Source organism: Rutidosis leptorrhynchoides, chromosome 1 (assembly GCF_046630445.1).
Source record: "Rutidosis leptorrhynchoides isolate AG116_Rl617_1_P2 chromosome 1, CSIRO_AGI_Rlap_v1, whole genome shotgun sequence".
In the NCBI taxonomy this organism is placed as follows: Eukaryota; Viridiplantae; Streptophyta; class Magnoliopsida; order Asterales; family Asteraceae; genus Rutidosis; species Rutidosis leptorrhynchoides.
Window position 1 is genome coordinate 40,038,690 of NC_092333.1, and position 72,089 is coordinate 40,110,778.

The following is a 72,089-nucleotide window of genomic DNA, read 5'->3' on the forward strand; positions in this document are numbered from 1 at the left end:
ATTTGATGTCAATAATTAGTATTTTATAACTCTATAGTTTTCAAGGACATAATTGATCATTTTCATGATGTTTCAAATGTGCTTGTATTAGTATATGTTGATTAAGTTTTCAGATTTAAATTGCATATATAACTTTAATACGGTTATATGCTTATTTGTGTCATTAATAAATACTCGTAGTAAAACTTCTTAAAAAGAAGATACAAACTTGAAACGTCTCATAATGCTTTGCATTATTAAACAGAATATATAAATATAGTGGTAGACTGGTAGGATTAACAGGGAACTAACCAATTGAAAGGAAGCGGGGTAAGTAATTTTTTTTTTCTTCGTTTTTTGAAAAAACTTTGTTCACGAACATTATAGATTGGATGAAAATATGAACATTTAAAAAAAATACACTTTGTGATAAATGTTTTTATTTTGGCGGAAAAACGCTCGAAGAAATAATATATAACAATTATCGTGTTTTCGAACGTATTTTGAGGGTTTAGATATTAAGGTTTAGAAATTTATGGTTTAGGGTTTAGGGTTTATATTTAGGATTTAGATTGAGCTTTAAACAAGAACGATTTAGATTTAGGGTTTTGGGTTTTGGGTTTAGGGACTAAACCAAAACCCTAAACTCTAAATCGGGCTAAATTTTGACAAAAAGTACTTCACAAAACATGAAGAAAAAAACGTTCGAAGATTAACATTCTTCACGATCAATATTATGTTGAATGTTATTTTTGTCGATCTTGATGCCTGATTTTTTTTTTTTTTAATTAAAAAAAATTGCTTTCCCCGCTATCCCCCAATTGGTTAGTTCCCCATTGATCCTACCCAGTGTTGCAAAAAATCCGATTACTCACCGATTAATCTCTGATTAATCATTTTAAGAGCTTTCCTTTCCGATTTTCCAAAATCCGTTTATTTAATCGGTGAACGTCAATTGATGGGTCAAAATCGAATTTGGTAATCAAAGTCGGTCAAAGTTAAAATTGGTCAGCATTTTAGCATGTATTTATATCACACCCCAGTTAGGGCCTGGGCGAAATGTGACTTAATATCAAAATATACCAACATATTATAATAACGAGAACAATACTAAATGAGAAAATTAACTTCAATGAGTACGCAGCGGAAAATGAAATGTCGTTACAAAGGAATAAAGTAATTGTTTAAATGCAATAGTAATAAATGCGATAATCTCTTGATCCTATGTCCAGGTAGCATCACATAAGCATTAGATAAGTAAGCTTGAATCAAACAGCACCTGAGACAAAACATGCTAAAGTGTCAACCAAAAAGGTTGAGTGAAGTTCATAGGTTTAACAAAAGTTTGACCGTTGTTTTAGACCACAAGATTTAGTTTGTAAAGTTGATCTCCCGCATGATCAAAAGTTATGCCAAAGCGTGATATTTAGACTAAAGCGTGATACTTAGTCAAATGTATCGGGGACGTTACTCCCGATAGGCCTACCCCCAATAATTAAGCATGCCGCAGCAATTAAAAATATCACTGTAGGGACTTAGTCGGACATAGCCGGGTATAGCATAGTTTAACAGTTTGGTACTTGTGTCTAAAGTGTAAAAAGTAAAAACAGCATGTGTCTCATGAAATGTCCCGGTCTTATTGATTAAAAACGTTCCATATTAATTGATTTCGTTGCGAGGTTTTGACCTCTATATGAGACGTTTTTCAAGGATTGCATTCATTTTAAAACAAACCATAACCTTTATTTCATCAATAAAGGTTTAAAAAGCTTTATGTAGATTATCAAATAATGATAATCTAAAATATCCTGTTTACACACGACCATTACATAATGGTTTACAATACAAATATGTTACAACAAATAAGTTTCTTGAATGCAGTTTTTACACAATATCATACAAGCATGGACTCCAAATCTCGTCCTTATTTAAGTATGCGACAGCGGAAGCTCTTAATAATCACCTGAGAATAAACATGCTTAAAACGTCAACAAAAATGTTGGTGAGTTATAGGTTTAACCTATATATATTAAATCATAATAATAGACCACAAGATTTCATATTTCAATACACATCCCATACATAGAGATAAAAATCATTCATATGGTGAACACCTGATAACCGACATTAACAAGATGCATATATAAGAATATCCCCATCATTCCGGGACACCCTTCGGATATGATATAAATTTCGAAGTACTAAAGCATCCGGTACTTTGGATGGGGTTTGTTAGGCCCAATAGATCTATCTTTAGGATTCGCGTCAATTAGGGTGTCTGTTCCCTAATTCTTAGATTACCAGACTTAATAAAAAGGGGCATATTCGATTTCGATAATTCAACCATAGAATGTAGTTTCACGTACTTGTGTCTATTTTGTAAATCATTTATAAAACCTGCATGTATTCTCATCCCAAAAATATTAGATTTTAAAAGTGGGACTATAACTCACTTTCACAGATTTTTACTTCGTCGGGAAGTAAGACTTGGCCACTGGTTGATTCACGAACCTATAACAATATATACATATATATCAAAGTATGTTCAAAATATATTTACAACACTTTTAATATATTTTGATGTTTTAAGTTTATTAAGTCAGCTGTCCTCGTTAGTAACCTACAACTAGTTGTCCACAGTTAGATGTACAGAAATAAATCGATAAATATTATCTTGAATCAATCCACGACCCTGTGTATACGTATCTCAGTATTGATCACAACTCAAACTATATATATTTTGGAATCAACCTCAACCCTGTATAGCTAACTCCAACATTCACATATAGAGTGTCTATGGTTGTTCCGAAATATATATAGATGTGTCGACATGATAGGTCGAAACATTGTATACGTGTCTATGGTATCTCAAGATTACATAATATACAATACAAGTTGATTAAGTTATGGTTGGAATAGATTTGTTACCAATTTTCACGTAGCTAAAATGAGAAAAATTATCCAATCTTGTTTTACCCATAACTTCTTCATTTTAAATCCGTTTTGAGTGAATCAAATTGCTATGGTTTCATATTGAACTCTATTTTATGAATCTAAACAGAAAAAGTATAGGTTTATAGTCGGAAAAATAAGTTACAAGTCGTTTTTGTAAAGGTAGTCATTTAAGTCGAAAGAACGACGTCTAGATGACCATTTTAGAAAACATACTTCCACTTTGAGTTTAACCATAATTTTTGGATATAGTTTCATGTTCATAATAAAAATCATTTTCTCAGAATAAAAACTTTTAAATCAAAGTTTATCATAGTTTTTAATTAACTAACCCAAAACAGCCCGCGGTGTTACTACGACGGCGTAAATCCGGTTTTACGGTGTTTTTCGTGTTTCCAGGTTTTAAATCATTAAGTTAGCATATCATATAGATATAGAACATGTGTTTAGTTGATTTTAAAAGTCAAGTTAGAAGGATTTACTTTTGTTTGCGAACAAGTTTAGAATTAACTAAACTATGTTCTAGTGATTACAAGTTTAAACCTTCGAATAAGATAGCTTTATATGTATAAATCGAATGATGTTATGAACATCATTACTACCTTAAGTTCCTTGGATAAACCTACTAGAAAAGAGAAAAAATGGATCTAGCTTCAACGGATCCTTGGATGGCTCGAAGTTCTTGAAGCAGAATCATGACACGAAAACAAGTTCAAGTAAGATCATCACTTGAAATAAGATTGTTATAGTTATAGAAATTGAATCAAAGTTTGAATATGATTATTACCTTGTATTAGAATGATAACCTACTGTAAGAAACAAAGATTTCTTGAGGTTGGATGATCACCTTACAAGATTGGAAGTGAGCTAGCAAACTTGAAAGTATTCTTGATTTTATTGTACTAGAACTTGTAGAATTTATGAAGAACACTTAGAACTTGAAGATAGAACTTGAGAGAGATCAATTAGATGAAGAAAATTGAAGAATGAAAGTGTTTGTAGGTGTTTTTGGTCGTTGGTGTATGGATTAGATATAAAGGATATGTAATTTTGTTTTCATGTAAATAAGTCATGAATGATTACTCATATTTTTGTAATTTTATGAGATATTTCATGCTAGTTGCCAAATGATGGTTCCCACATGTGTTAGGTGACTCACATGGGCTGCTAAGAGCTGGTCATTGGAGTGTATATACCAATAGTACATACATCTAAAAGCTGTGTATTGTACGAGTACGAATACGGGTGCATACGAGTAGAATTGTTGATGAAACTGAACGAGGATGTAATTGTAAGCATTTTTGTTTAGTAGAAGTATTTTGATAAGTGTATTGAAGTCTTTCAAAAGTGTATAAATACATATTAAAACACTACATGTATATACATTTTAACTGAGTCGTTAAGTCATCGTTAGTCGTTACATGTAAGTGTTGTTTTGAAACCTTTAGGTTAACGATCTTGTTAAATGTTGTTAACCCAATGTTTATAATATCAAATGAGATTTTAAATTATTATATTATCATGATATTATCATGTATTAATATCTCTTAATATGATATATATATACATTAAATGTCTTTACAACGATAATCGTTACATATATGTCTCGTTTAAAAATCATTAAGTTAGTAGTCTTGTTTTTACATATGTAGTTCATTGTTAATATACTTAATGATATTTTTACTTATCATAGTATCATGTTAACTATATATATATCCATATATCTGTCATCATATAGTTTTTACAAGTTTTAACGTTCGTGAATTACCGGTCAACTTGGGTGGTCAATTGTCTATATAAAACATATTTCAATTAATCAAGTCTTAACAAGTTTGATTGCTTAACATGTTGGAAACATTTAATCATGTAAATATCAATCTCAATTAATATATATAAACTTGGAAAAGTTCGGGTCACTACATCTCACCCCAAGTAAAGTATGTAAGTTGTGCACAATAGAAAGTGGGGTTATGAAGTTCACCTTAGTAGAGAGAGCTAGTTATTCCTCGGAATAGAAAGTTGGACGAGTGAGCAGGAAAGTCAACCTATTGACATTTAAGAGTAGTTAAGTGTTTTGCCCATGTTTAAGTTTAAGTATGATAGCGTTTTAAGTATAGCTTGTTTTACTAAGTTTCTATAACTAGAAAGTTTCTACTTTAAGAGTGTTTTCTATTTTAGGATACTTGCCGTATTAGATAAGCTTTCAATCACCCCTTTCTCTTCGAATGGCCATTTCAGGTCTAGGGGCTTGAGCTATAGGACCCTTTAAATCGGAAATCCAAACCCTTCCGCCTAAAGTTTCGTAGAAACCATTCGTCCAGAAAGTTCGAAGATCTATACATCTCTAATACATATCCCAAAATGTCTTTACGTGTTATAATATAATGTGATGACCCGGAAATTTATGACCAAATTTAAACTTTATCTTTAAATGATTTAATGTTTTCGACACGATAAGTAAAGTCTGTAAAACTGAATCTCAAAATTTTTGAACTACTTTCATATATTCAAATACCTTTCGGTTATTCTTGACGATTCGCGAACAATTATATGTATATAGATACATATATATATACTATAACTTGAAAATGTAACAATGTATTAATTATTTGATACTGTACATTAAACTTATTGGTTTAAATATTTATTTGAATATATATGATAAGTTGGAATATTAATTATATGAATAACTTGCGACGTATATTTAAAACGTGTTTATGAATGTTGAAAATATATATTAACTTGGTCATAAAACGATTTGTTATTATATATATATTAACAAATAGCGAGAAAACAATTTATAGAAGTAAATGACCAAAACACTCGAAAGTTTAAGATACACTTTGAATGATATAGTTTATTGATAATTTAAGACTATATTTTGACAAAGGTACGAGTCACAAAACGTAAATTGCGAGTTTTCTAAGCGTACAAAAATGCGTTCGAGAAACCGGAACCGGGACATAAGTCGAGTGACAACGTACGAGTCATCGGAACGAAAATTACAAGTCAACTATGCACATGAATTTAATATAATATATAATTAATTATTTAAATTATATATATTATATATATTCTAAAATATTATGTCGACAAACAAGAAGTTAAAAATTTGTGAGCTGTCCCAGGGTGCCATGCGATCGCATGGCCTTGAAGCACAAATCTCATGCCATCGCATGGGGTACTTTTTCAAAAAAGGTTCTATAAATTCAAACGATTTCATTTCAATCACACACATGTTTATTTATGTTACTTCCTCCGTATTTAAATTATTATTATTATTATTATTATTATTATTATTATTATTATTATTATTATTATTAAGATTAATATTATTATTAATCTTATTAATTATTAGTATTATTAATTATTAATTAGTAATATACATAAAATACTACGATGAGGTTATGAGCGTGTCACTTTCAAAAATGGGTTTTTGAGCGGGATAAAGTTAAGGAAATTATGGGTTATAGCTATGGAGGTTATGGGTAATGTTCATGGGTATTATTTACAAGTCAAACCTACTGTTATCATCTATGTTATGTCTACGTACTTTTCTGCAATATTGAATCACAATATTGATACGTAAGCATTTATATTTTATCTTTTATACATTAATTGTGTATCCATGTCTAGTGCTCGAGTATATATATTTATACATGTTTGTATACTAAATTTCGTCGTTAAACAGTTTATAATGAATCACTAATTAAATACATATATTACTAGTAAAAGGTAAATGATATACATGTTTTCGGAAAGCTGACGAAAAATCAATAACTTTTCATTTAGACACCAAATAGTTTCGATGAACGGATTAAAAGATATGATCAACTGAATTATGATTGACGTTAATTGAAAATGCTTTTGAATCTGCAATTAAGATTTAAACAACTTGTTTACGAGATTGATAAAGTGAACTTTTAAATATTACTAACCGAGTAAATGACTCCTTATATAAGGTATGTCTCGTTTTGTTGAACTATTGTCAAAATTGACTTTTTGAAACGACTTTGGATAACTTTTGTATGTCGATCTCGAGCATTAGGATTATGATACACTATGACCTGACCTAGCTTGATAGACATTTATTGACCAACATATGTTCTCTAGGTTGAGATCTACGGTTATTTGGTAATCCGAGTTTCAGTCACATTTTGGTGAACGACTTTATATGCTGCTAAGGTGAGTTTCATTTGCTCCCTTTTTAATTGCTTTTGCAATCTATATTTTTGGGCTGAGAATACATGCACTTTATTTTAAACGCAATGGATACAAGTATATATTAAATTCTACACCGAGTTTGAACCGAAAATCCCTTAGCTTTGGTAACTAGTAACTGCCGGTTATAAGAACTGGTGGGCGCGAGTAGTTGTATATGGATCCATAGGGCTTGATATCCCCGTCCGAGCTAGAGCACTAGCCTTTTAACGGACGTATGCTATTTGAGAAGTGTACACGTTGGTTTGCGTGTATTTATTAAGATGATTATACAAAGGGTACAAATTATATATACGTTAAGTTTAGTTACCAGGGTGCTCAATTTCGTAGAATATTTTGATAAACATTTCTGGATGAAACAACTGAAATCTTGTGATCCACCTTTATGTACAGATTATGCAAAATATTAAAACTATGAACTCACCAACCTTTGTGTTGACACTTGTTAGCATGTTTATTCTCAGGTTCCCTAGAAGTCTTCCGCTGTTTGCTTACATGTTATACAAGCTATGTGAATGGAGTCTTGCATGCTTTATTCAAGAAAACGTTGCATTCACAAAACCATCATCATGTATCTATTTTGACTGCATTGTCAATGGAAGTATTATTGTATACTATTATTTACGGTGATTGTCTATATGTAGAAGTCATCAGATGTCGAAAACCTTGGAATTAAATATTCATTTATGGTATGTGATAATGCTAAAAACGAACATATATTTCATAGCATTATTCCTCAAGAAAGACAAGCTTTTAGTTGCAATTGTTCTATTTAAAAGTGATATTCGTTTAAATAATAAAAGGTGAAGACAAAAGACAGATTCGACGAATTGAAGGCGCAAACGACCAAAAAGCTCAAAAGTACAAAAGACAATCAAAGAGGTTCCAATTATTGATAAGAAACGTCTCGAAATTACAAGAGTACAAGATTCAAAACGCAAAGTACAAAATATAAAATTGTACGCAGGGACGTTCGAAAATCCGGAACCGGGACCAGAATCAACTCTCAACGCTCGACGCAACGGACTAAAAATTACAAGTCAACTATGCACATAAATATAATATAATATTTAAATAATTCTTATAATTATTTATATATTATAATAAATAATAAAAACCGTCGGCAAGAAAGACTCCAAACCAGAGTGAGCTGTAATTGCAAACTCCGCGACTCGCGGAGTTTGAAGGCCAAAAGGGCCGCGAGTCGCGGAGCCCCAAATTCAGAAACCCCCTATAAAGCTCGCGCATTCTGATCGTAAAATATCATCTTTCTCTTCTCTCATATATACGTAAAATATATATATATAATTTATATTTTAATTTTAATTTTAATTTTAATCCTAATAATAAGGATATGTTAGCGAATATTGTAAGGGTGTAAGTCGAAATTCTGTCCGTATAACGCTACGCTATTTTTAATCATTGTAAGTTATGTTCAACCTTTTTACATTAATGTCTCGTAGCTAAGTTATTATTATGCTTATTTAAAACGAGGTAATCATGATGTTGGGCTAATTACTAAAATTAGGTAATTGGGCTTTGTACCATAATTGGGGTTTGGACAAAAGAACGACACTTGTGGAAATTAGACTATGAGCTATTAATGGGCTTTATATTTGTTTAACTAAATGATAGTTTGTTAATGTTAATATAAATATTTACAATTGGGCGTCCCTATAAATTACCATATACACTCAATCGGACACGATGGGCGGGGTATTTATATGTACGAATAATCGTTCATTTAACCGGACACGGGAATGGATTAATAGCCACTAGAATAATTAAAACAGGGGTGAAATTATGTACAAAGGACACTTGGTATAATTGATAACAAAATATTAAAACCTTGGGTTACACTCAGTCGACAACCTGGTGTAATTATTAAACAAAGTATTAAAATCTTGTTACAGTTTAAATCCCCAATTAGTTGGAATATTTACCTTCGGGTATAAGGATAATTTGACGAGGACACTCGCACTTTATATTTATGACTGATGGACTGTTATGGACAAAAACCAGACGGACATATTAAATAATCCAGGACAAAGGACAATTAACCCATGGGCATAAAACTAAAATCAACACGTCAAACATCATGATTACGGAAGTTTAAATAAGCATAATTCTTTTATTTCATATTTAATTTCCTTTATTTTATATTTAATTGCACTTCTAATTATCGCACTTTTATTTATTGTTATTTAATTGCACTTTTAATTATCGTCCTTTTTAATTATCGCAAGTTTATTTTATCGCACTTTTATTATTCGCAATTTCATTATCGTTATTTACTTTACGCTTAAAATTAAGTCTTGTATTTATTTATTATTTTATATTTGGTTTTAACTGCGACTAAAGTTTTAAAATCGACAAACCGGTCATTAAACGGTAAAAACCCCCCTTTATAATAATAATATTACTTATATATATGTTTGTATTTTTATAAAAGTAAACTAATATAGCGTTGAGCTTTGTTTAAAAAAGATTCCCTGTGGAACGAACCGGACTTACTAAAAACTACACTACTGTACGATTAGGTACACTGCCTATAAGTGTTGTAGCAAGGTTTAAGTATATCTCATCCGTAAATTAATAAAACTTGTGTCATATTTTGTAGTATTTAATAGTATTTCCTGCAAAAATTTAATAGTATTTTATACCACTCCGCTACCACATCAAGTATTTTTGGCGCCGCTGCCGGGGAAAACTCTTAAACGCCGGAAACGCAACGCTAATATAAAATTAGAAAACATAAAAAATAAAAATAAAAGATTTTTTGTTTACTTTTATTAAAATTCGCTTTTGTAAAAATACATTTTGAATATTTGAAAATATAAAAAGAAAAACAAAAATTTATATATTTTTAAGAGTTTGTTAAAAGTTTTATAAGTTTCTTTATTTTTATTTTAGTTTATAAAAATATAAGTTTTATTTAAATATCTTTTATTTATATTAAAACAGAAAATTAGAAAACATATAAAAAAAAACGCGTAAATTTTCTGTTCCAGGGTTGAATTTTGGAACCCCGCGACTCGCGGGGTTTGATGTTTGAAATACCGCGACTCGCGGAGCTTTTTCTGACACGCCTGCCAGAAACCCTAACTGCATTTATTACGGAGTAATAATTATTATTATTAATTAATTAAGATTTAGGTTTTAATTAAATTAATATTTAATTTTAATTATTTAGTTATATTAAGTTTTAATTAGTTTTATTTATATATTTAAATTAATACTTTTATAAAATAATATAAAAATAATATTTTTATAAAAATTGTAATTTTTACAACTTTTTGTATATTTTTATATTTTGTCCCTTTTTAATCGTTTTAGCGTAACTTTTGTATTTCTAGCTCATATTTAGTTTTAAACTTAGTTTTTGCCATAGTTATTTTTACTTCTAGATTTTTAGGCTTTGCCGTAGAATTCCTTAAGTGCTTTTTCTTTAGACTAAGATTTAGGTACTTTAGAATTTTGCGACGCCTTTTTAAGTTTTAGTTTCTTTTTAAGTTAATTCCATTTGGGATTTTGTTTTTCTTGTAAGCTTTAATATTTTTAGACGACTTTTACCTATGTATCAATTATCATTCCAATTAGTAATCTCAATTTGCGATTATAATTTTAAGTTAGTTGTAGTAATAAGGTTAGGTTAGTCAAGTATTTTTAAGTTTTTATAAGTTTCTTTTATTTTTCCGTCACCTTTTATTTTTCAACCATTTTTCTTTTTCAACCTTTTTCCGACGAACTCTTTTTCTTTCTTATTTCTCGTTATTCTAGTTTTAGGACATAGATTTTTGTTCTACTCCTTATCTAAATTTCTTAAAATTAAGAAAATTTATTTTAAGTGGTTAAATTGATAGACATCAAAATTTTCTGGTTCGTAGTAATAGTTGGATTTGTACGTGGACCGGGTTATTGGAGCCAAACAGTCCTCAATTATATTGAGACCAAACGAATCCTGCCCCTCTGCTGCATCTTTTGGCTATTCGAAACGTGGGCAAAATCAGAAAAGTCTATTGATTGGATAACTTATTATAATTTTTCTTTCCTTTTTAAAACTAATAGGATATTCAGTGAATGCACCGAGCAAGACGTTCACCACCTTTTGTACGTTCACCACCTGTAACTAGATCGAGACATTTAGCAAATATTACTGCCGTTGATTTTTCTTTAGAATCGTCATCCAGTCAACCAAGTACTTCAGTTCAAATTTCCGATAATCCATTTTTTGAACCCGACCTCACAATTGAGAATCCGGAGAATATTCAGGAACGATTCGTAGATCCTGAACCATTAAACTTTCCTCCGGAGCCACCAATCATTCAAACAGAGATTGTTGAGGAACGAACCATTAAATCAGAATCATCTAGTGATACCGATTCAACAAATTCAATTATGGAGAATCTGGAACCTTTAAGTATGGAAGACCGAATGAGAGCTAAACGCACTGGCCAAGGTCACGCAATTACTCATCCAGACATTAATGCGCCAGATTATGAAATCAAAGGACAAATTCTACACATGGTGACTAATCAATGCCAATTTAGTGGTGCGCCGAAGGAAGATCCAAATGAACATCTACGTACCTTTAATAGGATCTGCACACTATTTAAAATCCGAGAAGTGGAGGATGAACAGATATATCTCATGTTATTTCCCTGGACTTTAAAGGGAGAAGCCAAAGATTGGTTAGAATCGTTACCTGAAGGGGCGATTGATACATGGGATGTTTTAGTTGACAAATTTCTTAAACAATTCTTTCCTGCATCTAAAGCCGTAAGACTTCAAGCAGAAATTGTTACGTTCACACAGAAACCAAATGAAACTCTATATGAGGCATGCACAAGATATGGAAAGTTATTAAGAGGATGTCTGCAACATGGTTTAGACACCTGTCAAATAGTACAAATATTCTACCAAGGATGCGACATCACTACAAGGAAAGACATAGATATAGCAGCTGGTGGTTCTATTATGAAGAAAACCGAAACTGATGCTTACAAAATTATTGATAACACTGCTTCCCACTCACACGAGTGGCACCAAGAAAAAGATATCGTTAGATCATCTAAAGCAGCTAGAGCCGATTCTAGCCATGACTTAGATTCCATTTCCGCAAAAATAGATGCTGTCGAGAGACGAATGGAAAAGATGACTAAAGATATTCACTCAATACGAATTAGTTGTGAGCAGTGTGGAGGACCACATTTGACAAAAGATTGTCTCAGTATTGAATTAACAATGGAACAAAGAGAGAATATTTCATACATAAACCAAAGGCCTGGAAATAATTATCAGAATAATTATCAACCGCCAAGACCGATTTACAATCAAAACCAAAATTATAACAGAAATATTCCATACAACAACCAACAAGGTCCTAGCAATCAACAAGTATCCAATAATACTTACATTCAGCAACGACCTAATTTTCAAAACAAACCACCACAACAAACCGATGATAAAAAGCCGAATTTAGAAGATATGATGACGAAGCTAGTTGAAACTCAAACACAGTTTTTCACATCTCAGAAACAAACCAATGAACAAAATGCTCAAGCATTTAGAAATCAACAAGCTTCTATTCAAAATTTGGAACAAGAAGTAAGTAACCTAGTAAGGTTAATAGGTGAAAGAAAACCGGGAAGTCTACCTAGTGATACAAATGCTAACCCCCGGAATGAAACAGCTAAAGCTATTACCACAAGAAGTGGTACAACACTTAAACCACCAGAAATACCTGTAACTTCTGATGAAACTATTCCTACTCCACAAGAACCACAACCTGATCAAGATAAGGAAAAAGAACCGGTAGTTGAAAAGGTTAATGAAGATAACACAGCTAAGGCTAAACCTTATGTTAAACCATACCAACCACCACTTCCTTACCCGAGTAAAATGAAGAAAGAGAAACTTGAAGCCGAGCAATCCAAATTCTTGGATATGTTTAAACAGATAAATGTAAATCTTCCTTTCATTGATGTGATTTTAGGAATGCCTAGATATGCTAAATTCTTGAAAGATCTAATCTCAAATAGAAAGAAAATGGAAGAACTCTCGGCTGTTACTATGAATGCTAATTGTTCAGCAGTGCTGTTGAATAAGATACCAGAAAAACTATCTGATCCAGGAAATTTCACAATTCCATGTTTTCTGGGTAGTCTTAGTTCAATAGAAGCATTGGCAGACTTAGGTGCTAGTATAAATCTAATGCCGTATTCACTATACACTAAACTAGACCTTGGAGAATTGAAACCAACCAGAATAAGCATACAACTAGCCGATAGATCAATAAAATATCCTAGAGGGATAATGGAGAACATGCTAGTTAAAGTTGGTACTTTAGTATTTCCAGTAGATTTTGTTGTTCTGGACATGGAAGAAGATTCTCAAGTTCCTCTCATATTAGGAAGACCATTCTTAAACACGGCTAAAGCAATGATAGACGTGTTCGGTAAGAAACTGACCCTAAGTATAGAGGATGAGAGTGTTACCTTTTCAGTTGATAGAGCAATGCAACAACCACAATTTGCAGATGATACATGTTATTATATTCAAACTATAGATGCACATGCAGAATTATTAGAAGAATTTCCAGAATTACAAGGAACAGGAGAATGTTCTTTAGGAGAAGGTAATGAACCAATTGATGAAGCTGAAATGTTAGCTACACTTATAGCTAATGGATATGAACCAACAACAGAAGAAATTCAAATGCTAAAAGAAGAAGACAGATATCGATACAAATCATCGATAGAAGAACCTCCGAAATTAGAGTTAAAGCCACTTCCAAACCATTTGGAATACGCTTATTTACATGGTGAATCTGAATTACCTGTAATAATATCGTCTTCTCTTACTGAAAATGAGAAATCACAACTCATTTCTGTGTTGAAAGCTCATAAACCAGCCATTGCATGGAAGATTCATGATATTAAAGGAATAAGTCCTTCGTATTGCACACATAAAATCCTTATGGAAGAAGGTCATAAAACGTATGTGCAATGCCAACGAAGACTAAATCCTAATATGCAAGATGTAGTTAAGAAAGAGATTATTAAACTGCTAGATGCAGGTTTGATATATCCAATCTCTGATAGTCCATGGGTAAGCCCAGTTCAATGCGTGCCTAAGAAGGGTGGCATGACTGTCATTACAAATGAGAAAAATGAGCGTATTCCTACTAGAACTGTAACAGGATGGCGTGTATGTATTTATTATAGAAAATTAAATGACGCCACCAGAAAAGATCACTTTCCCTTACCTTTCATTGATCAAATGTTGGAAAGATTAGCCGGAAATAGTTACTATTGTTTTCTAGATGGATTTTCTGGATATTTTCAAATTCCAATAGCACCCGAGGACCAAGAGAAAACCACATTCACGTGCCCTTATGGTACTTTTGCTTACAAACGCATGCCATTTGGACTTTGTAACGCCCCTGCAACCTTTCAAAGGTGTATGATGGCGATTTTTCACGACATGATAGAAGAATGCATGGAAGTTTTCATGGATGACTTTTCAGTCTTCGGTGATACATTTGAATCATGTCTAGTTAATCTGGAACGAATGCTCCTTAGATGCGAACAATCAAACCTAGTTCTTAATTGGGAAAAATGCCATTTCATGGTTAAAGAAGGCATCGTTCTTGGACATAAAATTTCAAAAGAAGGAATTGAAGTGGATAGAGCTAAAGTAGATGTAATTGCTAAACTTCCACATCCCACCAATGTTAGAGGAGTTAGGAGTTTTCTAGGGCATGCCGGTTTTTACCGACGTTTCATAAAAGATTTTTCTAAAATTGCCACTCCTATGAATAAACTCCTAGAAAAGGATGCTCCATTCATCTTTTCAGATGAGTGTATCAAATCTTTTAATATTCTTAAAGAGAAACTCACTAATGCACCGATCATGATAACACCAAATTGGAATCTACCATTTGAACTAATGTGCGATGCATGTGATTTTGCAATGGGAGCCGTTTTAGGACAAAGGATTGAAAAACGATTTCAACCTATATATTATGCTAGTAAGACGTTACAAGGAGCACAAACGAACTATACAACTACTGAAAAAGAACTCCTTGCTATTGTCTTTGCTTTTGACAAATTTCGATCATATCTCGTTCTAGCAAAAACGGTGGTCTATACCGACCATTCTGCTCTTAGATACTTATTTTCAAAACAAGATGCTAAACCAAGATTAATCCGTTGGATCTTACTCTTACAAGAGTTTGATATTGAAATCCGAGATAAAAGAGGAGCAGAAAATCTCGCCGCTGATCATCTTTCTCGTCTTGAAAATCCCGAATTAGAAGTTCTAAACGAATCAGCCATACAAGACAACTTTCCTGATGAATATCTATTGAAGATAGATTATAAAGAAATTCCATGGTTTGCAGATTATGCAAACTACTTAGTTTGTGGATTCCTTGAAAAAGGATTATCGTACCAAAAACGAAAGAAATTCTTCAGTGATATAAAACACTATTTCTGGGAAGATCCACATTTGTTTAAAAGTTGTCCCGATGGAATAATACGCCGATGTGTATTTGGAGATGAAGCTAGTAAAATATTAAACCATTGTCACACAGGACCAACAGGAGGGCATTATGGGCCTCAACTAACAGCAAGAAAAGTTTATGATGCTGGATTCTATTGGCCTACAATTTACAAAAACGCACACCTTCTTTGCAAATCCTGTGATGCATGTCAAAGGGCCGGAAAAATAAATCAACGTGATGAAATGCCACAAAATGTCATCCAAGTATGTGAAGTATTTGACATTTGGGGTATTGACTTTATGGGTCCATTTCCAAAATCTCATAATAATCTATATATACTCGTAGCCATTGATTATGTATCTAAATGGGCGGAAGCACAAGCTCTCCCAACTAACGATGCACGAGTTGTAGTCAACTTTTTAAAACATCTTTTTGCAAGGTTTGGAACACCGAAAGCTTTAATAAGTGATCGGGGTACTCATTTCTGTAATAATCAACTTGAGAAAGTTCTTAAAAGATATGGAGTAACTCATAAAATCTCCACCGCATATCATCCACAAACAAGTGGGCAAGTTGAAAATACCAACCGAGCTTTAAAACGTATTCTAGAGAAAACCGTAGGATCAAATCCAAAGGAATGGTCCATTAAATTAGAGGATGCACTTTGGGCTTTTAGAACAGCCTACAAAACTCCAATTGGAACCACACCTTTTAGACTTGTTTATGGAAAAGCATGTCATCTTCCAGTAGAAATTGAACACAAAGCATTTTGGGCTTTGAAGACATGTAATCTTGATTTACATGAAGCCGGACGTCTACGATTAAGTCAACTAAACGAATTAGAAGAATTAAGACATGAAGCATACGATAATTCGTTAATCTATAAAGAAAGAACGAAGAAATGGCATGATAAAAGAATCAGAAGTTCAAAAGAATTTAAAGAAGGAGACAGAGTTCTTCTTTTCAATTCACGATTCAAGCTATTTCCTGGAAAATTGAAATCAAGATGGTCTGGACCATTCATAGTCAAAAGAGTTTTCCCATACGGAACGATAGAATTGATAAATTCAAATGGGATTGAATTTAAAGTTAATGGTCACAGAGTTAAACATTACATACATGGTCCGATGGAAGTCGACAACGAAGTTAATCACAATTTCGACACCACAGCTAACTAAGTGTGGGGAGAATCAAGTCTTTAAAGGATAATATGTATTTCTGTTAGAGTTAGATTGTCTGTTTTCGTGTAGTTCTCGAAAATGGAACCCGAATGGTCTTTCCCTAGCAGACCCTAAAGAACTAGTCTTCTTCCCCCATTCTGAATTTTTATTTTTTTTAGGTTTTTACGAAATGAAGACTGCCTGTGAACTAAACCATGGTCTAATGCTACACGCTTTGATCACTAAACGTAATAATGACATACTACCAAGTGAATTAGTATCAGTAATCAGAGAAAGAATGGACGGAGTTAGAAAAGAATCCAGATGCGAAGATAATAAGTTACAATTTGGTAAAGGAAAATCAAAATCCGCAGCAAAAAGAAGAGCACGACACCTAGAAAGATGTCACAAATGCGGAAAATGGTCACATGGAGGTAAATGTTCAAATAATCAAACCTATTCAAACACTGAATTTGTTACTTTATGCAGAGACGGACCGTTCATATGTTTAGAAGAAAAGATACTGAATGCTCGAGGTTACGCCTATGTAGCCATGGAAAACCAATTAAACCGACTATCTTATGAATGGGATAGATCATATAACTAAGAAATCTATTTCACAGGTATGTCTGTACAGTTTTTGTTTTTATTTTTATTTTTAACCTTTTGATAATAAACGCTAATTTGTTCGCTAAAAAGTATTAAATTGGTATTGAATAAAATTAGGTTTGGCGACCGAAATTATTGATATCATTCAAAAATTTATTACATCACTGCGAAATTTAACGTTTATTCTTAAGGTATAAATATCTTTAATCAATCAACCCAAAATATTTCAAAAATTCGTCATGAGTTAAATTAGGTCTTGGAACCGAAATTACTTTACCGAAAAGAGGGGCGCATATTTTTGATAATATTTGATTGATTAAAGTGGGATAAAAAGCCAAAAAGATTTTTAATTTTATTTTTACCATGTTTTTTTTTAAAATTAATATTTAAATCTTAAATTAATATTGTAAACTTTGTAAAAACAATATTTTAAAAAAAAATGTAAATATTTGAAAAATTAATATAAATTTGGTGTGAATTTATAATGTGAATTTTTAAAATTAAGTTTGGTGTGAATTTATAATGTGAATTTTTAAAATTAAGTTTGGTGTGAATTTTTAATTTTTAAAATATGAATTTTTAATTTTATGCATTTCAAATTTTAAGTTTGGTGTGAATTTTTAATATTAATTTTGAATTTTATATTTAAGTTGTGTGAATTTAAAAACAAAAATTTACTTTATCTCATTAAGTTAAAAATATGATTTTTAAAATTCGTCGTAAGTTGAAGACTAGGTCTTTGAACCGAAATTGCTTTACCCGAGGGAGGGACGAGAACTTTTATTATCATTATTTTTAATCTTATTAAATTAAAGTATGCCAAAAACATTAAAAAAAAAAACCCAAAAATCTTAGCTTTTAAAATAATCGCTACAAAAAGACAAATTTTAAAAATTTTGTCGAGGAACAGACTAGGACATCGATCCGAAACGACCTCGTCCTCAATAATAAGGAAAACAAAATTTTAAAAATTATTTACTTAATTGTTTTATAAGTTAATGATTATTAAAAAAAAAAAAAAAAAAAAAGCAAACTCCGCGAGTCGCGGAGTTTGAAGTGCAATTCGCCGCGAGTCGCGGGAGGACCGGAAATCAGAAAAAAAAAATAATAAAGAGCTGCAAACTGATCAGTTTCACTCCCCACAACAGAAAATAAACCCGAAATACTGCGCGAAAATACACCAAAAACACCCCAAAATCACAATTTTTAACCGTTAATCACCAAATTTTTTACTAAAATCATGTTGAGAAGGATGCTATCTAGGAATTACTCAAGAAAAACGGTAAATTTCTACACCTAAACACCATTTAATCCGAAATTTGGTGTTCTTGAGCAATTTTTTTCCCCAATTTGATTTTGATGCTTTTTAGTGTAATTAGGCTTAAATTGTTTATGTATTATGCTTGTATAACCTAGATTGATGCTGTTTAACATGATTAGAAGCTTTAAACTTCAAATTTTGAGTAATCTAGGGTTTGTGTTCTTGAGCAAATTTGGGGCTTTTTGATATAAACAGGTTATGGCCGATTTTTGTCATGAATTGTTGCTAAATTAAGTAGTGTAACATGTCTAGGTAGTTAAATGATCCAAACTTTGAGCCTAAACATGATTTTGAGAATTAAAGTGGACTTTTTCAAGTCTAAAATTCATGAACTTGATTTTTGAAAGATAATGCCATTTGAGACTTGTTTAATTGCTAGTAATGATTATTTTGACATGTTATTTGAGTTGAATGCTTATGAACTTGGCGAACATTTTCGTATATGCTTATTTGAAAAAGTATAGATTTGATGAAAATATGAAAATGAGCTTAAGTTTGATATAAATTGATCATGTCATTGTAATTATTTTGATTGATGATTTTGCTGACACTAATGCATATTTGGATGCACAAAAATTGTGTTTGATGTGTTTTGCAGACTGAAAGGGGTGAATCTTCATCCCAAGCTCGCAATGCTCCTGCTGAGAATGCGGAACAACAGGAGGTGGATAACTACTATAAGCAGGATATACCTCATCCAGTCATGACCTTTTCTGATATGCACTTGGAAGAGTTGCACCCGAACCTGAGATTTGACAGACTTTGGATAGATTATCCAAAATACCAAAGGGGTTTGCATACTCTTCATTCTAAGGTTGTTGAGGTACCAAGGGTCATAGAATGGGGACCCTTAGAAGCTGTAGAATTGGCCGGGCCAATTAGAGAATTACTTGTACAGAGGTATGGTAATTCTACTTTTAATGACTGGGTACGTTTATTCACCATGCGTAGACCTGTATATAAAGTATGGTGTGAAGAATTGTTATGTAGTATAGAGTTGAATGATCGGGTAGCTAGTTTAACCGATCGTTCTTTTATTAGATTTTTGTTAGGCGGTTCGATGCGCCACATGTCTTTACTGGACATGGCTCAGGCTTTACGTATATATACGCCTGAGGAGTTAGCATCTGCCGATTGTAGAGGGTTGATACTAAACGGTAGAAAGATAGATGAAAATTTTGATATACACGGTGTGTGGAGTCAAATGACAAGCCATCACCGTTTCAAAGGGGGAAATTACTCTTATTTGGATATAGATAGAGCCGAATTAAGAGTGATTCATAGGTTTTTAGCTAATTCGATTACACAAAGGGGTAAAAACAAGGAAAAGGTAAATGAACATGATTTGTTTTACCATATGTGTATTCGAGACCCCAAAGCGCTGTAAGTATACCGTATTGTGTGGGTTATTATTTATCAGCTATGGTTCGGGGGATGCGACTGCATAGCATAATAGGAGGTGGTATTTTTATTACTTTGATTGGTGAATATCTCGGTGTGGATATAAGTCGGGGGGATTATTAGTAGAAGAACCAGAACCCCGCGATACTATAGGTTTAAATGTATACCATGGTGCGAAAGTTTTGAAGAGGCGAAATAACACCGCAGTACCATACCATGGTAGACATCCACAGGTTGAGAGAAACCAACAGCAAGGTAATGTAGGAGGGGGGAATGAGATGCAAGAAATGCAGAGGTTTATAGCTTCTCAGGAGTACGAAAATGCTAGACAGAGAGCATTTGAGGATTGGCAAGTTCATCAGAACCAAATCATAGCTCATTGCCAACATATAGGTAGAAACTATATTCCTACACCGAAACCCATCTTCCCTCCCTGGTCTATAGAGATGCAGCCACCGTATCCTACGTATAACCCTGCCGAAGCATTCTATAGCACCTATGGTTATGCCTGGAACCCCTATTGGTACCAGTATCATCCCTAGTATACTTATTTTTTTTTTTTGTAATTTGTAATTATTGATACGTTTAATACTTTTGTTAATATTGTAATCATTTTTATAATTATCTAACTTTTATTCTTAGATTTTAATAATTTTTGAATGTGGGGTAATATACCAAACTTCAAAAATATGTATATATGTTTGCAGTTTATCTTATGTACACAACAGGGTAAAACAACGCATTTTCAAAGACTGGCATTAAGTTCAGCAAAAGCAACTAATTTTGACGACAAGATGCAAAATATATGTGAAATAACAACAAGACGGAATGAACAAATGATGTGCACCATTTATCATTCAGCAAACAAACGCCAATATATTTGGAAACTTTGGTAAAAATTAATCATTTTCACACAAATCACCCTCAATAATTTAAATTATTACTGATTTCTTGCAAATGAGGGCATTGCAAGATCTTAAGTGTGGGAAGGGGTTAAATTCTTTCGGATTTTAAAATTTTTTACTTTATACACTTGGTTACCATTAAAAATACTAGTAAAGCAGTAGTTGTATTAGAATCTAGTGCTCTCTGATAAAAAAGAACAGCCCTAGTCTTATATACTGACTACCCAATTCTAGTAAAAATTTTCAAAATTTTCAATTAAATGAACTCAAAATCATGTTTATACATATTTATGAACGATAAAACTAGGTTTTAACACCGAAATTATTGTTACCTCGGAAAGGACATAAATTGAGAAACAAACCTAAATGTTAAAATTCATTTAAAATGGAATAGAGGACGATAAAAAGAAAAATAAAAGCCAAGTGTGGGAAAATTTACCAAGTTATCTTAAACATATGTCACATATATCTGTAACAAATAACTGAAAATACTTTTGCTTTGGACTAAACTAAACTGTTTTACCCGATGAAAGAAAAGAAGAGATGGATCTACACGATGAATCAATTCCATCATTAAAAGGAAGTAAAGTCTTCCGAAAAAGAAACGCGCTTCTTGATTTAGGTCATGAAGTTGTCGTCCAGGCCAGCTGTAGGTTGACGAAAAATCCAGAAAAGTCATCACTAAAATCAGCAGGAAATCCACGGACCTCAGCATTAAACAGGGTCGCCAAGTGGTCAGATTTATCCTAACCATGAGAAGGATTTATCTCGTACAATGGGGGGGCACCATGCAAATTAGTTGGATAAGACTAATGAATCAGATCCCCAGAAAGGATAATCTCCTTAAAGATTAAAAATCAGCTTTTAAGACTGATATTACTCAATCCTAGAGATTGACCTTAAAGATTGAGAATTCAAACTCATGGAATTCAATGATATCTAAACTCGAGCTTGAACGAGAAAATATTTTGATCAAAATTACAAACCGATTTGTTTTCTGAAAACCCTATTTTCAATGCGTTCATTACCATTGAACGTAAAATCCTAGGAATTCACCTGGAATTCATTAGGTCACCTGAACTAAAACGGGTGTCAACCGTAAGAACGGTGGTTGCATAGTGGTCAAAGACAGGACCTTGTGCCATACCGAAAAATTATAAGGGTGAGCTTTACTATTGCTCCTACCAAGGATAGTAATTGCGTCCGACACGTTATAGACCATAATTAAAAGCATGTCAGGGAACATTGCCTTAACAGTTGTTTGTTCAACGCTTTCCTTTACAACCGGACGGTAGTTTACCGAAAGGTAATATACGGGACAAGTGAACTGGACGTGTTGCTTTCCAAATACAAGGTTAGCAAGTGGGTGACACAAAACCATAAGTTTTGAGCTAAAATTTTCAAATCTGAAACCCACCAAACCCACAAAAATATTTTGCAAACACCGGTAAAGGGTTATCCCGAAAAACTTATCTAGGGTAAAAACTAGATTTAATTTTCAAAAGATCAAATGTTTTCATAAAGATCCAATTTCCTTAATGGATCTAAATTTTTATAGTCATGTGGGACTGTAAACCATATCGTTACTACCATTGTTTATACCGCCGTATAGAAAATCACTGATGTACAAAGTGTGAAGAATAAAGAAGTGATTCTAGTCTTTCAAGACGATATTGCTTGAGGACAAGCAACACTCAAGTGTGGGAATATTTGATAATGCTAAAAACGAACATATATTTCATAGCATTATTCCTCAAGAAAGACAAGCTTTTAGTTGCAATTGTTCTATTTACAAGTGATATTCGTTTAAATAATAAAAGGTGAAGACAAAAGACAGATTCGACGAATTGAAGGCGCAAACGACCAAAAAGCTCAAAAGTACAAAAGACAATCAAAGAGGTTCCAATTATTGATAAGAAACGTCTCGAAATTACAAGAGTACAAGATTCAAAACGCAAAGTACAAAATATAAAATTGTACGCAAGGACGTTCGAAAATCCGGAACCGGGACCAGAATCAACTCTCAACGCTCGACGCAACGAACTAAAAATTACAAGTCAACTATGCACATAAATATAATATAATATTTAAATAATTCTTATAATTATTTATATATTATAATAAATAATAAAAACCGTCGGCAAGAAAGACTCCAAACCAGAGTGAGCTGTAATTGCAAACTCCGCGACTCGCGGAGTTTGAAGGCCAAAAGGGCCGCGAGTCGCGGAGCCCCAAATTCAGAAACCCCCTATAAAGCTCGCGCATTCTGATCGTAAAATATCATCTTTCTCTTCTCTCATATATACGTAAAATATATATATATAATTTATATTTTAATTTTAATTTTAATTTTAATCCTAATAATAAGGATATGTTAGCGAATATTGTAAGGGTGTAAGTCGAAATTCTGTCCGTGTAACGCTACGCTATTTTTAATCATTGTAAGTTATGTTCAACCTTTTTACATTAATGTCTCGTAGCTAAGTTATTATTATGCTTATTTAAAACGAAGTAATCATGATGTTGGGCTAATTACTAAAATTGGGTAATTGGGCTTTGTACCATAATCGGGGTTTGGACAAAAGAACGACACTTGTGGAAATTAGACTATGAGCTATTAATGGGCTTTATATTTGTTTAACTAAATGATAGTTTGTTAATGTTAATATAAAGATTTACAATTGGGCGTCCCTATAAATTACCATATACACTCAATCGGACACGATGGGCGGGGTATTTATATGTACGAATAATCGTTCATTTAACCGGACACGGGAATGGATTAATAGCCACTAGAATAATTAAAACAGGGGTGAAATTATGTACAAAGGACACTTGGTATAATTGATAACAAAATATTAAAACCTTGGGTTACACTCAGTCGACAACCTGGTGTAATTATTAAACAAAGTATTAAAATCTTGTTACAGTTTAAATCCCCAATTAGTTGGAATATTTAACTTCAGGTATAAGGATAATTTGACGAGGACACTCGCACTTTATATTTATGACTGATGGACTGTTATGGACAAAAACCAGACGGACATATTAAATAATCCAGGACAAAGGACAATTAACCCATGGGCATAAAACTAAAATTAACACGTCAAACATCATGATTACGGAAGTTTAAATAAGCATAATTCTTTTATTTCATATTTAATTTCCTTTATTTTATATTTAATTGCACTTCTAATTATCGCACTTTTATTTATTGTTATTTAATTGCACTTTTAATTATCGTCCTTTTTAATTATCTCAAGTTTATTTTATCGCACTTTTATTATTCGCAATTTCATTATCGTTATTTACTTTACGCTTAAAATTAAGTCTTGTATTTATTTATTATTTTACATTTGGTTTTAACTGCGACTAAAGTTTTAAAATCGATAAACCGGTCATTAAACGGTAAAAACCCCCCTTTATAATAATAATATTACTTATATATATGTTTGTATTTTTATAAAAGTAAACTAATATAGCGTTGAGCTTTGTTTAAAAAAGATTCCCTGTGGAACGAACCGGACTTACTAAAAACTACACTATTGTACGATTAGGTACACTGCCTATAAGTGTTGTAGCAAGGTTTAAGTATATCTCATCCGTAAATTAATAAAACTTGTGTCATATTTTGTAGTATTTAATAGTATTTCCTGCAAAAATTTAATAGTATTTTATACCACTCCGCTACCACATCAGTATGCCTTTTCAAAAGAATGCAATGTTTACAAAACGTATCATATAGAGGTCAAATACCTCGCAATGAAATCAATGAATGACGTGTTCGTCCATATGGATTTGGAGCGATCGTCACATATAAGTAGTAGGTTATATGTGTTAATAATAGTAACAGTGTATACATGTTAATTAATAGTATAAGTAGTATTAGGATTTCATTAATTATAGTTAGTTATTTAAAGTAGTATTTAATTAACTAGGGTTTAGTAATTAATGTCCTAGAGTTTCATAAATTAGGGTTTAGTAATTTAGGGTTTTATTTAATATAGTAATGATTAGGGTTTAATAATTAAAGTGGTATTAATTAATTAGGGTTAGGTTTAATGAATTAGGGTTTAATAATTAATTAGGTTTTTAATAAAACTAGGGTTTTGATTAAAGTAGTATAATTTAAATTAGGGTTTAGGGTTTTAGTGTATATATGTATATGATGTCGTGTATATATATATATATATATATATATATATATATATATATATATATATATATATATATATATATATATATATATATATATATATATATATATATATATATATATATGTATACAAAAATTTATTTTCTACATGTATATATATGTATATGTCGATTTGTATGTATATGTATATAGGTTTATTTTGTTTCCTTAATTAACACTAACAAATCTCCTAATTGTATCTAGGGTTTTTAAAGATCAAAGTTTCCTTCCCCTTTTTTTTTCCTAGTCGACATACATACATATATGTATAGATTTATCTTTTTTTTCTTTCTTACATGTATAGATCTAGGTTTGTTCTTATGTTTATATGTTTATGAATTCATATGAATATAGATTAAAACAAAGAGCAAAGAATTAAGGAAATAATTTAGGGTTTTATATTATACATTTGAAGATTGAAGATCCAAGAAGATTAACAAAGATAAGATGAACACTTTGAAGATTGAAGACCAAAGTCTTGAAAATCTTGAAGAACTTCTTGAAGATCCTTGAAGAACACGAAGAATGCGAAGAACAACTCGAAGATCACCTTGAAGATTGGTGGTGGATTTCGATGGTGGTGGTGGTGATATTTTCGGCTTTGGCCGAAAATTAGAGAGGGAGAGAGAGATTTGAGAGTGAGATTTGATTGTGATTTGGTACATAGAATGGTTTAGCCTAGGTCCCTATTTATAGGAGTGTTAGGATTATTCTAGAATTAGGGTTTTATAAAGAATTACTTAGGGAACAAGTCTAACTTGGAGAAGGGTTAGGTGGGATGCATGGGCCGAAAATTTGAGGGGCAAAAAGGGTATTTTACCCTCCCTAAAATCGGCTAGGTTAATTAGGGTTAGGGTTTAACATTTTCACTTAAGTCCTTGTACTTTAATTTAGCTTAATAACCCTTAATTATCCAAGTTTATTTATTTTAATTACACAAGTCTTTATAGTTATTTATTTACTCACAAAAGTTTATTAACTTATTATTTTTATTAACTTGTACAAAGTTAATTATCGTATTTTATAATTCTTAACGCTTAACCTTTATCGATTAAAGTTTAATTATTAAGTTTAATTATATTGTTGGGCATTTAATAAGGAAAAGTATAGAATGGAAAAAATGAGAAATATAGAATGAAAAAATGAGAGTCGTTATAATTTAAGCTAGAAATTTATAGTTTTTGAACAAAATTAACAAATTTAGACTATTATGTTAAGGTTTATGTTTATGTTTATGATTTTCTACTATATTTACACATATAATTTTTGAAATTTAATATTAAAATGAATAAAATACAATCCGATTAATCCCTGATTAATCTCCAAATTTCCGATTAATCCCAGAATAGCAAATTTTGCAACCTTGATCCTACCCATATAAATATATAAAACTGTAAATAATAGATAGTTAAGTCGTGTATTTAATACCCGAAGTGTTAAATTGTGGGGTCAAATATGATGATAAAAAAATGAAATTAGTATATTAGTATATAAGTGAATAAATGAAAAATAATATGTATAAGTGGCGTTGTTTATGTGTTGTGATGTTATATTTTCCTTCGGCCGCGACTAGTTATTTTGGCCATTGGTGCACCACGATTTAAGTGTTCACCTCCCGCAGCTCAATGTTTTGTAGTTTTCCGCTATAATGTTGGTTGCGGGAATTCTTTAGTCACTAAATTATTGTTTATGTTTTTTCCAACGTCATGTTCTTCATCTGCTGGCTGTACAAGTCAGATGTCCTTGCACCATCATGTGTGAGTGTGTGACTTTCGTTGTTAGATGATTGGGTGTTTGTCCTTCGCGGTTTTTCATTAATAGATATCTAATTTTGCATGTTTTTTGTTCTCTATTGTTGGGATTGTGCGTAAAAGCGGTGACTATTGGGTGATTATTTTAGGGGTTCTTTCATGCGGTTATTGGAAGTTTCAGGGTTTAGGCGCTTGTCGGGTCATTGACATTGGTTTGTTTATGGTGGATTGGCGTTTCAATCGGTTTTTGTTCTACTTTAGGTTCTTTTTTACTATTTCTTTGGCGATTATATTCAAGACTCACGAAGACATTAGTATTATGACTTCTCAATGGTTGCATTACTTTGTATGTTTTCCTTTGTTAGCCGCAATAGTTTAGTGTTGGGAGGACTAGTTCAATATGGTCCATTTTTTAACAAACTTGTTGAGGTCGCATTACTTTGTAACTTGATTTTCGGATCTTTTAATTTTAAATTTGTTTTTTGAAAAAAAATAATATAGAGAAGCTAAATATATATTTCTGTTAAGTTTAAGGTTTTCAAAAATAAAGAACTAAGAAAATTACCCTTTTTCCCTTTCATTAATTATTACTCCGTACTATTTTTTAATTTTAATGGAAGGACCAGTTTTGACATCAATGAAATAAGTAAGGGCCAATTTAGACGATTATTCATTATTATGTTAAACCTTTTATGTGTGTTCAGGTTTCTTCTTCGCACAAATCTTGAAACATCCTTTTAGTTATCGCGATCGGTTCATCATATCATATCAAGGTATCTCTTTCAATCTTGAATTTTTAATTTCTTGCAACTTATCATGTTCTATTTTGTAATGAATAAATAGGTTTAATTAATCCCCTTTGTACTTCAATCTATGATGCTCACTAGTATTATGTAAATTTCCAATCTTCGAGTAGCACGAATACGATTCAAATAATTAGGGTTTGTATACTTGTAAAATTCAGTCGAATAAAAACCTGTACACTTCTAATCAATTTAATGATTTCCACAATAATGTTTAAGAATCTTGACGAGATGCTGTGTGTTATTAAAAGGATTTTTTATTTTTCTGTTTTCGTTTTAAGTTCTCTGACCCGCGTTAATCTGTTTTCAGCCCTAAACATGTACATAATCCAATTTGAAACTGTTGACATGTGTTCACCAACTTAAGTAGCTGTGTTTTGATACCAAATTGTTATTGTACGATCTGGACCTTAATCGAAATCACACAATTACACAAATCAATCTAATAGCTCAAGCTAAGAAACAGAGCTATGGAATTGAATCGTATTTACAATTGGATTGAACTGAATTTAGGTTTTACAAGAGAGAAGAACTATTTATGGTTTTAAAAAACGGTCGACGTACGCCTCGAGGCGCGACTATGTACGTTTTTCCAAAATTCCGTTTCAATACGTACGCCTCATTGGACTGAGGCGGTTCGATTTGCTTCTGAGGCGGTTCAATTGAGAGGCGTACGCCTCATTAGGTTTAGCAAAAAAACAGCGGGAAAGGGGTCTGGAGGCAAAAATTGGGCCGCTAAAACTAGGGCGGCTAATTTATGTCTTTATAAAAGGGCTTTTCAATTTATGCGACTCAATTTATACGACTCAATCAACAGCAACAATTCCTCCAGGTAATATCAATTTCATAATTTCTTATGTTTCCTCTATCACTCTTCTAATATCTCTGTTTTCTAAATCACTGTTATGTTAATTGCACATCTGTTTCTAATTTTGTAATGTACCTGTTCTTGTTCTGATGTTAATAATGTATCTGATTTTGTTAATTATGATTTTGTTAATAATGATGTATCACTTGATGTTAATTAATAATTATCTGATTTTGTTAATTATGATTGTGTTTTTTATGAGTATATGTTGATGTAATGAACTTATATTTTGAAACGATTGAAACTTGTAGTGAACTTATAATTTTCTAAGTATTTTTTTAACTCCGCCTCGAACGTACGCCTCGGTTCGCCTCGGTTCGCCTCGAGGCATACGCCTCGCCTCACAAAGGGAAAACGCCTCAAGGCGCGTTTCCGTTTTTTTAAACCTTGGAACTATCAACTGAAAAACTAACTGATTACAAAGTGACTGCACTATTTAAGCTACTAATCAAGTAACAACTTCTTGGCTGTAAAGACGGTTAGCAATTTCTGTTACGAAACGACTCCAGCAGCTCTCGTGTTATGAAACGACTCTAGCAGCTCACGTGCTAAGCTTGTGACTTAATGAACACGTGCCAGGAACGTTCATCCTGTAACACAAATTTTTTGTTCAAATTAGGGTTCTTATATATCTTGAGGGGCAGCAGTAGGTTGATTATCACATGGTTATTTTATGGTGTATATCGACTTTCACGAACACTTGTGATCAAATTGATTTTCTATTTGGTCCGCTTGTTGTGAAGTAGGGGATATTCTAATTTTACATTGTTGTTTGTTTATGTTTTTTTAGGATATCTTTAAGTTCAGAAATTCGAAAATTTGTGACGAATAAAAGAGAAAGATGTTATCAGGATTGAAGTTCATACCCCGCGATCAGATCGATAAAGTGAGTATTGTTATTTTTGTTGTTTTTCGCTAATGGTTAATTGAGTGAGCTAATTTCATGATATTATAGCATAACCTATGACTTGTATTGTATTGACTTCTAATTTTTTGTAGACGCATGATGAGAAGTCGAACGATTCAGACACGAGGAAAAGTTACAAGAAGAAAAAGAAGTCGCGTCATCATAATTCAAGTGATGACGGATCTTATAGAATTAAAAAAAGGTCTAAGAAGAAGTGGTATTCTTCAGAAGAAGATTCATCTTCATACTCAGATGCGAGTGAAAGTGGTAGAAATAAGGATACGAGGCTACGTAAGAAAAGGAAAGAGAAGAAGAGACACGATAAAGGAAAGTCAAAGAAGTCAAAACGAGAATATTCCAGTGATAGTGACGATGATAAAGACGTTGGCAAGCACAGATCGGGCTGTAATATTGAGAGTGAAATGATAAATGAGAATATTGTAAGGAAAGAATTGGGAATGGAATGGATGCTTAGACCTAAAGAGGCCGTTGAGCAGAAATCTGCATCGACTTCTGAAATTCTAGAAGAAACTCCTATCAAGGAGGTATGCGTACATATTATCAGTAATATATGATTTATTTATTTGTTCTTTGATATTTCTTTTGTAGGCTAAGAAAATATGATAGTAGACCAGCTTTTTAGTTTTTAACGTAAGACCAATGCTTCTAATTTCTCTTTCTGAGCATCAGTGTTTATTGTTTGCTGTTTAACTTATGTGATGTATGAGAGATAGGTGGTTAGTTGGTTGTATTTTTTTCGTTTGTTGGGTGGATGAAAATTAAATGAAATTTGAATATTTTAAAAACATGGTGAGTTTTTCTACCATAGCACCCGTGTGTTAAGGGACAAATTAGGAAATGTCTTTTGGTAGCCATTTTGTATTTCTTGAATGTGTGCTATCATTCGTTTGTGGTTTAATAACATTTTCTTTTCAGACTAAAAAGGTGAATCCTAAAGAGCTGAATCCGTACTTCAAAAACGATGGAAGTGGTTACCCAGAAGAAGATGGAGCAAATTCTGAATCAAGTAATCTGCTTTCGAGTTCTGTAGTCGGGGATGGAGGTGCAAGCTGGAGACTTAAAGCTTTGAAGCGTGCTCAGGAGCAAGCAGCCCGTGAAGGGAAAAATCTTGACGAGGTTTCATTTCTCACTAATAAGCCGATCATCATTATTATCAATATTTTGATTTGCTTTTGATGTAATTATAAATATTGATTGATTACAGGTTGTTGGTGAGCGGTGGGGTTCTTTGGGTAATTTAGCAGTTTCTGTAGCGTCAGGTTCTGCTGCGCCATCTCATGCTCACCTTCATGCCATTAAGAACAGAATCAGACGGCAGACTAGGGATCAGCCAGTTGACCAAAATGTAAGTATCAGTACGTTAGAATATTTCAATTGTTATTTGTTAGTATATGACTTCAAACAAGCTTATCCTGTTTCCGATTTAAGAAAATATACCAATCAACAAACAAACGTCATGTTTTGTTTGTGTAGTTGTGTTCTAGACAAGTACGGAGTAGAACTTATGAAATGACCAATATAAACTTGAATCTTTATATAGAGGTTTATTTCTGGTTTTGTTTGTTAGTTAATTCAGCTTAGTTGTCTGTTTCTGTAACTTGTTTTGCCATTTATGTCACAAGTTCATTATTCACACTAGTATTCTTTATAAGTTATGTTTCCAGTCTGCACTGATTTCATTAATTGGGTGCAATAATTGAATATTTTTGTTTGCCTATTGAAAAAAAAAAAAAAATGTGAGTTTGCTTTTTTTGATTATATATTTGGTGAAATTTTATCATTTATGTCACAAATTCATGTTTCACACTAGGTTTCTTTATAAGTTCTATTTCCAGTCTGCACTGATTTCATTAATTTGTTGCAATAATTGAATGTTTTATGTTTGTTTTTGATTATGTATATGGTGTATATGGTGATATCAGGACACTGAAAGGGATAATGAGAAAAGCACACCTGCTAAAATGAGAGTGCCAAGACCTGCTGATTCTTTATCATGGGGCAAGCGGAAAAGTCAAAGCATGTCGTCGGTCAAAGATGCCGGTGTCATTTCTTCTGCATTGTCCAGTTTACAGAAGTTTACCAGCGATGGAAGTTTCATTAATAAGTTCAAGTCTCAACAACAAAACGATGATTCGTTTACAGATTCTGACAGGCGAGTTGCGTCTGACGTGTCAGTGTCTGAAGAACCATCTCATACAGACGTAAAGCCTAAGCCTGCAATGAGTGCAAACCAATTGGCTGCTAAAGTTATGCAGCTACGTATGAAAGGAAAACATGAAGCAGCTGAGAATCTTTTGGTAAGCAAAAGCTTTTATTTGAGCTCGTATATTTATATGTATCTATATCTATATATGCAAGTAGTTGGGTAATAAGCAGTGTTGCAAAAATCGGCGTCGTTTTTTATGCATGACCGACACGTCAGCGGTAAAAAGTCGGTCAAAGTTGGTCAACTTCGGTCAAAGATGGTCAAAGTCGGTCAATTTCTATATAATATTATATAGAAATTGTAATATTGTTAATTGTTCATGTTTATTTTAAATGTAGTTTATATTTTAAGATTCGATTTCTATATAATATTATATATAAATATATATTTAATAAAACTATTTTAAAAAGTCAACGCCGGTCAACGACGGTCAACGCCCGACGCGTCCCTGTTGTGTCCCCGTCTCGACCGACTCGTCCCTCCAAGGTCCCGACTGACGCGTCCCCGACTCGCGTCTTTTACAACCTTGGTAATAAGTCTTGTATTCTTGTAGTAAAAAAAAAAAAAGAAGTTGGTAATTTCATTTCCGGGGTGGCATTTTTTCATGATTTTTAATTCATTATTAGGAAAAGGAAGAGTCCGCAAAACTTGGTTACTGGAAGTAGCATACACAATTTATCAAAAAAATGACCTCATGATCTTAATCTGACAAAATTGAACATATTTGACTTTTTTTTTTTTTTTTTTTTTTTTTCAGAAAGAGACAGAGGTGCATGAAGCAAAAAGCGAGGCTGATACAACCAGAACGAATCCACACGGCGATGGAACCACAAGCAGGTAATTTTGATCTTGTGTACAAAGTTTAACTTTGCAGGGGTAACAGATAATATTAATTTGAAATTTAATGTGAAGACTCTAAATTTCATGTTTGATGACATTTTTTTATTTTTATTTTTGCTGTATAGGTATATAATGCATGGCTTAAAATCACGTGAAAAGAAGAAAGAGGAAGATGCAGACATGCACGTAGCTCGATCTATAATGCAAAACAAAAAATTTAGTGTATCAGGTCAGGCAGATGATGAATATGATAATGATGAGGGACCTAAAAGAAAGAAAAAGGGTAAAGGTGATAATGTTCCCAAGTCAATGGGAAATACCCGTTTCGAAAAGCGGATTCTAACACAACAAGAGCGTTGCAACTTTTGTTTTGAAAACCCTAAGAGGCCACGACATCTTGTTGTAGCAATTGCCAATTTCACTTATCTGATGTTACCTCAGTGGCAGCCTGTTGTACCAGGCCATTGTTGCATATTGCCCATGCAGGTCAGTTTGTGTGACAATCAAGATTCTTTGTTTCTAGAATGTATTTTTAATTGTAAATTTTAATTATGTTTATTGTTTTGTAGCATGAGTTAGCAACCAGAAGTGTCGATGATAACGTGTGGGACGAAATACGTAACTTTAAGAAGTGTTTGTTAATGATGTTTGCAAAACAAGAGAAGGAGGTGGTGTTTCTTGAAACCGTGATGGGTTTGGCAAAACAGACCAGACATTGTTTAATAGAGTGCATCCCGTTGCCTCCACATGTTGCTAAACAAGCTCCGTTATACTTCAAAAAGGTGGGTACTTTAGTGGTTATTTGTCAAAAAGGTGGGTACTTTAGTGGTGGTTTGTCGAAAAGGCGGTTACTAAAGTGGGGGTTTGTCAAAAAGGCGGGTACTTTAGTGGTTGTTTGTCAAAAAGGCGGGTACTTTAGTGGTTGTTTGTCAAAAAGGCGGGTACTTTAGTGGTTTTTGTCAAGAAGGCGGGGTACTTTAGTGGTTGTTTACCTCTGGAAAACTATAAATCTTAAAAATATATAAGGTCCTATTACGTAGTATTAAATTTTGGTGTCCTACACAATTTGAAGTATAATTTGTAAAAAAAATTCCAAAGTGTCACGGGACCCACTAAGCCCAAGGTAGGTTCGCCACTGGTACTGAGAATACTAATTTACAATTTAGTGCCACATAATGAATAAATTGTGTTTTTTTATCTTAATTAAATATTACCTTCTATAAACCAAGAGACTTAATTATGTTATGCATATGAACCATCATCACATATGAATTTGGTACTGTTTGCAGGCAATTGATGAGGCTGAAGAAGAATGGAGCCAACACAATGCCAAGAAGTTAATTGATACAAGCGAAAAGGGGTTACGTCACTCGATACCGGAAGACTTTCCGTACTTTCATGTGGAGTTTGGTTTGAAGAAAGGGTATGTTCACGTTATTGATGACGAAATACAGTTCAAGAGCAGTTTTGGTCTGAATGTGATACGAGGTATGCTTCGTCTTCCTGCTGAAGACATGCATCGTCGACACCAACGTGACTCTGTAGACACTCAAAAAGAAGCTGTCACGAACTTTGCTCGGGATTGGGAGCCGTTTGACTGGACCAAACAACTTGATTAGTATTTTATTTTTCTCTTGTTTCTCTACTCATATATGTTGTATGAATCAAAAAGCTTGACCATTTTTTGGGTCTGTTTTTCTTTCAAACTATTTCTTGATATAACCAGGGGATTATGAGAAAATGTTGGACAACATGGATAACTGCTGTGATGGTCTATAGCTTTTTGCCTACTTTGGCGTATGTACATAGCTAACCAAACTTTGATGATACTTCGTGCAAATCAAAATTTGTTGAAATACAATGGTAATGTATGCAATGGTAGTGTATGATTTAGGGAGGTCAGGGGTTCGACTCCCTTGTACTGCAAAATTATTTCCCTTGTGCCCGCTCATTTCATAGGTCTCGGAGGTTTCAAACGTATATGCTCACCTGAGGGGGTTTTAACTCACGTGATGTTCGTATGGATTTGTCGTGGGGTTTTTTTCGAATGGGCGGCAGGACTGTATATGATTAGTCCAAGGAAATGATTGAGTTGGTGGGTTCCTACATCACATTTAGACTCCCCCAGTGACACCCAACTGCGGTACAAAAAAAAAAAGTTATCAAAAATCTTCTAATAAAAAGGTATGTACTTTTTCTTTAGCATAAGAATGAAAAAATAGAATATTCTTTGTTAACTTTTTTCCCTGATCATTGGCTTTGATTGCATCTCACTTATATTTGCAAATGAACAATTTCATCATATTGATATATTTGAAGTTTGCAAGAATATGGATAATGTTTCACGTTAACAATCATCATTCATATTGAGCTGTAGATTGATAAATAGCAGGCTATTTTATGGGTGATTCTAGTTACTATAAACGGGTTAATGATTTATGATAAATTTTGTTGGCTCTATGTCATATAGCAACTCACTTGTTAGTTGTTATTTCTAGGTGCGCAATATGACATATTTGGTTAACCATAAACGATATCATTTTCAATAAGTAGTTGTTAATACAAGTTGCTGACACAATTAATATCAGAGGTTTTATTGTGGTACCTTTTTTCTGAGTATATGAAAATGGGTTCCCTTAAAGATTGGATTAGAAGCCATAAGATTACAAGGAAGTTATATTTTTGAAAACGGGTCCAGATTGCGATTGATGAAAACATACTTGATGAAAACCTCAGAGCCAAGATTTCAAGTTTCGGTACGTCAAATACAAGGGATAACGGAAATGACGATAGTGCCCTCAGTTGAATTACCACAAAAATTTGTGGGTACTAGAGGGTATATGGCTCCTGAGTATGTTAGTAGTAGTTGCATTACATCCAGTATGTTAGAGACTGTTGTACAACCATCTCCTGTGATGGTGAAAGTCAAAAATAGGATTATACCTTTTATCATAAAGTGTAGTGTGTAGTCCAAATGAAGAATAAACATTAATTACGTGCTAAGATCATATGCACAATTATATCAAATATTGCTAGTACGGAAGCATAATACATACATCAGGACCAACTTTTTAAAATTATCAAATTTATATACTTTAACCAATGAACCTATCTAATAAATGAGTTATGAGTTTCCTACAAGTAGGATTCGAACTCGTATACCTTCCAAGTGCCCCCGTCTTCCAGAACGTACTAACTATTACTCGTGGATGATATGTTAAGGTCCAAGTCCACAATTGAACTTGGGTCTAACCTAACCTTAAAACCACAATTAAACCCTACTTAACTATCTACTGTAATATAGGACTAACTAAACTAGGTTAAACATAGGAGGTGAATCATTAATTGGGAAACTTTCCTGTCAAACGAATGTGGTGTAAGGTCTTTTGAAGCCCATGTTTAAGCACAACCTGATTCGCAGCTCTAAAACCGTCTCCATAGACTTCGTCCGTACGAGATTCAATTTCATATTTAAAAAAATCTGCAATCTTCTTCTCAAATGGATACCTTTTCCAATGTGTTGATGATGTGGAATTAATTTGAGATGTTAACCACATGTGAGCTAGCACTTGACACATACCTTCTTCAACATATTTATGGAGATTTCGGCAGCCTTTAAGGAAGGGTAAATCACATAAACACGTTAGATATGCGTATAAAAATAATGTAATTCGCAAGTAAATCATATATTTAAGTGGTAAAACTTTGTCTGGTTATTGAAATGCCTATGAACAAAAGTGATGGCCAAACCATTTTGTCGGAACCACGCATGCATCATTTCGTGAGCTAAGATTGATCCAGTAAGAAACCTGTATGTATGCAGCAGCAGCATGTTAATTAGTACTCAATGATGTGACAATTTGACCCATTTACTTATGAACTAGTTGAAGTTGAATTGGGTCATGTGTTGTTTCTATAAAAGGCTAAATGAGTAATATTTAGTGACTAGCTCCAAAGGGGTTATAGTCACACAAAATGTGTTTTTAAAGTATACACAAAGCTAAAATCACATTTTTCTTTTAATATTATGTTGTATTCTAATCTAATTCTAATTCTATTATATATTCTATTCTATAAAATAGCAAGTGACACAAAAATTACTTTGGTAAACAGTGGTGAACTATATACCTTGGAAGGCCATAAAGTATTTGAATTTTTTTAACTTTGCAACTTCGCACCGTATCTGGCTCTAGTTTAAGGTTCGGGAACCAACTTTCTACAAATCTTAACTGTTTTGCAACCTGTCATCATAATAGCACGCAACAAATCAAATAGCATTATTCCCAAAATTATGATAAATAATTATTAAGCTTAAAAAAACCTTACTCTGCGGTTAACTTTTTCCTGACTATGACAGAGTCCTCTGATGCCCAGCTTGTGGTTATGGCCCTGATGAAAATGAAAAATGTTATGCAAAAATAAGAATCTAACTTTTTATTTAAATTTTGAAATTCATATATATGTTTTTCTTACATAGATTTCTCTATAGACTCTATCAAGTTCTTGCTTGTTAACCAAAAGCAAAGGGAAATTTTGTTCCACTTTCATATCCAAACCTTCAAAAAACCGTTGTATATTATGAAAAATCGGTTTGAATCCGGTAGCATCCAAGACTGCAGAATCAAGACACTTTAGGCACTCTTTTCGACCATCTTCAAGAGCAACATATCGTGTTTCCCTTGACTGCAAATAGCAAAATTTATTTTTCACATCATTCAAAAATACTATCAAGATTGTATCAAATAACTTAAAAAAATAAAATTTTACCTCGATTCGATTACAGCTATAGCAACAAGGAGTCCCATCATGTTTATGTAACGAGCAATACCTCTGAGCCCAAAAATGATTTGTCCTATAATTAATCGTTCGTCGCTTGTATACATCACATTTGATTGTAATGTCAAAAACATCAATAATTCCTTTCAAAATTCTTTTCCAATGTGAAGATTTACGTTTCAGACTCTCGTTTAAAACCCTTGCCGAATGCTCATCTTCTTTCAATTTCAAGTATAGACAATAAAGAAAAAAAAAAAAAAAAACAAACTTTGAACATGTTCAAGTAGAATATATATACTCTTTAACAAACATCATCAAGAAATGGTGATTACATCACACTTACTGATTGCTTTTTTTATTTTTTCTTTTTCTGCAAGTATTACTGCAATTGCCTGATCTTCATTCTCTTGTTGTGAGTCCTACAAGCAAAGGTACAAGATTGGATTATTAGCCAAGGTCAAATATCACACATATGTAACACAGCTGGTAATCTAAGTATCAAAAATACAGTAACATACTAGTGACAATAAAAAAATAATAATAATAATAATGATAAATAAGAACTTGTTAGCTGTTACTTGTTACCTCATTATATTGCCATCTTGAAATCTCATGAGTGGTGTCTTCAAAAATTTCCCTAAGCAGATCCATTACGCAGTCAATGATATTGTGTAGCCAAATAACTTTACTTATGTGAAATTAACCCAAATGATGAGACTAATAATTAAAAGGGATTATCAATATAAAAAAATGTATTGTAGGATGATTAATTGGTAGCCAAATATAAAAATAAAGAACAGCTCTTCTCATTAAAGTAACCAATAACAAAAGAGATGAGTAATAATCATACAATTAGACTAAGGCCGCACCCTATGACTGAGCTGTTGAATATTAATGGGTATTGATTCACCTGGTCAAAAGAGAGAGAACTGTTGTATTTACTAGAGAGAGAAGAAGATGAATAAGACTTGTATTTAATTTAAAAGAGGTACATAAGGGATTGCAGATGTGACCTTTTCGTTGATGAACTTGCCCTGTTGATTGAATTAAAGAAGAAATTGTTGAAGGAGGAGGAATAAAAAAGAAAAATCCAGTTGAAGCTTTCATGGTTAAAGTTTGGTTCAAGTTTTTCCATTAATGGCAAAGATCCGATTTCATTCCATTTGTTTATAAACGAGGTTTGAGTTGCAAAACCTGAAGCTGTGAAGGCCCACACCCTTTCCTACTTTGCAAATCTTTTCTATTTTAATGGGCTTAATAATTATTGGGCCGATTTAAACCTCAACAAAATTAGGCCTGTACAGTATTATGAGTTGGAGAGAAAGTTCTCAAAGGAGGAGATTCTTCAAGTTATATCCAATTTTGATGGAAATAAAACTCCGGGTTCAGACGAGGTTACTATCAAATTTTTTAAGAAAGGTTGGCACTTTTTGAAATCCGACATCATGCCCATTCTACATACCCGAAAGGTTTTAATTCTTCTTTCGTAGTTTTAATCCCAAAGTCGAATGCTTCCACCATGTTGAACAAATGAGGCCCATTAGCCTTATAAATAAATGCTCCTATATAATTCTAGCTAGAACTATAGCTAATAGATTGCTTGTGGTGATCCCGGATTTGATTAGTGAAAATCAAAATGAGTTCGTTCAATCAAAGCTTCTTTTTGATAGGGTTATGATTCTTAACGAATTATGGTTCAAGGCCAAGAAATCAAAAAGAACGATTATTTTGTTAAAAATTGATTTTGCAAAAACTTATGATTGCGTTTCACATCAATTTTGCTCAATATGTTAGAGACTATTGGGTTCGGCCCTTAGTTGTATACTATTAGTGTAATGCGAGATGCCAGCGGAATGATCGGCCGGTAATCAGGAAACAATATAACAAACGGATGGATTACATATGATATTTTGATGTTTACGGTAAATAAATAAATAAATAAATAAATATGGTTTGCACTTTGAAGTATTAATAGTTTCTATTGTGGTCTTTAATATCTCTCTTTATACTTAAAGTAAACACTCAATTGAGTGACAATTCTTATCAACTTTCAATCCTAGCCATCTAATGTTTTAACCACCTATAATCCTAGCCATCCATTTCTAATCCCTCCCTTAATCACGTCACAATACTTGGTTTAGGAACTGAACAGACAAAATTAACCCTGGACAAAAAAAAAAAGGACGGGATTTCAAAACGAAAATAGGGATTTCACAATCAAACCTCATTTGAAATCTTCACACCATTACAGAATTCAAAATTTCATCCTATACACTATGCTCATTCACTTCAATTCAATCATCTGAAAAAGAAACCCTAATCTACTCGATTCCGTATCGTTCTGTTTGCAGATCATATCACTGCAGATTCAACCCGATTCAGTATAATATACAATCAGGTAATCAATTCATTTAGGGTTTGAATTAGTCAAGACGATTGCAGGTAAATTCGATTTTAATATCTATGTTCATATGTCGATAAACTTAGGCTCGGTAAAAAAGTCATCTTCGACATCAAGTTAGGATTTTTGTTGTTTTTAAGTTATCAACAAATCTTCATGTGGCAGCGATGGTATATATGATATAAGTTTCGAATTGTTTTGTTTCTATTTTCGATTTATATCAAATGTAGAGTTGCTGGTTCTTTCGAATTGTTTTATCACTCTTTTACAATTTACTTGATGATGGTTCTTTCTTTTGGTTTATCTTTTAGGATTTTGATTCACTAATTAGCTCATGTTTTCATTTTACAATATAGATAATAAGCGCTTGAAGGATGGATCATTTAATTAATGGAAAGAGGGTACTTATAAAAGCTTGATTATAAGGTGAGGTTGATGCCTTTTGTATTAGTCCTGTTTAAAGTATCATGTGTTAGTCTCTTTTGTTTATGTGGGTTTGCTTTGAATTTTTAAAGTTGATACTTCATTTTGGATGATAATCTCATGTACAGAACTCCCAATAGTGATAGCTCAAGATGTGTTATTGTTGCTGCTGCATGAGAATGGTGGTTTCTTTTAGTTCACCAATTTGTCGGTCTGGAGCCTTTAATAATGTGCATTAAGGAATTATGATCATATGGAAGCAAGGTACTGATTTATCTATTTTTGTATATAATTCCATTATTATAGGTGTTATTTTTGACCCATTTGTATGATATTGTGTAACATTATGCAAGCTATTATGGTGTGATTGGTAGGTAATGTACATTAAAAGAAAATTAATGATATTGTACAACATTAATTTTGGTCTTCGATGCTTATCTATTGTGTTGAGGTGGCAATTTGACATGATCAGGTTTGGATTATGTTTGACCTAAAAAAGTCAAAGAAGTGTTATTTTATCATGCTAAATGAGAAACGGGTCAAACGAGTTGAAAGTCACCAAATGTATATTTTGAATGTGCTTAAAACCTTTTTTAGATCATTCTTAGTGATACCATTTTTGTTATCTTGCTTAACACGTTGACTTTTAAAACTAATGAGCGAAAAGTATTTCCCGTTTGAGCTGGAAGAGTTTCTTTTTTTTTTTTTTATGTAATAAGTTTTTTTCGTCATTGGTGAAGGTACCCCTTACGCTCGCAATTCGGGTAACAACTCTTCGAGGAACATTGCGAGTACACATAAAACCTCCCCCATCAGATCAAGTATGGTTCGGTTTTACGTCCATGCCTGATATAGATTTTAACTTGGAGTCGTCTGTCGGTGATCACAAGATAACAAGCGGACATATCGCGTTGTTCATAATCAGTAAATTCAAGGTCAGATTAATTTTTCTTATCCACATTTTGACTTTTCATGTCAAAACATTGACTTCTAGAATTCAAACAAGTTTGGAACTTGGTTGACTTTTCTACACCCTTTTTTCAATGATTGTATCTGGTTTGAAGTTGAAATTACCTTTTCTGAAATGTCTAATGCTCTCTTTTGCATAATTTCGAAGATGAAAGTTCGTGTATTTGACCCTAAAAATCAAACTGATATGCGTGTTTTACTACCACAGGCGGCCATTCGTGAATCTATGGTGCTCCCTAACTCCAAAAGTGTAACTATTCCATTTATGTCAGCTGAAAAGAACGATTGGGTCCCACAAAATGTCGCTCCATTCATATGGAATAATCAGGAACTCGCCACGGGGCCCATCTCTGAGCCAAATATCATGCAAGAAATCCACCACTGCCAACCTTTAAAAGATATTCTAGCACAAGAACCTGAAGAAGTTCACACGAGTAGCAAACGTAGTACAGAAAGCACACACGATGTTTCACACGATAAGAAAACAATCTATTCAGTCGACGATAAAAAATTGGTGGTAAATGAAATTTCTTCCGACGAGAAAACACCATTGATGGAACAACTGCCGCCGCAAGATGTGTCGGTGGTGGCCCGTCAGTCGGGAGAAGAAAACCGAGAAGTTTCATTTCCGAATTGGCAACAACCGTCACCACCGCCGATTCATAGAAGAAGGTTTTTGAAAGGGAAGTGATACAAATACTATACGTTAGTTTGCTCAGACTTCATTTAACTTCAATTTTTAGATTCCCAGTGATGAATGAAGTTGCTGAGACTACAAAGCAATTGCCTGTCTAATATGTAAGTGTTACCAGTAAGGGTTTTTACATTGTATTTTGTTTTACTTCTAGACAATACACTTTTTGGCTCTAATATTGTCAAATGGCGGTTGTAGCTTAAAGATGAATCGTCTTCGAAACCATTGAAGACACAAACAAGAAACGTTTGACAAAGTTTCAACTCATCGTTTAGTTTATGTGTAATCCGGTATTTAAATTTTTATTTTTTGAACTAAAAACAGTGTAATTTTAATCATCAGTTTTTACATTGTTACCAACATGATCAAGGCTCAAGGATAATCGGTAAATTAATAAAATTCTATTGGCCTCAGTAGCTTTTATAATTGGGTTAACTGGTTAAGTAATTCTTAATTTGTGTCATTTACAATTTTAGGATTAATATTGGCCTCGGTAGCTTTTATTTTGCATTTAAACCATCTATCTGATATGTTGATCAGGTGTATAAAAAGTAAATCTTTTATTATTTGTTATATGCATTTCAATCGATTAAATGTATGTTTTAATTGGATAACTTTTGTTCTTATTATGGTTAATCAAATCTGTAGCTCATAATGGAAATCTGATTGTATTTGCACCTGGGAATGGTGACGTCAGTTCAGATGATAGTTCTTTTATTGCTCCAGAAGATGCGATGATAGTCGATCCAGGGTGTCAATCTGAGTTTAATGAAGAGGTACATACATAAGCTTTATGTATCAAGCTATCTTTTTAGTATCAATCTGAGTTCAAGGTTTGAGTTTGGCAAATTAATGGGCTTTTTATTTACTTATTTGAGTTAAAGCTTCCTTGCACCAAGATAATTTGCAGTTCATAGTGGTATGTAAATAGCGATACTAAAAAAATAGGAAAAGTATAAGAATTATTTAAGAGCCCGTGGTGTTGACAAATTTTAAAAATTCTTTTGAGTTTAAGAGCCAATGGTGTTGACAAATTAAAAAAAAATCCAATTGACTTTAAGAGCCCGTGGTGTTGAAGAATTTTAAAAGTTCTTTTGAGTTTAAGAGCTTGTAGTGTTGACAAATTTTAAAAATAGTTTTGGGTGGTGTTAGTAACTTAATATGAAAGTCAAAATATAATGTTGTTTTTACAGACCCACTTGGGCTAACATGATTTTACAAACCCACTTGGGCTAAAAAGGGTTATTATGTGTTTATGGTCATTAGCAATATAATCGTCTGTTTAAAGCTATAGATATTGATTTTGATTGTAGAATTGAACTGTTAAGTTCATACTTAGTAGCTAATATACAATTCAACTACTACAATTCTATATGAAAAACTGATTATAATAATATTTCACGTTCAAACTTTTATACAATATTTTACAAACTTACAATACCGCTTATTTTACATAAAGCATGAAATATAGCACACAATAACTTTGATACAAGATAGTTGTGAAGATAATTCTAGCTAGTAAACAAGTCGTTCAGCAAAGGCAATAAAGACACGTAATTCATACGTCCAGAAACAAGTCATGCATTCTGGTTTTACTAGGACTACTTCCCATCCTTGGTCTTGTGGAACATAACCGTTATGGTCGTTGATAAGACAGCGTGTTGTAACGTCGTCAAAAGGACGAGGGCTACGTAATGTCCAACAGTCCCGTAACAATCTAAAAACCTCATTTCTTACCCCAATTACCGACTCCGTCACTTGTGGAAACGTTTTGTTTAATAGTTGTAGCCCGATGTTCTTGTTCTCACTTTGGTGAGAAGCGAACATTACTAATCTGTAAGCATAACATGCTTCTTTATGTTGCATGTTAGCCGCTTTTTCTAAATCACGAAGTCCAATATTCGGATATATTGAGTCAAAATAATTTCTTAACCCGTTGCGTAAAATAGCATTTGGGTTCCCCGCAATATATGCGTCAAAGTAAACACATCGTAACTTATGGGTTTCCCAATGTGATATCCCCCATCTTTCAAACGAAAGTCTCTTATAAACCAAGACATTTTTGGAACGTTCTTCGAATGTCTTACAAACTGATCTCGCCTTAAATAGTTGTGCCGAGGAATTCTGACCGACTCTAGACAAGATTTCATCAATCATGTCTCCGGGTAGGTCTCTTAAAATATTGGGTTGTCTATCCATTTTGTGTTTTTAAACTATAAAATAGACAAGAGTTAGATTCATAAAAAAATACTTATTAATACAAGCAATTTTTACATATATCATAAAGCATAAGTACACTATATTACATATATTACACCACACGAATACAACTATCTTATTCCGACTCGCTCGTTTCTTCTTCTTCGGTTTTGGTTCGTTTTGCCAAGTTTCTAGGGATATATGATGTTCCCCTAATACTAACTGTCGTTTTCCACAACGGTTTAGAAAAACCTGGTGGTTTAGAGGTTCCCGGGTCATTGTTACAACTTAAGGACTTCGGGGGTTGACGATACATATAAAGTTCATCGGGGTTGGAATTAGATTTCTCTATTTTTATGCCCTTTTCCTTATTATTTTCTTTTGCCTTTTTAAATTCAGTTGGGGTAATTTCTATAACATCATCGGAATTCTCGTCGGAATCCGATTCATCGGAGAATTGGTAATCCTCCCAATATTTTGCTTCCTTGGCGGAAACACCATTGACCATAATTAACCTTGGTCGGTTGGTTGAGGATTTTCTTTTACTTAACCATTTTATTATTTCCCCCACCGGTTCTATTTCTTCATCCGGTTCCGATTCTTCTTCCGGTTCTGATTCTTCTTCCGGTTCCGACTATTCTTCCGGTTCCTCTTCGGGAACTTGTGAATCAGTCCACGAATCATTCCAATTTACATTTGACTCTTCATTATTATTAGGTGAGTCAATGGGACTTGTTCTAGAGGTAGACATCTATCACATAATATCAAACGCGTTAAGAGATTAATATATCACATAATATTCACATGTTAAAAATATATAGTTTCCAACAAAATTTGTTAAGCAATCATTTTTCAAGTAAACACGGTCGAAGTCCAGACTCACTAATGCATCCTTACAAACTCGATAAGACACACTAATGCAAAATTCTGGTTCTCTAAGACCAACGCTCGGATACCAACTGAAATGTCCCGTTCTTATTGATTAAAAACGTTCCATATTAATTGATTTCGTTGCGAGGTTTTGACCTCTATATGAGACGTTTTTCAAAGACTGCATTCATTTTAAAACAAACCATAACCTTTATTTCATCAATAAAGTTTAAAAAGCTTTACGTAGATTATCAAATAATGATAATCTAAAATATCCTGTTTACACAAGACCATTACATAATGGTTTACAATACAAATATGTTACAACAAAATAAGTTTCTTGAATGCAGTTTTTACACAATATCATACAAGCATGGACTCCAAATCTCGTCCTTATTTAAGTATGCGACAGCGGAAGCTCTTAATAATCACCTGAGAATAAACATGCTTAAAACGTCAACAAAAATGTTGGTGAGTTATAGGTTTAACCTATATATATCAAATCATAATAATAGACCACAAGATTTCATATTTCAATACACATCCCATACATAGAGATAAAAATCATTCATATGGTGAACACCTGGTAACCGACATTAACAAGATGCATATATATAAGAATATCCCCATCATTCCGGGACACCCTTCGGATATGATATAAATTTCGAAGTACTAAAGCATCCGGTACTTTGGATGGGGTTTGTTAGGCCCAATAGATCTATCTTTAGGATTCGCGTCAATTAGGGTGTCTGTTCCCTAATTCTTAGATTACCAGACTTAATAAAAAGGGGCATATTCGATTTTGATAATTCAACCATAGAATGTAGTTTCACGTACTTGTGTCTATTTTGTAAATCATTTATAAAACCTGCATGTATTCTCATCCCAAAAATATTAGATTTTAAAAGTGGGACTATAACTCACTTTCACAGATTTTTACTTCGTCGGGAAGTAAGACTTGGCCACTGGTTGATTCACGAACCTATAACAATATATACATATATATCAAAGTATGTTTAAAATATATTTACAACACTTTTAATATATTTTGATGTTTTAAGTTTATTAAGTCAGCTGTCCTCGTTAGTAACCTACAACTAGTTGTCCACAGTTAGATGTACAGAAATAAATCGATAAATATTATCTTGAATCAATCCACGACCCAGTGTATACGTATCTCAGTATTGATCACAACTCAAACTATATATATTTTGGAATCAACCTCAACCCTGTATAGCTAACTCCAACATTCACATATAGAGTGTCTATGGTTGTTCCGAAATATATATAGATGTGTCGACATGATAGGTCGAAACATTGTATACGTGTCTATGGTATCTCAAGATTACATAATATACAATACAAGTTGATTAAGTTATGGTTGGAATAGATTTGTTACCAATTTTCACGTAGCTAAAATGAGAAAAATTATCCAATCTTGTTTTACCCATAACTTCTTCATTTTAAATCCGTTTTGAGTGAATCAAATTGCTATGGTTTCATATTGAACTCTATTTTATGAATCTAAACAGAAAAAGTATAGGTTTATAGTCGGAAAAATAAGGTACAAGTCATTTTTGTAAAGGTAGTCATTTCAGTCGAAAGAACGACGTCTAGATGACCATTTTAGAAAACATACTTCCACTTTGAGTTTAATCATAATTTTTGGATATAGTTTCATGTTCATAATAAAAATCATCTTCTCAGAATAACAACTTTTAAATCAAAGTTTATCATAGTTTTTAATTAACTAACCCAAAACAGCCCTCGGTGTTACTACGACGGCGTAAATCCGGTTTTACGGTGTTTTTCGTGTTTCCAGGTTTTAAATCATTAAGTTAGCATATCATATAGATATATAACATGTGTTTAGTTGATTTTAAAAGTCAAGTTAGAAGGATTAACTTTTGTTTGCGAACAAGTTTAGAATTAACTAAACTATGTTCTAGTGATTACAAGTTTAAACCTTCGAATAAGATAGCTTTATATGTATGAATCGAATGATGTTATGAACATCATTACTACCTTAAATTCCTTGGATAAACCTACTGGAAAAGAAAAAAATGGATCTAGCTTCAACGGATCCTTGGATGGCTCGAAGTTCTTGAAGCAGAATCATGACACGAAAACAAGTTCAAGTAAGATCATCACTTGAAATAAGATTGTTATAGTTATAGAAATTGAACCAAAGTTTGAATATGATTATTACCTTGTATTAGAATGATAACCTACTGTAAGAAACAAAGATTTCTTGAGGTTGGATGATCACCTTACAAGATTGGAAGTGAGCTAGCAAACTTGAAAGTATTCTTGATTTTATGAAACTAGAACTTTTGGAATTTATGAAGAACACTTAGAACTTGAAGATAGAACTTGAGAGAGATCAATTAGATGAAGAAAATTGAAGAATGAAAGTGTTTGTAGGTGTTTTTGGTCGTTGGTGTATGGATTAGATATAAAGGATATGTAATTTTGTTTTCATGTAAATAAGTCATGAATGATTACTCATATTTTTGTAATTTTATGAGATATTTCATGCTAGTTGCCAAATGATGGTTCCCACATGTGTTAGGTGACTCACATGGGCTGCTAAGAGCTGATCATTGGAGTGTATATACCAATAGTACATACATCTAAAAGCTGTGTATTGTACGAGTACGAATACGGGTGCATCCGAGTAGAATTGTTGATGAAACTGAACGAGGATGTAATTGTAAGCATTTTTGTTAAGTAGAAGTATTTTGATAAGTTTCTTGAAGTCTTTCAAAAGTGTATGAATACATATTAAAACATTACATGTATATACATTTTAACTGAGTCGTTAAGTCATCGTTAGTCGTTACATGTAAATGTTGTTTTGAAACCTTTAGGTTAACGATCTTGTTAAATGTTGTTAACCCAATGTTTATAATATCAAAAGAGATTTTAACTTATTATATTATCATGATATTATGATGTACGAATATCTCTTAATATGATATATATACATTAAATGTCGTTACAACGATAATCGTTACATATATGTCTCGTTTCAAAATCATTAAGTTAGTAGTCTTGTTTTTACATATGTAGTTCATTGTTAATATACTTAATGATATGTTTACTTATCATAATATCATGTTAACTATATATATAACCATATATATGTCATCATATAGTTTTTACAAGTTTTAACGTTCGTGAATCACCGGTCAACTTGGGTGGTCAATTGTCTATATGAAACATATTTCAATTAATCAAGTCTTAACAAGTTTGATTGCTTAACATGTTGGAAACATTTAATCATTAAATATCAATCTCAATTAATATATATAAACATGGAAAAGTTCGGGTCACTACAGTACCTACCCGTTAAATAAATTTCGTCCCGAAATTTTAAGCTGTTGAAGGTGTTGACGAATCTTCTGGAAATAGATGCGGGTATTTCTTCTTCATCTGATCTTCACGCTCCCAGGTGAACTCGGGTCCTCTACGAGCATTCCATCGAACCTTAACAATTGGTATCTTGTTTTGCTTAAGTCTTTTAACCTCACGATCCATTATTTCGACGGGTTCTTCGATGAATTGGAGTTTTTCGTTGAGTTGGATTTCATCTAACGGAATAGTGAGATCTTCTTTAGCAAAACATTTCTTCAAATTCGAGACGTGGAAAGTGTTATGTACAGCCGCGAGTTGTTGAGGTAACTCAAGTCGGTAAGCTACTGGTCCGACACGATCAATAATCTTGAATGGTCCAATATACCTTGGATTTAATTTCCCTCGTTTACCAAATCGAACAACGCCTTTCCAAGGTGCAACTTTAAGCATGACCATCTCTCCAATTTCAAATTCTATATCTTTTCTTTTAATGTCAGCGTAGCTCTTTTGTCGACTTTGGGCGGTTTTCAACCGTTGTTGAATTTGGATGATCTTCTCGGTAGTTTCTTGTATAATCTCCGGACCCGTAATCTGTCTATCCCCCACTTCACTCCAACAAATCGGAGACCTGCACTTTCTACCATAAAGTGCTTCAAACGGCGCCATCTCAATGCTTGAATGGTAGCTGTTGTTGTAGGAAAATTCTGCTAACGGTAGATGTCGATCCCAACTGTTTTCGAAATCAATAACACATGCTCGTAGCATGTCTTCAAGCATTTGTATCGTCCTTTTGCTCTGCCTATCAGTTTGTGGATGATAGGCAGTACTCATGTCTAGACGAGTTCCTAATGCTTGCTGTAATGTCTGCCAGAATCTTGAAATAAATCTGCCATCCCTATCAGAGATAATAGAGATTGGTATTCCATGTCTGGAGACGACTTCCTTCAAATACAGTCGTGCTAACTTCTCCATCTTGTCATCTTCTCTTATTGGCAGGAAGTGTGCTGATTTGGTGAGACGATCAACTATTACCCAAATAGTATCAAAACCACTTGCAGTCCTTGGCAATTTGGTGATGAAATCCATGGTAATGTTTTCCCATTTCCATTCCGGGATTTCGGGTTGTTGAAGTAGACCTGATGGTTTCTGATGCTTAGCTTTGACCTTAGAACACGTCAAACATTCTCCTACGTATTTAGCAACATCGGATTTCATACCCGGCCACCAAAAATGTTTCTTGAGATCCTTGTACATCTTCCCCGTTCCAGGATGTATTGAGTATCTGGTTTTATGAGCTTCTCTAAGTACCATTTCTCTCATATCTCCAAATTTTGGTACCCAAATCCTTTCAGCCCTATACCGGGTTCCGTCTTCCCGAATATTAAGATGCTTCTCCGATCCTTTGGGTATTTCATCCTTTAAATTTCCCTCTTTTAAAACTCCTTGTTGCGCCTCGTTTATTTGAGTAGTAAGGTTATTATGAATCATTATATTCATAGATTTTACTCGAATGGGTTCTCTGTCCTTCCTGCTCAAGGCATCGGCTACCACATTTGCCTTCCCCGGGTGGTAACGAATCTCAAAGTCGTAATCATTCAATAATTCAATCCACCTACGCTGCCTCATATTCAGTTGTTTCTGATTAAATATGTGTTGAAGACTTTTGTGGTCGGTATATATAATACTTTTGACCCCATATAAGTAGTGCCTCCAAGTCTTTAATGCAAAAACAACCGCGCCTAATTCCAAATCATGCGTCGTATAATTTTGTTCGTGAATCTTCAATTGTCTAGACGCATAAGCAATCACCTTCGTTCGTTGCATTAATACACAACCGAGACCTTGCTTTGATGCATCACAATAAATCACAAAATCATCATTCCCTTCAGGCAATGACAATATAGGTGCCGTAGTTAGCTTTTTCTTCAATAACTGAAACGCTTTCTCTTGTTCATCATTCCATTCAAATTTCTTCCCTTTATGCGTTAATGCAGTCAAGGGTTTTGCTATTCTGGAAAAGTCTTGGATGAACCTTCTGTAGTAACCAGCTAGTCCTAAAAACTGGCGTATGTGTTTTGGAGTTTTCGGGGTTTCCCACTTTTCAACAGTTTCTATCTTTGCCGGATCCACCTTAATACCTTCTTTGTTCACTATGTGACCGAGGAATTGAACTTCTTCCAACCAAAATGCACACTTTGAAAACTTAGCGTACAATTCTTCCTTCCTCAATACTTCTAACACCTTTCTCAAATGTTCACCGTGTTCTTGGTCATTCTTTGAGTAAATAAGTATGTCATCAATGAAAACAATGACAAACTTGTCAAGGTATGGTCCACACACTCGGTTCATAAGGTCCATGAACACAGCTGGTGCATTAGTTAAACCAAACGGCATGACCATAAACTCGTAATGACCGTAACGTGTTCTGAAAGCAGTCTTTGGAATATCATCTTCTTTCACCCGCATTTGATGATACCCGGAACGTAAGTCAATCTTTGAATAAACAGACGAGCCTTGTAGTTGATCAAATAAGTCGTCGATTCTCGGTAGTAGGTAGCGATTCTTGATGGTAAGTTTGTTCAACTCTCGGTAGTCGATACACAACCTGAATGTACCATCTTTCTTCTTGACAAACAAAACAGGAGCTCCCCACGGTGATGTGCTTGGTCGAATGAAACCACGCTCTAAAAGTTCTTGTAATTGGCTTTGCAGTTCTTTCATCTCGCTGGGTGCGAGTCTGTAAGGAGCACGAGCTATTGGTGCAGCTCCTGGTACAAGATCTATTTGAAATTCAACAGATCGATGTGGGGGTAATCCCGGTAATTCTTTCGGAAATACATCGGGAAATTCTTTTGCGACGGGAACATCATTGATGCTCTTTTCTTCAGTTTGTACTTTCTCGACGTGTGCTAGAACAGCATAGCAACCTTTTCTTATTAGTTTTTGTGCCTTCAAATTACTAATAAGATGTAGCTTCGTGTTGCCCTTTTCTCCGTACACCATTAAGGGTTTTCCTTTTTCTCGTATAATGCGAATTACATTTTTGTAACAAACGATCTCTGCTTTCACTTCTTTCAACCAGTCCATACCGATTATCACATCAAAACTCCCTAACTCTACTGGTATCAAATCAATCGTAAATGTTTCGCTAACCAGTTTAATTTCTCGATTCCGACATATATTATCTGCTGAAATTAATTTACCATTTGCTAATTCGAGTAAAAATTTACTATCCAAAGGCGTCAATGGACAACTTAATTTAGCACAAAAATCTCTACTCATATAGCTTCTATCTGCACCCGAATCAAATAAAACGTAAGCAGATTTATTGTCAATAAGAAACGTACCCGTAACAAGCTCCGGGTCTTCCTGTGCCTCTGCCGCATTAATATTGAAAACTCTTCCGCGGCCTTGTCCATTCGTGTTCTCCTGGTTCGGGAAATTTCTAATAATGTGGCCCGGTTTTCCACATTTATAACAAACTACATTGGCATAACTTGCTCCGACACTACTTGCTCCGCCATTACTCGTTCCGACACCATTTGTTCCTTTCGTTCTATTAACCCCTGGTCCGTAGACCTCACACTTCGCTGCGCTATGACCATTTCTTTTACACTTGTTGCAAAATTTGGTGCAGAACCCCGAGTAATACTTTTCACACCTTTGGCATAGCTGCTTCTGATTGTTGTTGTTGTTGCGGTTATTATTGTTGTTAGGATGATTGTTGTAGTTGTTGTTGTTGTTGTTGTTGTTGTTGTTGTTGTTGTTGTTGTTGTTGTTGGGCCGTTTGTTGTAGTTGCGATTGATGTTGCGATTGTTGGGATAATTGTTGCGATTATTGTTGTAATTGCTGTTGTTGTTGTATTGGTGATTCTTATCACCGTTTTCCTCCCACTTTCTTTTGACTTGCTTCACATTGGCCTCTTCAGCAGTCTGTTCTTTAATTCTTTCTTCAATCTGGTTCACTAGTTTGTGAGCCATTCTACATGCCTGTTGTATGGAGGCGGGCTCGTGTGAACTTATATCTTCTTGGATTCTTTCCGGTAATCCTTTCACAAACGCGTCGATCTTCTCTTCCTCATCTTCGAACGCTCCCGGACACAATAGGCACAATTCTGTGAATCGTCTTTCGTACGTGGTGATATCAAATCCTTGGGTTCGTAACCCTCTAAGTTCTATCTTGAGCTTATTGACCTCGGTTCTGGGACGGTACTTCTCGTTCATCAAGTGCTTGAATGCTGACCACGGTAGTGCGTACGCATCATCTTGTCCCACTTGCTCTAGATAGGTATTCCACCATGTTAACGCAGAACCTGTGAAGGTATGCTTAGCGTACTTCACTTTGTCCTCTTCAGTACACTTACTTATGGCAAACACCGATTCGACCTTCTCGGTCCACCGTTTCAATCCGATCGGTCCTTCGGTTCCATCAAATTCCAAAGGTTTGCAGGCAGTGAATTCTTTGTAGGTGCATCCTACACGATTTCCTGTACTGCTAGATCCAAGGTTATTGTTGGTATGTAGCGCAGCCTGTACTGCGGCTATGTTTGAAGCTAGAAAAGTACGGAATTCCTCTTCATTCATATTCACGGTGTGTCGAGTAGTCGGCGCCATTTCCTTCAAAATAGTCAAATGGAACAAGTTAATCATACAGAATATTAAGAGTAGTTAATAGTATTTCGTAGCATAATATGAACTCATTTATAAAAGCTTTTTCTTCATATTAGCGTTTTATAAGTTTAAATTCGGGTAGTACCTACCCGTTAAGTTCATACTTAGTAGCTAATATACAATTCAACTACTACAATTCTATATGAAAAACTGATTATAATAATATTTCGCGTTCAAACTTTTATACAATATTTTACAAACTTACAATACCGCTTATTTTACATAAAGCATGAAATATAGCACACAATAACTTTGATACAAGATAGTTGTGAAGATAATTCTAGCTAGTAAACAAGTCGTTCAGCAAAGGCAATAAAGACACGTAATTCATACGTCCAGAAACAAGTCATGCATTCTGGTTTTACTAGGACTACTTCCCATCCTTGGTCTTGTGGAACATAACCGTTATGGCCGTTGATAAGACAGCGTGTTGTAACGTCGTCAAAAGGACGAGGGTTACGTAATGTCCAACAGTCCCGTAACAATCTAAAAACCTCATTTCTTACCCCAATTACCGACTCCGTCACTTGTGGAAACGTTTTGTTTAATAGTTGTAGCCCGATGTTCTTGTTCTCACTTTGGTGAGAAGCGAACATTACTAATCCGTAAGCATAACATGCTTCTTTATGTTGCATGTTAGCCGCTTTTTCTAAATCACGAAGTCCAATATTCGGATATATTGAGTCAAAATAATTTCTTAACCCGTTGCGTAAAATAGCATTTGGGTTCCCCGCAATATATGCGTCAAAGTAAACACATCGTAACTTATGGGTTTCCCAATGTGATATCCCCCATCTTTCAAACGAAAGTCTCTTATAAACCAAGACATTTTTGGAACGTTCTTCGAATGTCTTACAAACTGATCTCGCCTTAAATAGTTGTGCCGAGGAATTCTGACCGACTCTAGACAAGATTTCATCAATCATGTCTCCGGGTAGGTCTCTTAAAATATTGGGTTGTCTATCCATTTTGTGTTTTTAAACTGTAAAATAGACAAGAGTTAGATTCATAAAAAAATACTTATTAATACAAGCAATTTTTACATATATCATAAAGCATAAGTACACTATATTACATATATTACACCACACGAATACAACTATCTTATTCCGACTCGCTCGTTTCTTCTTCTTCGGTTTTGGTTCGTTTTGCCAAGTTTCTAGGGATATATGATGTTCCCCTAATACTAACTGTCGTTTCCACAACGGTTTAGAAAAACCTGGTGGTTTAGAGGTTCCCGGGTCATTGTTACAACTTAAGGACTTCGGGGGTTGACGATACATATAAAGTTCATCGGGGTTGGAATTAGATTTCTCTATTTTTATGCCCTTTCCCTTATTATTTTCTTTTGCCTTTTTAAATTCAGTTGGGGTAATTTCTATAACATCATCGGAATTCTCGTCGGAATCCGATTCATCGGAGAATTGGTAATCCTCCCAATATTTTGCTTCCTTGGCGGAAACACCATTGACCATAATTAACCTTGGTCGGTTGGTTGAGGATTTTCTTTTACTTAACCATTTTATTATTTCCCCCACCGGTTCTATTTCTTCATCCGGTTCCGATTCTTCTTCCGGTTCCGATTCTTCTTCCGGTTCCGACTCTTCTTCCGGTTCCTCTTCGGGAACTTGTGAATCAATCCACGAATCATTCCAATTTACATTTGACTCTTCATTATTATTAGGTGAGTCAATGGGACTTGTTCTAGAGGTAGACATCTATCACATAATATCAAACGCGTTAAGAGATTAATATATCACATAATATTCACATGTTAAAAATATATAGTTTCCAACAAAATTTGTTAAGCAATCATTTTTCAAGTAAACACGGTCGAAGTCCAGACTCACTAATGCATCCTAACAAACTCGATAAGACACACTAATGCAAAATTCTGGTTCTCTAAGACCAACGCTCGGATACCAACTGAAATGTCCCGTTCTTATTGATTAAAAACGTTCCATATTAATTGATTTCGTGATGAGACGTTTTTCAAAGACTGCATTCATTTTAAAACAAACCATAACCTTTATTTCATCAATAAAGTTTAAAAAGCTTTACGTAGATTATCAAATAATGATAATCTAAAATATCCTGTTTACACAAGACCATTACATAATGGTTTACAATACAAATATGTTACAACAAAATAAGTTTCTTGAATGTAGTTTTTACACAATATCATACAAGCATGGACTCCAAATCTCGTCCTTATTTAAGTATGCGACAGCGGAAGCTCTTAATAATCACCTGAGAATAAACATGCTTAAAACGTCAACAAAAATGTTGGTGAGTTATAGGTTTAACCTATATATATCAAATCATAATAATAGACCACAAGATTTCATATTTCAATACACATCCCATACATAGAGATAAAAATCATTCATATGGTGAACACCTGGTAACCGACATTAACAAGATGCATATATATAAGAATATCCCCATCATTCCGGGACACCCTTCGGATATGATATAAATTTCGAAGTACTAAAGCATCCGGTACTTTGGATGGGGTTTGTTAGGCCCAATAGATCTATCTTTAGGATTCGCGTCAATTAGGGTGTCTGTTCCCTAATTCTTAGATTACCAGACTTAATAAAAAGGGGCATATTCGATTTTGATAATTCAACCATAGAATGTAGTTTCACGTACTTGTGTCTATTTTGTAAATCATTTATAAAACCTGCATGTATTCTCATCCCAAAAATATTAGATTTTAAAAGTGGGACTATAACTCACTTTCACAGATTTTTACTTCGTCGGGAAGTAAGACTTGGCCACTGGTTGATTCACGAACCTATAACAATATATACATATATATCAAAGTATGTTTAAAATATATTTACAACACTTTTAATATATTTTGATGTTTTAAGTTTATTAAGTCAGCTGTCCTCGTTAGTAACCTACAACTAGTTGTCCACAGTTAGATGTACAGAAATAAATCGATAAATATTATCTTGAATCAATCCACGACCCAGTGTATACGTATCTCAGTATTGATCACAACTCAAACTATATATATTTTGGAATCAACCTCAACCCTGTATAGCTAACTCCAACATTCACATATAGAGTGTCTATGGTTGTTCCGAAATATATATAGATGTGTCGACATGATAGGTCGAAACATTGTATACGTGTCTATGGTATCTCAAGATTACATAATATACAATACAAGTTGATTAAGTTATGGTTGAAATAGATTTGTTACCAATTTTCACGTAGCTAAAATGAGAAAAATTATCCAATCTTGTTTTACCCATAACTTCTTCATTTTAAATCCGTTTTGAGTGAATCAAATTGCTATGGTTTCATATTGAACTCTATTTTATGAATCTAAACAGAAAAAGTATAGGTTTATAGTCGGAAAAATAAGGTACAAGTCATTTTTGTAAAGGTAGTCATTTCAGTCGAAAGAACGACGTCTAGATGACCATTTTAGAAAACATACTTCCACTTTGAGTTTAATCATAATTTTTGGATATAGTTTCATGTTCATAATAAAAATCATCTTCTCAGAATAACAACTTTTAAATCAAAGTTTATCATAGTTTTTAATTAACTAACCCAAAACAGCCCTCGGTGTTACTACGACGGCGTAAATCCGGTTTTACGGTGTTTTTCGTGTTTCCAGGTTTTAAATCATTAAGTTAGCATATCATATAGATATATAACATGTGTTTAGTTGATTTTAAAAGTCAAGTTAGAAGGATTAACTTTTGTTTGCGAACAAGTTTAGAATTAACTAAACTATGTTCTAGTGATTACAAGTTTAAACCTTCGAATAAGATAGCTTTATATGTATGAATCGAATGATGTTATGAACATCATTACTACCTTAAATTCCTTGGATAAACCTACTGGAAAAGAGAAAAATGGATCTAGCTTCAACGGATCCTTGGATGGCTCGAAGTTCTTGAAGCAGAATCATGACACGAAAACAAGTTCAAGTAAGATCATCACTTGAAATAAGATTGTTATAGTTATAGAAATTGAACCAAAGTTCGAATATGATTATTACCTTGTATTAGAATGATAACCTACTGTAAGAAACAAAGATTTCTTGAGCTTGGATGATCACCTTACAAGATTGGAAGTGAGCTAGCAAACTTGAAAGTATTCTTGATTTTATGAAACTAGAACTTTTGGAATTTATGAAGAACACTTAGAACTTGAAGATAGAACTTGAGAGAGATCAATTAGATGAAGAAAATTGAAGAATGAAAGTGTTTGTAGGTGTTTTTGGTCGTTGGTGTATGGATTAGATATAAAGGATATGTAATTTTGTTTTCATGTAAATAAGTCATGAATGATTACTCATATTTTTGTAATTTTATGAGATATTTCATGCTAGTTGCCAAATGATGGTTCCCACATGTGTTAGGTGACTCACATGGGCTGCTAAGAGCTGATCATTGGAGTGTATATACCAATAGTACATACATCTAAAAGCTGTGTATTGTACGAGTACGAATACGGGTGCATACGAGTAGAATTGTTGATGAAACTGAACGAGGATGTAATTGTAAGCATTTTTGTTAAGTAGAAGTATTTTGATAAGTGTCTTGAAGTCTTTCAAAAGTGTATGAATACATATTAAAACATTACATGTATATACATTTTAACTGAGTCGTTAAGTCATCGTTAGTCGTTACATGTAAATGTTGTTTTGAAACCTTTAGGTTAACGATCTTGTTAAATGTTATTAACCCAATGTTTATAATATCAAAAGAGATTTTAACTTATTATATTATCATGATATTATGATGTACGAATATCTCTTAATATGATATATATACATTAAATGTCGTTACAACGATAATCGTTACATATATGTCTCGTTTCAAAATCATTAAGTTAGTAGTCTTGTTTTTACATATGTAGTTCATTGTTAATATACTTAATGATATGTTTACTTATCATAATATCATGTTAACTATATATATAACCATATATATGTCATCATATAGTTTTTACAAGTTTTAACGTTCGTGAATCACCGGTCAACTTGGGTGGTCAATTGTCTATATGAAACATATTTCAATTAATCAAGTCTTAACAAGTTTGATTGCTTAACATGTTGGAAACATTTAATCATGTAAATATCAATCTCAATTAATATATATAAACATGGAAAAGTTCGGGTCACTACATTGCACCCCTTCCTCTTTTGGTTGATTGTTTTACCCAAATTCATTCGTATATTTTCTTTTAATGTATAACCCATGGGTGTTAATAGAACTGATTGGAATTGTGATATTTGGTGTGTAGATCATTTGGGCACTTATAGCTTATACCATTACGAACATCAGTATGTTGCCCTTATTTGAAGTCACGGATGCAGGCGAAAGGTAGACACTACTACACATTTTCTCTATTGTTTAAAAGATTTATAATTATCGTACTTTACTATCAGAAGTTGTGGAATTTTCTATGACCCCCAAAACAGAGATTTATGAGTTGCAGTAACAAATTTTGTGTATAATTTATTCACTGGGTCTGATGGATAGAAGCAAAAATAAGAAACCAAGAAACTCTATGGTGGTTGTTGTATTTGCTTAGTACTATATTGGGTTATATAATCATCTTTGGCTCAAGTTTTTTTTTTTTTTTTTTTTTTTTTTTTTTTTAATATTATCTGTTCTGCTTGATTTGTAAGATCTATAATTGTTTTATGTTATTCCTGCAATCTAATCATGTTCTTCTTCTTTAGGATGATGCTCATATTTTCTGTAGAGAATCACAGGTAATATCTGATTTAATGAGTAATGTGCGATTTTTTATTTTTTTTGGGTATGTGTCTTTGACAGTTGTTCTTATATATAAAGGTTATATATAAAGATAAAAGACGAAGTTAAGGGTGTTCTAGAATTCATCAGTTACTGTTATGATAAATTTGGTTTCACCTTTGAATTGAAGCCAGCCGTCAATGGTACGTGTATCAAATCTTATCCTCAAACTCTATGAATCTATGCTAATTTTGAGGTGACCAAATGGGTGTGCTAGATAACGGGTCAAATGTCAAAATGGTTCGGTTTTTCTCCAGTTTGTGTTGACAAAACATGTTCCGTCTATGAAGGGATTGTTATTCTCATATAAATTGCTGGTCTGTCAAATTCGATTACAAGTTGAGGCTTTTTGCGTTTGTATTTGAAATATTGGTGTTGAAACGACATAGGATGTTTTTCCCCGTTATAAGTATCCTAATTTTGTGCTATTTCTTTTGTTTTGAGTTTTGGTTATGAGTTGTTTCTCTCATACTGTTATTTGAGAGAATGTCAACCAAAAAAAGGCAAAAGAACATCCTGCATAATAGATGTTTCTCTGTTGATACCAGGCAGGCAGGCAGGTTGCTAACAGAATAGTGTTGAGAAAAGATACTTGTGGCTCTAGATATTTCTCTCTCTTGATCTATCTGCCATTCTGCTTGATTTTTCGACCCCCGTTATCTTTGATATGCCTTCTACAACTGTTTTGAATACTTCATCGTATCAAGATGCGGTGAATAAAGAAGGTGACAGTTTGCTTGAACTGTCGATTCCATTACGTTTAATATACCTGCTACATCCGTTTCGAATGCTTAATCATCATATCCAGATATGAAGAATATAGGAGGTGAGTTCTTATAGCTTTATTTATAATTTATTCTTTGTGTGTTATTTACCTTCCGTATTTGAATGTTTTAGGTACCCTTGATAAAGCGTAAAAGAGTAATTATCCGAAAACCGAAAATCGTGTGAAGAGAAAACCATTTTATATTATGGGTTAGCATTCAAATTTCTTTTTGGGTCGGGCATGGCGGGTGAAGGGTAAATAATAAAAGTAATTTAGAAATTGAATGTTTTTTTTTTTTTTTTTTTTTTGGGAGGTATTAGGTAGATGAACATTATATCATATAAAAATCTTATGTCTGGGAATTAATTTGTTTTAGTATTTTCTTTTCTTTTTTTTTTGTTATTAGGCCAGCCCCTCACAATTCTGCAAATTCGTATGTCTTAAACTACATGTTCATTGACATCAGTTGAAACAAGGAGTCAGATGAGACCGAGTATAAAGATTTTGTAGTCGAAGTAGCGAAACCCTCATGGCCTCATACAATGATCAAGCGGGAAAAGCGACTGAGCTAAATGGCGTGCAAACTGTCACACTTGCGATAGCTAATAAACAAGCATGTATATAGTATTTTGTTTTGTATAATAGTATAAGCATATTTTGTTATCTCTATTATTTGTTTCTACTTCATCATTTGCATAAATTTGTATCTTAGAGAAATTTATGTCAAAGTTAATTTTGGGTGATCATTTATAACTAATTACATATCATAGACGAGTTTGTATAATTATGTGAAACACACCAGTGTACTTATCACATAAGTTGTTAACATATTTTTCTTATCACTTAATGCAAGTTAGTGTGTTTAATGCCAAGTGTTACGGTTATATTGTAAGTTATTATGTCATACTAAAACCCAAATAAGGTGTTAGCAGTTGAAATGAATATTGTATTGGTGCTGAAGAGCTGAATAGTGTATTGGTGCTGAAGAGTGAATCCTTGAATCCATAAACTTTGTATTGTGCATCTTATCAATTGACTTTTCTTTATAAACACTATTTAGTAGAGAGGTATTTAATGTGTTAACGCTACAAAATTCTATAGTAAAGGATGGGCTTAGAAAGTTAAATTACTTTTATAGTATAATGTTTTTATGTAGGATCATGTACAAAATGTATTGTAAAGTTATGGTTGTTAATAAGATGGGAATAGAGTGACTATGGTGTGAGTTGTGTGTTAGTATTACCTATTTGTTAATGTATTAAAATATGTTATAAGATGCTCTTTCCTTTCCTTTTGTAGGTAGAAATATTGAAGATGAATTGGGCAAGTTGTTGAACGATAAAGACGAGTTAGCAAGAAGGAACAGTGAATCGAATGAATCATTCTCTCTGGGAATTAAATGGTTTAAGAGCACAACAAATGTTTCAATAGTTACAGTTACTATATTTTATTTTAACAAACCCGTGACATTTTGAATTATATTTGACATTTGGGTTGACTAAATTGTTTGACTTTTTGTTTAGGATGAAACAAGTTATCCATGTCAAATAGAATGTTCAAACCAACAAAAGACATTTCATACTTTCTTTCCAGCTGCAAGGATCAATGGAAACAACAATGGTGAAGCAAAGGAACAAGTTGATCTCAGTTTGAAGCTATATAAGGCTTACCCATTGCAAATTCATACGTGAGTATTTATTTATATATTTATTTTTGCTTTTAGTGAGCAGAGTTATTCTTTGTGTTTTTTTCAGTTACATCATTTTTTCTTGAAGTATCTATTTTTTCTTTTAGTAGATAACGACAATACTTAGTTTCATTCACGATGTTAAATCTAAAATGACCTTATCAAGTTAATATTTTATACTTGTGACATTTTTCCATTTACTAAATTTATACATTAGTTTAATCAGAGAGCTTTATTTATAGGACTAAATGAGAGCGAAGTGTGAGATATTGTTTTCAATCATCATCCTCCATGGCTGCAAGAATACCGTTTTTAATACAGCAAGGGTGAGATATTGTACACTAATATATTAACTCTATGTATTACACATGGATTGGTCGAATTAGTTGATGATTTTTATTTATGATTGTGATTATAGGTAGGGTCAAAAACTACGCTCTCGCAAATGAAATTCGGCGAGGTTCTGTTAGTTCCTGCTGCATTTACAAAAGTAACTCGTGCAAGCAAATTGGGAGGTTCTTCTCCGGGCTCGTGTCATAGACACAAAATGTTATGTAAAAATTGCTACTGTCATCTCCAATTAAATTGAGAGGTTCTTCTACGGGCTCGTGATGTAGACAACATTGAACTACAATTAGCAACTAATCATGTCGGTAAGTATTATAAGTTTCCCTCTATATAATCTTTAAATAACCTTCTTTATAATTTGTTTCATTTTTTTCCAGGTCATTTTCATTTGACAAATCTTTTACTTGAAACCATGAGTAGAACAGCACATAAAAGTAATAAAGAATGAAGGATGTAATGTCTCATCGCGTAGGCACCAATTATCTTATAGTTAAGGAATTTGTTTCAATGAGATAAATGGGTAAACTACCAGTACTTAATTTTTATTCAAGTTGATTCATTTTCAGTTGTTATTCATCAAAACATGTAATTTATTGTCTGCTTCTTTTATCTTTCCTTTTAATGTATTTTTTGACAATTAAATTACTATCCGTTAACCACTCATCGAGTTACCTATACCGTCAAATTATAGCCCTCACAAGCTTCATATTTTTGAGATGGTCAAGTGTTATATATTATGACCTGAAATTTTTACAGGTTTTCGTTCTACAACGGGAGGACTTCCTTTTTTCAGTCCCCCAGCAAGTGTAGTAATGTGTTTGTGTGTGTTCAATTAAGTTATTCATTAATTGTGATTAATCGTGATTAAATGTAGGGAACGGGTAAAACAATTATGGATAAAGCTATTGTTGGAGAGGCTAAAGAAACGTTTTTCTAGATATTTGCAATGCAATCTCAGGTCCGCCAAAATGGTACATAATATGTTGCTTCCCACCTAATAGATATACTACATAATATGTTGCTTGATATAGACAATAGCTTGAATATGTTTTTGAATGGCTGAGTTTGAGCATTACTCAGTACTCACTTTACTCTTGATATGCACCTAAAAGGTTTTATTATATTACAAGTATCCAATTTTGTTTCTAATTATTTGTCGTATGTCAATGGTGTATCCGGTTGTATAGCTTCTCTCATGGTGATGCTGCTGTAAGAAATTCAGGTGTGGAGTGAGTAATGCTTTTAGGGTATGAATAGAGTGAATACTCATAAGAGGTAGATTGTATATCAAGAGTATTGGAGGGGGCTTTTAGCAGATCAAATGGATGTCCATCTGGGTTCATAGTTGCAATTTTGGGTGTTGGTGGTAACTTTGATCAACCTTTACCTTTGCTAAAGAAGTGAATCAATTAGTTTCGGTTTATCTTTTCATCTATTGGATGTTATTAATTCCCTTGGATCTTCTTGTGGCCAAGTAACCAATAAACCATAGTCTAAAATCGATTTGTATACGTATATGTATATTGTTTTAATTTGCAAAAAAATCTACATTGATTATAACTCATGTAACACTACTACGTTAATCGAATCAAGTTATTATAAACCTAACAAATACTACTTAACATATATATAGTTATTGGAACAAATCAATGGGATCCATTCCTCACAAAGCCCCGCGAATTCGCGGGTATTCCACTAGTATTCTATGATAGACAAGAGAAAATACAGTGTGATAAATATCTTTTTTAAAGTACTAGACATCTTGAAATACCTTGTAACTCTTTAACATTCGTTTAAAAAATCCGTTAAAAGAAACTGACACTTTGCATAGAGGCTAGAAGGCCTAAAATTATTAAAATAAGTCACAATACTTGTAACATACTCATATCTAGGGCCAAAAATAAATGGGCTACTATATCCAGGTTAATTAGATGATTAATTAGATGATGTTATTTCAAGAATTCAAGGTGATTTATTCACCGTGATTTTAACACTTATATATACGGCTCAAAATATAACAGACTCATATCTAGGCCCAAAAAACAACAGTCTCATATATGATCACCATGATTAACACTTATCCTAAGACCGAGCCCTCATGTCGTGTCCCATCCGTTGTCTCACGTGGAAGCAAGGTCTCTTAACTATTTGCTACAGTGGTGTGGATGAGTTGGTGGTGTACTTTTTTTATGACGTGGCGGTTTGAATTATAAATGTGAAGTTATGGTGGTATGAGATAATTTGCGTGTGAAAAATATTGTGATGATGCAATAAAATATAATAGGAAGTTGAATAAAAGGGATAAAAATAAAAAGAAATTTTTTTTGACCAATAATAAACACTCATGTTCGTTGCTTCTATAGTGGGATTCTCACTCACGCCCCCACCAACGCCCAATCTCACGCCCCATAACACCATTTTAGGCGTGGGATTTAGTGCCACCTAGGATAGCCACGACCTAGCATATAACTGTAACACATGGCCTTGTGGGGTATAAAATCCTTTTTAGGGCGTGATATATAGATAAACGGAAACAACTACTAAACAAAACAATTTTTTTGTTAACAATCACTTTTTTCACTCAACTATCAATCATATTTCACAAACATACCATAAGAATCTCATTTTCAACAACATTATCATGTCAGCACAACTTCCCCATACAATACAACATTACAACACTCACTTCACTATGGGGAATGGTCTAAAAGCATGGGAGTAATCAGTTTCCTTTAGCATTTTCAAAGTTCCATTACAGGAATGTCGAGATTCAACGTATCATCAATCCGCTTCGACATTCCTTCAACGTTTCATGTCAATGTCTATAAATAGATGCCAGACACTTGGGCCGGATGCAATGATCCGTTAACCACCGCCGCCATCGACCGCCACCCGTTAACAGCCACCACCAGCAAACCGTTAATGAGGCCGCCAGTAGAGCCTGCCACGAAGGTAACGGCCGAAAAGTGGGCCCCACATATTAAATTTTTTTCCAACGGCTAGAAATTGATTTTTAATTTTTTTCCTTTTACATATTACTTATTTACTTATTATTCTATATATACATACACATACTACACAAACATAATCACACACTCATACTACACTCTCAATCTTTATTCAATATCAAACACTCAATATCACACACTCATTCACTCTCAATCTTCCATTCAAACAAAAATGTCTCAACCAAATAACAACAATTTCTTCAACTATATGTTAAACAATCCAACCTCGTCACCGAATCATTCATCATCGAACCAAGCTAGAAATTCGTCTCCAAGCCAAACTAGTTTTTCTCAACAACAACAATTTGTTCCATCACAACAACCCGAGACCGAAAAATAAAAAACTAAAAGAAAGGGAAAAGGTAAATTAGTCGAAGGAACCGCAAAGCCGAAACGTCAAATTATGCATTGGACTCCTGAAGAAGAAGAAATTTTGGTCGAACGTTGGCTCGATGCAACGAAAAATTCGAAAATTGGAACTTCACAATCGGCCGATTCGTTTTGGAATACGGTTGTATCCAACTATATTCAAGTCGTCGATAAAAAAAGAAACAACGATCAAATAACTGGGAAATAGGCGAAAATGGCATGAGATATCAAAGTTTTTATTGGTATTTGCAACCAATTAAAAAAAAATTGGCAAAGTGGAACTAATGACTCGGATGTCATTGAAGCAGCACATGAAGAATATCGGATGCGTCAAAGTGTTCCGTTTACGCATTACAAAGCTTGGCAAGTACTTAAAAAATGTCCGAAGTTTTGTGTCCCAGATGGCGTAATGACATCCCGTAGGCGTCCAATACCGGAGTCACCGATCACTTTGGGGACGATCAACCTTTAAGGGTTGATCCAAACCCCGATCACACTACTTTATTTAGGGAAGACGCAATCCGACGTCCACCTGGTCGACTAGCCGGTAGAAAAAGCCGAAAGAGTTCGGCTTCGTCCGACGCCCCCACATCTTGTTCATCCGAAGAAGTTCGTTTTCAAATCTTGGTCGCCTAACAAGAAATTGCTTTAACTCAAAAACAAAAACGGCAATCGACTTTAATGAAATTAATGAATCGCGTCTTTCGAATTTTCAACACAACCATCAACCCGAACTTGCCAAAGAAAGACCAAATCTTTTTTCAAAAGTATCGACAAAAAATGAAGACGATCTTGCTAAACGACGAAGACGTAGAAAACGAAGACACCGAAGAAAAAAAACGAAGATGAAGACCCGACACCGCTCGAGTAGCTTCGTTTTTTTAATAATAAGTTCGTATTTTATATTTATTATGTAACATTTTTTTTATTTATGTATTGTCTTTTATTTTTAATTATGTAATGTTTTTAATTTTTAATAATGTAATGTTTTTATTTTATTTAATAAAATATTATTTGTATTTATTTATTTATTTAAATAATAATTTTAAGTTGGTTAAAGTTTGAAATGGAGTGTATGATAGTGAGGGTTTAGTGAAAGAAATGTTAAAGAGTTTGTGCTGATGTGACGCTGATGTGACGGGTAAATTGTGTGTTAAAACCTTGAACCATTGTATATGGCCTTAATGTTCTATGTTTTACATATTTTTTCCTATTGTTTTTATTGGTTGACATATATTTTAATATTTTGAGGAATACCGAGCAAAATTTTAATTAAAACCGTCATCATTCCTTGTGTCCTAAGGGTGCTCTTTTTTATTGAACAACGAGATTGGAGTCACTGGCGATGGACTACTAAAGGGGTTCTCACCACCCGATCATATCCCTTCCACGTATGAAGGATGTTTCACCAAACAACTGCCATAGAACGGGCTCTGCGCGTAGTCACCCGAAGCACCCCTAAACAACTACCATAGGACAGACTCAGACAGTGATGCCTCTAGAGGACTCCATAACCAACTGCAAAGCAAATTGCATCATGAAAACTCGGGTGAGACTCGAACTCGATACCTCACTGACATGTAGAAAGACATTAATCACTCAGCTAAATAGAGATAGTTTGTGATCCCAATTTTTCTATAAACATAGAACAAAGTATTCACTCCCTTTTTAACAAATTTTAAAAGAAAGGAAATTTACGATTTGTGCAAATTGGAACCTTAACCATTACATATGGGTCGGGTATGATAATTTATGAATGGTTTAACGGGTACATAGTAAAAATACAAAAAAAAATGACAATCTCGAAACACTCAAATGAGCTTTTATAGATACTTTATCTGCCTGAAATCGTGAAAACCTGGTATGAATTAACAAATATGAAGCAAGACCTACTCCCTCTCATCCGAGGAATAATTGAAGAGAGTTATCTCCGGTAATCAACATTGGCATAAAAAAGTAGAAATGGATAAATAACACATATGCGGATCTTCATACATATATGAAATGGAATAGCATTTGTTGTGTCAATGATATATAGGGAAATAGGATTAGGGATAAATAATAATAATAATGATAATAATAATAATAATAATAATTAATAATAATAATGATAATAACTATAATAATAATAATTATTATTTTTTATAAATAAAGATAATTGTCATATGCGTGTTATATATTTTTTCTTGTTATTTCATAAATTAAGGTAAGAATATATGAGGAACGACAAATGATCCTTGCGACAAGCTGACCTTTAGATCTAAGATCACATGTTACTTAAACGCAATGGAGGATCCATAAGTTTCTTTTCACGTGTGCAAAATGTTTAAAATCTGAATAAAAGAAAAGAACGGTTGCAAAACGTATACTTGTAACATATAAATACACTAGACGTCAAACTTTAACATATAAATGTATATAATAAAAATTGGGTCGGCGGGGGTGACCGACCTCAGTTAACCTTTCATAGATCCGCCCCTACTTAAACGATCTACAAAATACGAACAATCAAAAGAATTAATCCTATCATCTAGATCCAACACAAGGCAAAACTATTTAAGAATAATTACATGATAGATTTTATGTAGAAACATGAATAACCGAACATGACCTTGAACACTAAAATAAATCATGTCAAAACCTGCTATCAGGATACATGTGTTATCATACTCGAGCAATTTTAACTATCAGATGATATAGTAAAAAAACGAAAAATGTTAGCATCAATCACATCTTAACTTGCTAAGATCGATTGTTTCGATGATTTACCCAAAATGCTTACATGTATTCAAGTCCAAAGTTGATTTGCATAATTCATGTATTCATAGTATTTTCACACGCCTTTAAAAAAAAAAAAAAAAAAAAAAAAAAAAAGGAACTAAGTTTTATTATAAGTTACCTCATTACAAAAGGATAGATCATTTTTTATTGCACACGCCTAACGCATTTTATTGTATACGTCTAAACCTAGGTTTCTTCGCTAGACAAGAAAAGATATAATATACAGTTGAAATAATATTTCCATAGAATTAGAATGTGAATCTATGTGTTACAACCAAATACGTAACATACTATTAGCCTTATTAATCATTTTACTTAATAATCTTAATCTATATACTATATATTTTATATCTATAAGAATTGAGTCCTAGAAAATTAAGTATGGTATAATAAATAGGGTAAACTTAATAAAATTTACCCATGTCACTTATTATGATGGTAAAAAAGATAAAAACTAAAAATTTACCCTTACATTTATTATCATAAGTATTTATAAGGATCTATATATTATTATTATTATCTATACGATAACTAAGTAGTAAATGACGATATTAAATATAGTTAAATATGTATAATCTATATCTATCTACAATTTATCTATAATTATATTGTATTTATGATTAATTACTACATATCTAATAAAAGTAAAAATAGTAATAGTAAAAACATAAAAAAAAGAGAGAAAAAAAAACACATATTAAAATTGAGTTCATAATAATTATAAGTTTTTAGCTACAATAGTAAATAGTAAATATAAACCTAAAATCTAAATCAAAAATTCTAAAATACTTATGAAGGTAAACTACAATAGTAAATATAGTTAAATATACATCTAAAATCTTACTTACGAAAGTAAAAATAGTAAAAGGTAAAAAAACCACGTATTAAAATTGAGTTCAAAAGTAATTATAAATTTTTAACTACATTAGTAAATGTAATTAAATATACATATAAAATACTAGAACGTAGTGTATAAGTGTTACACAAGTTTAATTATACATTAAAAATAATAAAATAACATATAAAATTTTTGGTAGTTTTGAATTCATTCATTTTCTTTCATAACTACCCATATTAATGATTATAATTTATAGTACATTAAATTAAATTAAACAACTATTCATCTTCTTAACTCAAATGTAATAAAAAGATGCACCATTCATCTTCATAACTCAAATGTAATAAAAAGACACTTACTCCTTACAATTCACTATATATAGCTCATTTGAATGTTCTTTACAAAACACTTATTTCGAACAATTCTCAATCGAACGTTTTAAGGTAACAAATTATACAATATAATATTCCAAAAAACAAGATTCGTTTTATGATCAAGAGGAGGAATCTCTTGATAGCCAATTCTGTTTACCACATGACGTGTGTAGATGTTGATAATATTCATTGGCAAACTACACTTACAAACGTATTTGAGTATGCAAATTGATTTGTTTGATTATTGACTAATGAGTATATATGTTCTATTTATTTGTTGTCCTTTGGCCTTTATACGGGATATGCATAATCAGTTTGGTTTCTACGTGTCGTGGCAATATATATATTTATAAGTTGAAAATATAAAATATACATCATTTATGTTATAGTTGTATAAATGATTATTAAATATCACACAATATTCTCTAATACATTATCACACAACAAGCTATTTCTCTCCGTTTAACAATTTGATATATGATTAACGTAATATTGAAACGTGAGACAAAACGTGCCACACACGGATATTGTCATCTAGTAATATTAATACGATACGAATACGATATGATAAATGGCATTATATTTAAAAAGTTATAGTTTTTTGCCAAAAAAAAAAAAAAAAAAAAGGCATTATATTACCTTTGAATTAAAGGCGGCTGAATAAAGACCAAAAGGTCGAAAAGACTGGATTAAATTAAAATACCACTAATATTGGCATATTGGCCATTTCATCTCATACCAACTAATCTCCATCAGCTTTTACCTAAATCATAATCATAATATTAGCTTCTTCTATGGAAGTCACATGAGTATTTCACATCGTTTTTCATTTTCTATCAAATGCTTAACAATAAATAATCTACTATCTTATACTCTTAATATATATATATATATATATATATATATATATATATATATATATATATATATACTAGGTTTTTGAGCCCGTGCGTTGCACGAGTGTATAAAAAACTGTGCAAAAAAATGTAATTTGCAGTTCATATTGACATGTAAATAGCGATACTAAAAAAATAGGAAAATTATATGAATTATATCATAGCCCGTGGTGTTGACAATTTTAAAAAATTCTTTTAAGCTTAAGAGTCTGTGGTGTTGACAAAATTTAACAGTTTCTTTATTTTATTTTAAGAGCCCGTGGTGTTGACAAATTTTAAAAATTTATTTGAGTTTAAAAGCTTATGGTGTTGACAAATTTTAAAAGTGGTTTTTGGTGGTGTTAGTAACTTAATGTCCTTTTAATTATATATAAATTATATACTACATAATATTTAGAGAAAATATAAGTATATTGAAAATTTGTCATGGAACGTAATGTTAGTAAATTCTAAGTTATATTATTTTAGAATTATTATATAAAATTATTTTTTGAATAAAAGTGTAACTCGCGAGTTTAAATTTAGAAAACTTGTTAGTCATTTCAGGAAAATAATCGTACTCGAGGGAGTCGTCATATATAATTAATATTATAATAGTTATATTTGTGTGTTCATAAATATTTTAAGGACTTAAACTGTAAATTCAAATCACTTCCATACTTATTGTTAAAAAGAAATGCTCAGTTGGTAGTACATTGAAGCTCCGTGTTGAATATAATTTATTGCGTTTTGTTTGTAAAATTATTTCGAGTTGAACAGTGAAGCGGTGGAACCTAACTCGCGACGAACAGAAAGATAAATCCGGTAAAAAAATTGGTGAGCTTTTTAAAAAAATAAAAATTAACAATCTATCTATCTAAATGTTTCATTTGTTACTAACTAATAAGAACGATAATGGTAAACTAAAAAAATAATATTTGTTCCTCAAAGTATGCTAATTAAAGAAAATTGAAATGGCATGTGTATCTTAAATGTGTTTGTATAATTGATACTTCGTAATATAATGAATGGATTAATATTATATATATATATATATATATATATATATCCATAAATAACTTTCAACCACAATCAACAAAAAACTTTTGGTTTATATATATGTTTTTTGAGCCCGTGTGTTGCACGGATTTGTAAAAAACCATGCAAAAAATGTAAATTGCAGTTCATATTGATATGTAAATAGCGATATTAAAAAAATATGAAAAGTATAAGAATAATTTAAGAACCCGTAGTGTTGATAAAATTTAAAATTTCTTTTGATTTTGAGAGTCCTTGGTGTTGATAAATTTTGAATATTTCTTTTGAGTTTAAGAGCTCGTGGTGTTGACGAATTTTAAAAGTTTTTTTTTTTATATAAGAGCCTGTAGTGTTGACAATTTTTAAATCTGATTTTGAGTGGTGTTATTAACTTAATGTCTTTAATTTTTTTCTCACCATTAATATATTTTTAATATATATATATATACTACCTAATATTTATAGTACATTGAAAATTTATCATGGAACATTACATTAGTAAAGTATAAGTTATGTTATTTTAAAATTATTATATATAATTATTTTTAAAATATTATATTTTTAAAAATGCGATTTAATATTAATTAATTATGTTTTTACAAAAAACTTCTTGTAAATAAGTAAATGGCTAAAACATAAAATTAATAATACTCCGTAGTTATTTATTTTACTAATAATTCAAGTGGGGGTAAAACATACTTAAGATATTAATAATAATTACTAATTTAAAATAATAATAAAAAATCATATTTGGAAATGTGGTGGCCGTGGGATATGTTATTGTTATATATAATACAATATAGATATATATAGATATAATATATAGATACAAATATCCTAAAATAACTTTCAATCACAATTCACAAAAAACTTTTGGTTATATATATATATATATATATATATATATATATATATATATATATATATATATATATATATATATATATATATATATATATATATATATATATATATTACTCCTAATATTTATAAATTACCATATTAACTATTAGACAAAAATGATGAATAGTAATCAGGGGCATTCTCGTCCTTTCACATTTTTTTTTTCCTTTTTCCATTTTTTTCCCTTTTTGCAAGTAAAGTCCCCAACCTTTGTTCAAAAATTAAAACCGGCCCCCCAAACAGGGGGTAAAGTGTCAAATAACTATTTTCATAAAAAATCTTTACTAAAATCCACACAAATA

General features: G+C 32.7%; 2 protein-coding genes across 2 annotated transcripts; one reads left to right on the top strand and one right to left on the bottom strand.

Annotated features, from left to right (window-relative positions):
• The first annotated feature begins 27,722 nt into the window (after positions 1–27,722).
• LOC139859106 (uncharacterized) lies at positions 27,723–34,552 on the top strand. The gene is made up of 10 exons (XM_071847914.1): positions 27,723–27,773; positions 29,462–29,557; positions 29,671–30,123; positions 30,515–30,715; positions 30,804–30,944; positions 31,522–31,896; positions 32,563–32,642; positions 32,771–33,131; positions 33,215–33,427; positions 33,935–34,552. The coding sequence occupies exons 2-10, from the start codon at positions 29,513–29,515 to the stop codon at positions 34,262–34,264; spliced, it is 2,199 nt and encodes a 732-aa protein (XP_071704015.1). The 5' UTR covers positions 27,723–27,773; positions 29,462–29,512; the 3' UTR covers positions 34,265–34,552.
• A 1,109-nt stretch (positions 34,553–35,661) lies between these two features.
• LOC139861699 (protein DA1-related 1-like) lies at positions 35,662–38,072 on the bottom strand. The gene is made up of 8 exons (XM_071850213.1): positions 38,007–38,072; positions 37,765–37,840; positions 37,413–37,639; positions 37,119–37,328; positions 36,972–37,034; positions 36,774–36,886; positions 36,396–36,454; positions 35,662–36,258 (listed from the first exon to the last, which is right to left on the bottom strand). The coding sequence occupies exons 1-8, from the start codon at positions 38,070–38,072 to the stop codon at positions 35,987–35,989; spliced, it is 1,086 nt and encodes a 361-aa protein (XP_071706314.1). The 3' UTR covers positions 35,662–35,986.
• Between the last annotated feature and the right edge of the window lie 34,017 nt (positions 38,073–72,089).

Coding starts and splice junctions, on each gene's coding strand:
- LOC139859106 (XM_071847914.1), top strand. CDS start 29,513: ATGTTATCAGGATTGAAGTTCATACCCCGCGATCAGATCGATAAA. Junction 31,897..32,562: donor AAGCAGCTGAGAATCTTTTG/GTAAGCAAAAGC, acceptor TTTTTTTTTCAG/AAAGAGACAGAGGTGCATGA. Junction 33,428..33,934: donor CTCCGTTATACTTCAAAAAG/GTGGGTACTTTA, acceptor TACTGTTTGCAG/GCAATTGATGAGGCTGAAGA.
- LOC139861699 (XM_071850213.1), bottom strand. CDS start 38,072: ATGGATCTGCTTAGGGAAATTTTTGAAGACACCACTCATGAGATTTCA. Junction 37,035..37,118: donor GAGTCTATAGAGAAATCTAT/GTAAGAAAAACA, acceptor CATTTTCATCAG/GGCCATAACCACAAGCTGGG. Junction 36,887..36,971: donor AGGAAAAAGTTAACCGCAGA/GTAAGGTTTTTT, acceptor TTATGATGACAG/GTTGCAAAACAGTTAAGATT.